Source organism: Nicotiana tabacum, chromosome 5 (assembly GCF_000715075.1).
Source record: "Nicotiana tabacum cultivar K326 chromosome 5, ASM71507v2, whole genome shotgun sequence".
Classification (NCBI taxonomy): Eukaryota; Viridiplantae; Streptophyta; class Magnoliopsida; order Solanales; family Solanaceae; genus Nicotiana; species Nicotiana tabacum.
Genome location: NC_134084.1, coordinates 15970472 through 16042560, shown reverse-complemented (window position 1 = coordinate 16042560; position 72089 = coordinate 15970472). Strand labels below are relative to the sequence as shown.

The 72089-nt window shown below is 36.4% G+C and overlaps 3 protein-coding genes across 4 annotated transcripts; 2 read left to right on the top strand and 1 right to left on the bottom strand.

Annotated features, from left to right (window-relative positions):
- The first annotated feature begins 50172 nt into the window (after positions 1 to 50172).
- Positions 50173 to 54976, top strand: LOC107788891 (mediator of RNA polymerase II transcription subunit 28). 2 transcript variants are annotated; one of them, XM_075253354.1, is made up of 5 exons: positions 50173 to 50325; positions 52380 to 52618; positions 54266 to 54378; positions 54461 to 54528; positions 54596 to 54976. In XM_075253354.1, the coding sequence occupies exons 2-5, from the start codon at positions 52444 to 52446 to the stop codon at positions 54600 to 54602; spliced, it is 363 nt and encodes a 120-aa protein (XP_075109455.1). In that variant the 5' UTR covers positions 50173 to 50325; positions 52380 to 52443; the 3' UTR covers positions 54603 to 54976. The 2 variants fall into 2 exon arrangements, with proteins under 2 accessions (XP_075109455.1, XP_016466114.1); XM_016610628.2 differs by lacking the exon at positions 54461 to 54528 and having other exon boundaries at positions 50174 to 50325.
- A 650-nt stretch (positions 54977 to 55626) lies between these two features.
- On the bottom strand, positions 55627 to 61605 carry LOC107788901 (trihelix transcription factor GT-3b). Its single transcript, XM_016610637.2, has 2 exons — positions 61037 to 61605; positions 55627 to 56601 (listed from the first exon to the last, which is right to left on the bottom strand). Exons 1-2 carry the CDS (start codon positions 61385 to 61387, stop codon positions 55972 to 55974), a joined length of 981 nt encoding a protein of 326 aa, XP_016466123.2. The 5' UTR covers positions 61388 to 61605; the 3' UTR covers positions 55627 to 55971.
- A 3447-nt stretch (positions 61606 to 65052) lies between these two features.
- Positions 65053 to 68838, top strand: LOC107788906 (phytochrome-interacting ankyrin-repeat protein 1). The gene is made up of 3 exons (XM_016610645.2): positions 65053 to 66081; positions 67983 to 68154; positions 68259 to 68838. Exons 1-3 carry the CDS (start codon positions 65959 to 65961, stop codon positions 68471 to 68473), a joined length of 510 nt encoding a protein of 169 aa, XP_016466131.1. The 5' UTR covers positions 65053 to 65958; the 3' UTR covers positions 68474 to 68838.
- The last annotated feature ends 3251 nt before the right edge of the window (positions 68839 to 72089 follow it).

Here is a 72089-nt window from a genome sequence, read left to right as displayed (position 1 = left end):
TTCATAATCTGTTTCATATTTCCTCATGTCATAGGCATCACTATGCACAATTATAATTCAAGTTCTCGGCACATTGGCCATACTCTATTTCCCAAATTCATTTGATTTATTTCAAACATCTCTACCCATAGAGGATTTCACGTAGTTTGGTATAACAATCTCAATTTAAACTTGACTTAAAATCTAGGCAATTTAGCATATACTTCACATTCTTCACATATCCCCAATATACCAAGAATAGCATATTGAATATATTGAGGTACATCTTTCACATATATTCTTGCAACAACAAATTCTTTGAAATAATGAATACTACATAAATCAAATTTCGGACTTACAACATATGTGGGGACATCATGGGAGCTCAATTTCTAAGAAGAGGGGTTTTTACCCATACATACCTTGTTTAAGCTTTCCTTAAGTTACTACGACGTTCCAGAAATTCTAGCAATCCCAATCTACATTGAGACATAACAAAATTGAACACAAATTAAGAAGATAGTCATAATTCTAGCTCATTTGAGAATTTTATCAATTACTAGTTGTGCATCTTGATTTCAAATCTCTTTTACAAGATTCTCTTCAATCCCCAACCCAATCTTTACTTGATTATGTTGAACAATCTTCCCACAAACCTAATTTGTACATAGATGTATTCATAATACTCTTACACCCAAGAATTATACTCATAATCACCCATCTTTACCCCAAACTCGAATTTAGAGACTAGGGTATGGAATCCTTACCTCTTAGATGAAGATCTTATGATAGGGTTCCTTGATTCTTGAAGATTAATGCAAGAATGGATGATTGGAGTGTTAGGCCTCATCCTTATCTCTCTAAAATGCTCTCACCTCTCTCTAGAGTGCTCAGAAAATCGCCCCAAAATAAACCCCAATCGAGTTAAATGAAATGGAGTTCGGGCCTTAAAACCCCATTTTTGTACCGCCGCGACGCGTGGGGCGCCGCAGGGTGCGGGATGTTTGTTCCAAATATGTCTGGAATTGAAATTTCGGACCATTATGGAATTCCTACAGGTGCGGCGCACCGGACAACGCATGAGGCGCCGCGGTAGTGTACAATTCTGCGCTGCTTTTGTAATTTGGTCATAACTTCTGGTAGGAGTGTCCGAATGATGAACGGCTTGAAGCGTTGGAAACTATATGATAGGTTTTTCATCACATAAAACCTTACACATATTTAGATATGCTCGTTCAAAGTCTAGACTAGTGCAAGCTCATTTGGAATCTTAGCCTATTACGAAATTTTCCCATTTGGCTTACACTTAGGCCTCTCCTTGGACCCCAACTTACTTATTATATGACTCATACACTTGTTTACCATGTCCAATTTACTTATATCATATCTATAGCATATAACATATTATAATTAGCCTACCTGGCACTCCGAAATCCTATATTGTTTCACAAAATTTTTCTGGGGCCTTACATTCTCCCCCGCTTAGGATCATTTGTCCTCGAACGAGAGGTAGAGCCTGACCCAAATACCTAACATAACATATCTCTTTTCTATCCTACCTCAAGTCCCTAAATTTTGATTAACTCCCAAATATTTCAGAAATTTCGGCAGCATCTCCTTTGTAACTAGGCCTATCCACCTATCAGAGAATCACCCAAAACCATCCTAAAAACTCATCCATTACTCGATAAAGCACCACAATGTATATACCCATAACACTAATTCTTAGCATCACAAGAACTACATTATCATAATGGCACATGAACATGGACTGCACATTTTTAGATCATAACACCTATAAGGTACCTTTCAAGTCAAAGCTTATTGATATACATCAAGAGAAAATACCTTATTTCCACAACACTTTCGGCCTTCAATGTGGACTCTTATACCTACAGACTTCGCCAGAACATACTCACGGAAGCAATCTCCACCCCCAAACTTACCTAACAAGGATGACAAGTAGATACCCTTCATAGGCCAACTATCCATTACCTCCACCATCAGTAATTTCCACCGAAATGATGCACAAGGGATTTACAACTACATTCTTAGACATAGACATATGAAAACACAGAATAATGGAGAATAACAATGGGGAAACATCAACCGGTTGGGTCATTACATGTGAACTACACTTATGCAACCTTCATTATCAACTCACATAACATCTTTAGGGGAAAGTATTGAGAATAACCCATTCACCTTCCTAAACTCTAAATCTCTACACCAACGCACACGCTAAACCTTTAATAACCTTCCACAATTACTCTAAGATGTGCTATCATAAACTGACCATAAAATTACCTATTGAATATATGTGATCACATGGGAATGCTTCCTCTTTAACATGTTTGAACCTTCAATACCAAATGGATTTAATACAATGAGGAGCAACGGAGTTCAAGATCGGGCTGGAATTATTCAGCAATCCATTAAGGTGCTGAGTAGAGTACTTCATGAGGTTATATGCTAAGGGACATGAAAATTACTACTGACAATGTTGATAAGGTTAATCATTGTGACGACATTAATTATTAGACAAATGAGACATATGGGTAACTAGTACCTTGGCAATAGGAATCATTAAAGAGGAATATTCAAGTACGTGACCCAATCATCTCCTGGAGTGTAGAAAAAATCCAGTTATCAAGAATGAGAATCTTCTGGCACCTTGAATGTGATATGGGTTTCAAAAAAATATGAAGTTGGATTACACTCTTAGCGTTAACTGACACAATGAATATATGCCACAAGCCCATGAGGATGAAAAGAAGTTGGACACTTACAAGATTATCATATTTCAAACAGCTTAACCCTTCCTAATAATTGATCCTATATGAGAGAAGTAAAGATACAATAACTTGTCTTCCAAATCAATATGCTCATGATATGTGCAAAACAAATCTGAAGGCATCTAATCTCAACCTTTCACGAGTGAAACCACATAGCTAGGACATCTTAATATTGGGACGAAATCATGTATTGGTTAGAGGGGTTCTAATGGTTAACATGATGCTTTGGGGAGAAAGACAAATAACACTCCTACCCACCCAGGAAGGTGGAATACCAAGGGTAGCAAAACTCTCCACACATGACAATGACATAGTCAACGATTATAGAAGTCAAGGGTGTAAAGATAACCAAACTCAATGAGACAGTGCAAAATAATCATGGAAGGTTTGCAGATGTTCATGATGAATTCTCCATGGATTTTGACTTGAGAGAGGAAGTGTCATAGTGACACATAAAAGGGCTTATTCTTTCGTGGTTATCGAACAAGTGTTGGGAAACTAGCACAATGAATTCACTAACTAAGGAATACAATTGACACGTTGTGGAGGTATAAAGAGAAAATAATTATTTGTTATGAGGTGGACATGCTTCTTCTATACTAACTCCCAAACTGCAATAGAAGACCACATCATGGGCGACCACAATACTAGGAACCAAGTGAGCTACTTGCTACAGGATGTCCAAGTGGACACGAAAGTTATACCACGATGGCGATCATGATCTTCCTATGACGGAGATGTGAGGATCTTAATTTTCAGAGAGACTTTATGCACACGGTGACCATTTCGATTGACATGCATTCATGTGATAGGTGTTAAGGTATGCTCTTATGTTACTAGATATTGAGAAGGTTTCATGATGATACTCGCAAGAGAGTAGAGTGACTGTTCAAACCATATAAGCCATATACACAAGTGAGTAAAAGAGTGACTAGAGAAGGATCACAACACTGGGATGCTATACATGGAACTTGACACCATATAGGTAAACTTTATGATAGTGCATGCATAGGCACAAGTGAGCAGATGTTGTCCATTTAAATAAAAAGATCATGTAAGAAATTTATCAGGTATAGTCCCTTGTTTAGAATTTCGGAAAGTAAGTGAGAAGTATTAATAGTGTTATAACTCAATTCAGGGACATAATTATAGAGCTCAATTCCATAAGAGGTTGTAAGTAAGAGAACTGTGATCGAGAGGTTTCGTGAATAATACGTCTCGTTCAAAAAGTAGGTGCATGCAATGTTTTGTGATTCAACATATTGTTAAGAACAGGTTCTGTGAGAACTTTTCAATATGAATGTACATACACAACGAGTAGAAATTTTAATTTGACTCACTTAATGACTTTAGGTTGATAGGGCAATAGCTTAATCGATATCCCTCGACTCCACATCCCTAACGTACGTTGGTAACATACTGATATACAACATGACCTGGTGGTGCAGAGACATTAATAGGAACAAGGGTACTCCCCTAGCAACAAGTTCTACCAATCCCTCCATGGCTCGATACATTCTTCTAACAAACTCTTGGGCAATCTCCCTCAGATTCAATGGTGGGATCATTCCCTCCTTACTGCTTCCAAAATCATGAATTTCTCATCTTGAGATTAAGACATAGAATGCATATTAGCTCCCTATCTTGATCTCTACTGCACGATTTGGAGTATCAATGAAGAGTGAAATTTTGAAATGTCCGAATAGCCTCCAACTTATAGATGTGGTCGACTACACACCGATAAGAAGGACTCTACTAGACACGGCTCCGAGACATCCTAGGACACTTTAAAACCTTAGGCTCTTATACCAAGTTTGTCATGCCCCAAAATATGAGGAGCGCGACCGGCGCTCAATCGAGTAAACCCAACTAAGCAAGCCTATTAGATTTCATTCTACCCAAACTAGTTCATGAATAAAGAGGAGATAGACTCCAATAATCATACTTTATAAATATTTCATTAACAACTTCCATTTTGGTTTCACTAGCCATTTCAACCAAAGTATCCAAAATATGACAATTTTAATAGATATGAAAGAAGACATATTTTCCAAACACCAATATTTCTAATTTAATTTCCGATACCAAAAACCACCCACAACCTGTCTACGGAGCCTCTAAATACAACTGAAGAATAATATAGAAATGCCGGAAAAAGGCTTCGGATATACCTCTAAATACAAAGTACATGATAAACAACGGTACAGGACCCCGAAATGAAGTGGGGCTCACCAAATCAGCTGGAAGGAAGATGCGTCACTAGTTGTGTCCAACACTGCCTGCTATGGAACCACCTACATCATTTAAAGATATAGCACCCCCGGCAAAAGGGACGTTATTGCCATCGAATAGCACTAGTATGTATAACTAAACACCATCTAGTTAGAAAGAACTTTCATACAAGAATAAAGAGGAAATCATAAAGATAACAAAGTTTCAAATAAGCACCATGTCAACACAGCAAGTCACAATCAACAATACCCAAATAACCAATTGAAACATAACGATTTTCAAGTAAGAAAATAGTATATATATATATATATATATATATATATATATATATATATATATATATATATATATTTGGTTGGGAGATCACTAGCACCGATATTACCACCGTCTTTGTTAGCACGGAGTCCGATCACGCCCGATCGGCTAGGCCATCTCCCCACGGACAATGTGGTTTGACATTATGATGCGAAAGAAAGTTGTCACAAGAGTAGTACCACCATGTGTGCAACATGGAGCCTGATCTACACCCGATCAGCTAGGCCGCCTTCCCACATATACCGTGTGGGTTGGCTTTTTCTTTCCAAATTCACAAGTATTAGTTTCATCCCACTGTGGGGGAAATAGTCACAATTTCACCAATATTTCAATTTCATCCCAAATCACACTCCACTCCTACATCAGCACGTGTAGTTTCGCGTGTGGGCCTTATGGCCCACCCTTCCTCGGTCTTGCTAATGATACTCCCAAAAACATTTTTGGTTCAATTTAATATTGCACACAGTTGTGGTATGAATACAAGTATACGACTGTAGCATAAATACAACCATGATTACCTCAATACCTTTCACATTTTATAGATTCCAATTAATATTTCCAGTCACCAACAACAACAGTATTTCCTTGGCTCGTTTGGCCATTCACAAGATTCTTTATTCCTGGCACGGTGGCCATATTTCATATTTCACATGTTTCACATCGATATCAATTTCAACAACAAGCCATGCAAGTCAAGATGTCAAGTACACATGACAAGAAACATGAATCATGGGCATATAGAGTATTTCAGAAATCATACACCTCAAGTTCGTTAGCAATGGAACTTTAAACACAAAGGGATTCTTCCAAAAAGGAGGAGACACACCAAACCACAATAGAAACACACATCAAAAGCATAAACAAGCAATTACACCAATTATTCTTGAATTACTCTTTTCCAATCACGGCAATATACAATTTCAACATCGAAATATGTAACAATCCGGATCACATTGGATGTACTTATAAGACAAAAACATTATCTCGAACAGCCACGTAGGGGCATAAATTGTGTATAAAGCCTTTAGGACATTTTATTATTGAAGTCATTTAGGGAAAGTAGAGTCAAGGCTCATTTCATAATCTGTTTCATATTTCCTCATGTCATAGGCATCACTAGGCACAATTATAATTCAAGTTCTCGGCATATTGGCCATACTCTATTTCCCAAATTCATTTGATTTATTTCAAACATCTCTACCCATAGAGGATTTCACATACTTTGGTATAACAATCTCAATTTAAACTTGACTTGAAATCTAGGCAATTTAGCATATACTTCACATTCTTCACATATCCCCAATTTACCAGAATAGCATATTGAATACATTGAGGTACATCTTTCACATATATTCTTGCAACAACAAATCATTTGAAATAATGAATACTACATAAATCAAATTCCGGACTTACAACATATGCGGGGACACCATGGGAGCTCAATTTCTAAGAAGAGGGGTTTTTATCCATACATTCCTTGTTTAGGCTTTCCTTAAGTTACTACGACGTTCCGGAAATTCTAGCAATCCTAATCTACTTTGAGACATAACAAAATTGAACACAAATTAGGAAGATATTCAGAATTCTAGTTCATTTGAGAATTTTATCAATTACTAGTTGTGCATCTTGATTTCAAATCTCTTTTACAATATTCTCTTCATTGCCCAACCCAATCTTTACTTGATTATGTTCAACCACCTTCCCACAAACCTAATTTGTACATACATGTATTCATAATGCTCTTACACCCAAGAATCATACGCCTAATCACCCATCTTTACCCCAAATTCGAATTTAAAGACTAGGGTATGGAATCTTTACCTCTTAGATGAAGATCTTGTGATAAGATTCCTTGATTCTTGAAGATTAATGCAAGAATGGATGATTGGAGTGTTCGGCCTCATCCTTCTCTCTCTAAAATTCCCTTACATCTCTCTAGAGTGCTCAAAAAATTGCCCCAAAATAAACCCCAATCGAGTTAAATGAAATGGAGTTCGGGTCTTAAAAACCCATTTTTGTACAGCTGCGATGCATGGGACGCCGCGGGGTGCGGGGCGTCTGTTCAAAATATGCCTGGAATTGAAATTTCGGACCATTCTGGAATTCCTACAGGCGCGGCGCGCCGGACACCGCATGGAGCGCCGCGGTAGTGTAAAATTCGGTGCTGCTTTGGTAATTTGGTCATAACTTCTCGTGGGAGAGTCCGAATGACAAACGGTTTGAAGAGTTGGAAACTAGACTCAAAGACGTTTCATATGATAGGTTTTTCCTCACATAAAACCTTACACATATTTAGATATACTCGCTCAAAGTCTAGACTAGTGCAAGCTCATTTGGAATCTTAGCCTATTACGAAATTTTCCCATTTGGCTTACACTTAGGCCTCTCCTTGGACCCCAACTTACTTATTATATGACTCATACACTTGTTTACCAAGTCCAATTCACTTACATCATATCTATAGCACATAACATATTATAATTAGCCTACCTGGTACCCCGAAATCCTGTATTGTTTCGCAAAATTTTTCCAGGGCATTACACAGAATCAATGATTTCAGTGAATTAAAACAATGCAGTTGAAATGCAGAATTGCTTCCCAGAACTTGGCATCACAGACCACAAAAAAGCAAGCACGGCCGCGAAGTGACCACGGCCGCGAAGAGAGTAGGATCAGACTACTAACTCTCTGAACTTTAAACACCGTGGACCGCGAAAGAATAGACACGTCCGCAAAGAGAGTAGGATCAGACTACTAACTCTCTGAACTTTGAACACCACAGACTGCAAAAAAGTAGACACGGCTGCAAAAGATCAACCGCGGACTGCCAAAAAGTTGGCGCGACCGCAAAATCTGTTATCAGACTTTTCTGAAGCTTACGAATGCGGGCCGCGAAACCTTGGCTGCTATCGCGATAGACCAAATGCGGACCATGAAAAAGTAATCGCGGACCGTGAACTTACACACACAGTTCCCACAAATTAGGGACCGCAGACATCAAAAAAGTGGATCGCGGTCCATGAAATTGGAAAAGCACGGGCATTGAGGAACATTTTTAACCGAGGGTTTTTACTAAGTGCAAAACAATTGTGAAATCATAAGCATAGTTAATAACCTTATCCCCCATTAGGCATGTAAAACAATTACCCACATGAATCTAAGCAACAATTAAGCATGATTTTAATTTTGGCACGTATGAACCCTAATTAAAAAGAAAAAGTTAAAACTGAGAGAAGGGAAAAGCAAAATATAAAAGCAATGCAATGATTTGAGCATACCAGTTGTGGAATTGAGAGAAAATCAGACTCTTGATTAGTGAAATGAGATTGGGAACTACACAGAGGAATGCGAACAGTTCTATTATCCTGTGGGAAATCAGGGTTCGAAAAGCGTAAAAGGTCTAAAGACCTCCTATTTATATTTAACAGTTGTAGACCCCACCAACTTACCAGAACGCAGCCGTGAAATTCTATTGCGGTCCGCGTTCTTTTACCTGATGAAGATCCTTTTCAGTAACCTATCCGCTGAGAGCGAAAATACGGGCGCGGGTGCATAATGTCAATGCAGACCGTGAAATAAAGACCACGGATGCGAATACAACTTCATAGAGTTGATATTCTGGACCTTTCGAGTCCACGTCCACTTACAAATTGTGCCCCCATGAAAAGCTCTAGCGGACCGCGAAATTTTGAGCGCGGTCCGCGTAATTCCCTATACTTAGGCAAATTTTTCCAGCAACAGTCCTACACTGCATAAACAATTCCTACACAAAGCTCACAACCATCTAGTTCAAAAGAAATCATAATCTAAGGAGAAAGGCAAAAAGAAAGAAAAATGCATGGGTTGCCACCCAAGAAGCACCTGATTTAACGTAGCGACATGATGCATGTTACCATCATTCACATGAAATGGATCAGTGCCACCACATGGCTATCAAACTTACCAAGATAGTACTTCACTCGGTGCCCATTAACTCTGAATATTTCACCATTTTTGTTTTTCAAATCAAGAGCACCAAACGGAGTTACATGCACCACTTCAAAAGGGCCACTCCATTTTGACTTGAGTTTTCCCGGAAACAGTCGTAACGGAGAGTTGAATAGAAGAACCAAGTCACCCTCCTTAAATTCCTTGCTTCGGGCATATTTGTCATGTAAGTACTTCATCTTGTCCTTATATAAGGACGAGCTGGAATAGGCATGAAAGCGGAACTCATCAAGTTCATTTAATTGCTCTACCCGAAGATTTGCAACTACATCCCATTCAAGGTTTAACTTCTTCGGCGCCCACATGGCCTTGTACTCTAACTCAATCGGAAGATGGCATGTTTTCTCAAAGACCAACCGGTATGGAGACATACCAATCGGAGTCTTATATGCAGTTCTGTATGCCCACAAAGCATCAACAAGTTTCCTTGACCAATCAGTCCGGTTTGCATTGAAAGTTTTTGATAATATGCTCTTTATCTTCCTGTTGGAGACCTCAACTTGTCCACTAGCCTGGGGATGACAAGGGGTTGACACCTTATTATTGACACCATACTTGGAAAGTAAAGTATTGAAAGCCTTGTTACAAAAATGAGAACCCTCATCACTGATGATCGCTCTTGGAGTGTCAAACCTTATGAAGATATTTTTCTTTAAGAACACCACCACACTTTGTGCCTCATTGTTGGGCAAAGCCACCGCTTCAACCCACTTGGAAATATAATCAACAACAACCAGAATGTAAGTGTTACTACATGAACTCACAAATGGCCCCGTGAAGTCGATGCCCCACACGTCAAAAGTATCAATCTTAGAACAGTGTGAGAGGAATTTCATCCTTCTTAGATATTCCATCAGCTCTCTGATACTCATCACATCTCTTAACAAGCTCACCAGCATCTTTATACAGTGTAGACCAACAAAATCCACAGCTGAGAACCTTTGAAGAAGTTCTCGCCCCACCATGATGACCACCGTAGGGCGAGGAATGGAAAGCATCAAGAATACTCATTTGCTCCTCTTCCGAAACACATTTCTGGATCACACCATCATTACAGATCTTGAAAAGATATGGCTCGTCCCAATAATAATCCATGTTGTCATGTTTAAGCTTCTTACTTTGGTTGGAAGAGAGATCACTTGGAAAAATGATGGTCACAAAAAAGTTAGCCACATCGGCGAACCAAGGCATACTATTCAAAGACACAGAGAGGAGTTGTTCATCCGGAAACGAATCATTAATTTCGAGGCCATCATAGGGCCTCCCCTCCTCTTCCAAGCGGGACAAGTGGTCCGCCACTTGGTTTTCACTCCCTTTCCGATCAATAATTTTAAGGTCAAACTCTTAAAGCAGTAGAACCCATCTCATCAACCTAGCCTTAGAGTCCTTTTTTTCATCAAGTAGTGGAGTTCTGCATAATCGGTGTGCACAATCACTTTGGTACCCATGAGATATGGCCTGGACTTTTCCATGGCAAAGACAATGGCTAGTAACTCTTTCTCAGTTACCGCATAATTGACTTGGGCGTCATTCATCATTTCGCTTGCATAATAGACCGGATGAAATATCTTGTTGATCATTTGCCCTAAAATCACTCCTACCGTAACGTCACTAGCATCGCACATGAGCTCAAATGGTAAGCTCCAATTGGGTGTGGTAATGATGGGAGTGGTAGTCAATCTATACTTGAGAAGATCAAAGGCTTTCATGTAATCATCATTGAACACAAACTTTGCATCATTTTCCAATAACTTGCACAAGGTGTTCACCACCTTTGAGAAATCCTTCATGAACCAACGGTAGAACCCCGCATGCCCAAGAAAGCTCCTAACTCCCTTGACGGAAGTGGGAGTGGAAAATGGTCCTTGCGGGTCACTTTGTTCAGCTTCCGGTAATCCATGCACCCTTCATCAGGTGACAGTCCTAGTGGAGATCAACTTATTTTTCTCATTTGTAACCACAGTCATACCCTCCCCTTCTTCGGCACACATTGTGCCGTGAAGTCCATGAACTATCCAAAATGGGGTACACAACCCCTGCATCTATCCACTTGATAATTTCTTTCTTGATGACCTCTTGCATGGCCTTATTCAACCTCCTTTGATGTTCCACGGAAGGTTTGACTTCATCCTCTAGTATAATTTTGTGCATGCAAAAGGCGGGGCTTATACCCCGAATGTCAGCCAAAGTCCATCCAATTGCCTTCTTCATTCTTTGGATCACCGCAAGGGTGGCATCTACTTACACGTTAGTTAAGCACGAAGAAAGAATAACAGGTAAAGTTGAACAAGGGGCCACGAATTCACACTTGAGTTGTGAAGGCAAAAGCTTCAAATCTAATATGGGAGGCTCCTCGATTGAGGGCTTTATTGGTGGAGTCTTCCAGTTCTTAAGATCCAAGGAAAGTTTTTGGGGCTCATATGTATATGAACCCATTCCTCGTAAAGCATTGACACATTCAACTAAGCCTTCATCCTCAGTCACATCATGGTTCAACAACGTAGCTTCCAAAGGGTCCTCCACATTAATCACAGCACTGGTGTCTTCAACAATCACCTCGGTCACAAGATCCACAAATGAACATACTTCGTTGCTATTTGGCTGCCTCATTGACATGTAGATATGGAACACAACTTTTTCATCACCCACCCAGAAGGTGAGCTCCCCTGCTTCTACATCAACTAAAGCCTTCCATGTAGCTAGGAAAGGTCTCCCCAATATGATCAGCACCTTATAGTCAACCTCGCAGTCAAGAATCACAAAATTTGCGGGAAGTATGAACTTGTTGACCCGAACTAGCACATCGTCAATAATCACCAATGGTCTCTTCATTGTTCTCTCTTCCATTTGTAACCTCATGGAAGTGGGCCTTGGCTGCCCAATCCCCATTGTCTTGAATACAAAATATGGCATCAAGTTAATGCTTGCCCCCAAGTAGCACAAAGCATTGGCGAAATCGGCACTACCAATAGTGCACGGGATAGTAAAAGCACCGAGGACCTCTAGCCTTGGGGCCATGGAATGTACAATGGCACTCACTTGGTACGTCATCTTGATCATTTCACAATTCATGGATCTCTTATTGGTTACCAAGTCTTTCATAAACTTGGCATATCCTGGCATTTGTTCTAGAGCTTCCACCAAAGGCACATATATGGACAAACGTTTCATCATATCAATAAATTTCTTGAACTGGTTCTCATTGTTTTATTTTTCAAGCCTTTGAGGGTACGGTGGAGGAGGCCTTAGCAAAGGAGCCTTGGCTTTAGGCACTACCATTTCTGGTATGTCTATCACGTGTTCCCTAGACGGGTTCACATCATTTTGGGTCTCCTCCAAGTTGTCATCAATGTCTATTCTCACATCTTTATTCACATTATCATCACTCACTTGCACATCATTGCTTGTCTCATCATCATCTTCTAGCAACACATCATCACTCACAACCTTTATTGCATTAGAGGTACTAACAACTCCACCTCTACCACTCCTCGTAGTCACCGCCATAGCATGGCCCGTATTGTTCCCTCCCTTCGGGTTTACTACCGTGTCACTAGGTAGTTCCCCCTTAGAGCGAGTATTCAAAGCTTAAGAAATTTGGACAAGTTGGACCTACAAATTGCGGATAGAAGTATTGTGGGGCGCCAATTGGGCATCGAAGTCGGCGTTTTTCTTCATCATTTGCTCAAACATAGACTCAATCTGTCTCATATCATTGTTGAACAAGCTAGGACCTTGTGATGGATATGAAAGAGGGTTTTTTGGTTGTTGAAACATCAGAGGACTTTGAAAGCCCGGCCCCCGATTCCCTTGATTATTATTCCAACCCCTTAGGTTGTTATTGCCTCCCCAATTGCTATTATTATTGCCGCCCCAATTGCCTTGGTTACTTTGATTGCCCCAATTTTGATTGTTGTTCCCCCAATTGCTTTGGTTGTTGTTTCCACCATTCCAATTTCCTTGTTGATTTTGATTTCTCCAATTTCCTTGGGATCTCCATTGTTGTTGTTGATTCGGAGCATTGCCCCCGTTGTCCTTGGTAGTTGTTCACATACTGAGCCTCTTCACTTTGATCATCATACATATCATCTTGATTGTAACCACTACTACCTTGCTCAAATTAATCTGGGTTTCCTTGACTTTGTTAACCTCTTTGCCTCCTCTTGTTGACCATCATATTTACCATTTCCATGGCATTCACTTGTTTTGGCCCTTGAACTTGTTGCAACTGAGCTTTGGCCAAGTAGTTCATGGTTGTAGTTAACTCAACTATTGCTGGGCCGTGGTCATGGAGCTCTTTGTGTGGGTGAATAACATTGGGATCACCTTGGGGCACATTAGCGCGACTTTTCCATGCCGAGGAAGTATCCGCCATCTCATCAAGTATTTCACACGCCTCAGCATAAGGTGTTTTCATGAAATTTCCCCCAGCGAGTTGGTTAGTTACAAATTGCTTGGTAGTATTGATGCCACGGTAGAATGTTTCTTAGATCATGGATTCGATCATGTCATTGTTCGGACACTCTTTAACCATCGCCCAATACCTTTCCCAAATCTCGTGAAGCGGTTCATTTGGCTCTTGCTTAAAGGAAAGGATTTCATCTCTCAGCGTCGCCATATGCCCCAGTGAGAAGAACTTTGCTATGAATTTCTCGGCCAACTCATCCCAAGTAGTGATGGAATGATTGGGCAACCTTTCAAGCCAATACAAAGCCTTCCCCCTTAGAGAAAATGGTAATAGCCTCAACCTCAGTGCGTCCTCAGAAATGTTGGTTTGCTTTCTCCCCCAACATGTATCAACAAAACCCTTGAGATCTTGTAGACATTTTGGTGTGGAGCTCCGGTGAAGAAAACCCTCTATTCCAAGAATGTAAGCATAACATTGGTTATTTGGAAGTTGCCCGCCCTAACCCGGGGTGGGGCTACTGCACTTGCGTATCCCTCATTGGGCAACACCCGGTGTGCTGCCCTTGCTGGAGGTAGGGGAGGGTTTGGAATATTATCATGAGGCGGTCGGACTCTCCTTTGTGCTTGAGGTTCATGTTGAATCTCATCTACATTGTCATCATCTACCTCCTCCCCTAATGGCAAATTTTTGGGAGCATCATTGTTAAGAGCTATTTTGTACCTAAACGCAAATCACAAACAAAATTAGAAAACGGAAGGAAAGAAAAACAAAACACACAATTACTCGGAGATACAGCTAAAACCGTTTAACTCCCTGGAAACGGGGCCAAAAATTAATTGGTTCCAAGCCTACACTACTAATGAGTAGTGAGGGTGGTCGATGTAATTTTTCCCAACAAAGATCGGGATTGAATTCACATGGAGTTAATTAGATTAGAGTTAGGTTTATATTCTAGTAGAGATGCGGGTTTTGCTCTAAATTGCACTTTCACAAATGGTTGGTTTTATATTGTACTTCTACTTCTATTCTATAACATGCAATAGTCAAAACTAAGTACAATGTTTTGTTGTTTGTTTTCAAGGATTAAAAGGGACTAGGGTAGTGACTTCCGCCTAGGTGGATATCTAACGGGTATCGAGAATTCAGGGCAAGCTTGTTGTGATTGGGGTCGTGATATAACCATCGCACATAAGTGCTCACTCTATACCTCTCGGTAGTTTGAGTGACTTTGCCCAATTTGGCTCTCTCAAGTCCAAATGGGTGTTCATGCATACCAAATGATATTGGCTCAAGTCGGGTATTACTATCTCTAAGTTTAACCCTTTAATTGAGGCTATCAATCTCTTAAATTCACCCAAATTCCTTATTAGCCTAATTTTTCTAGACTTAGTCCCACTTTCTCAAGAAGAGTCTAAGTCATAAAGGCACGAATCAGTATTTGCACCCACCAATTCTACAATTAAAGCATGAATTAGGCTAAATATCACTAACCCATAAACAATTAAGCCTTAAAATTCAAGACCCACTGAATATCCACACTAGGGTTGGGTCGCAACCCTAGCTAATGAGTTTAGCTACTCATAATAACAACAGAAATCAAAGATGAAAATGAAATATAAGCCATAAGATTCAAATACAAGATGAAAATCTAAAGATTGAAGGTGAATCTACTATAAAATTACTCAAGAAGGTAAAAACCAGTTGTTCACGTGTTCAACAAAACATAACTTGAACTAAAAATGTCAAAAAGGTCTATTTATACACATCTGAAAATTCCTGACAAAAATGCCCCTACGGAGAATTTGCGGACGCGTAAAAGTGAGCGCGTTCGCGCTTGGACTTTCACGGTCGCACAATAGCAAGCGCAGTCCGCGTTTATTCAATTTTGGGCTTGGGTTGGACTTAGTTTCACGGACAGCATAATTTCATCTGTATCCGCGTGTGCTTCCATTGCGGACGCATAATTTGGACGCGGACCGCGTTCTTCTATTAAGCATGACTTGCAGGGTTTCTGAACTTCAATCACCCTCTCAGTGAAAATAGCACTGCGGCCGCATCAGATATTCTACGGCCGCGTTTTTCCATCACGGTCAGCGGTAGAACTTGTGCTCAAATTAGCCTCTCTGAACTTTACTTTCATGGGCCGCGTATTTGTGGATGCCTCAGCGGTGGTCCTCATGCGGCCACGTATTTTGTCCGCTCTCCGCGCTCGAGTTCCCAGTCTTTAGTCTGTGCAAGTTTACTCCTTCATGATTTTATTTTGGCTTCTTTGTCTCATTTTGACCAAACCCTGCAAGTAAGCACAGTAAATTAGTTTTTGGGAATACTTTTAGACATTTTGACCCAAAACCTAAGCAAAAGAGAGCATAAGATAGATTAAATCCATAGTTATCAGCAGTGTTGGAGGCTTTAAAATACTGTGTGAGGCATGACTATATGCTTGTTCTTTTGCACACTGACTCAATGTTGATGAAAAAAGTTCTTGAAGGATCATGGACTTGCCCATGGAATGTAGCTAATATTGTGGAGGAGATAAGGGAGTTGATGAATAGATGTAATATCCAGATTTCTCACACACTTAGGGAGGGAAATAAATTGGCGGATCATTTAGCTAATTATGCTTTGGATGTTGGCCCTATAGTGTGTCATGATTTCTGGGATTTTGATATTGAAGGAAGGAGGATAGTGAATAATGATAAGTTGCAATGCCCCTACTTGAGGATCAAAGCTATAAGGAGATAGGAATGGAGGGGAACAGGAGCGTAAAGAAATCATGGAGGTAAGGGTCTTCACTGAATCATTATGTTCAAATCCAAAAGGAGGAGAACATGGTGATTGAATTTTATACTAATGTTGTTTTCTTTTTTCGCAGGAGACGTTACTGTGTCCATGCCTTACCATGTATTTCAAATTCAATGGGTGGTATTAGCACCTAGTGCTCATTCCCTTGAAGGAGAAGTCATGGTATGCACAAGCATGGAAAGGAAGCTTCAAATAAAAATGCTAAGAAATTTGCAGATCATAAGGCAGGAGCAAATATGTATTCCAGCAAGCTTTAGACCTCGCCCAACACGACCAATAGCGAGCTCAACACCCTGACGACGCCAGGTATTTCGCCAGCCCCATCTCGCGTTGGACCTTGCGGTGCACACTCTGTCGCCTGCTCTTCCTTGCCACAGACCTCGCCCAGCTGAAGCAAATGCGAGATCCATTCCCTAGCGACGCGAGATACTCCTTCACGCTAGGGACCTGGCGATTCCAAGTTTGTGGCATGCTTTTCACCATGCTAGGCAAGGCTGCCCAGATTTCACGCTTTATATGTATGGCAGCTATGTCTATCTGGCTATCAATATTGGGAGTAATGAATGTACTGGGGACTCAATACCCAATACATTTCACAACTGCTATACTCCACAATGGATTCCATATAAAGAGCTCATAAAATACCTATTGGATATTACACGCAATTACCTCCAAGCAAGGCACGTTCACATATGTGCCAAAAGATTGATATTCGAGTTATATGAAACTGCGTGGGAATTTCCTGTGTAGAATCAAGGTGTAGGTACACTTCTGGATCCTAGACATCATGAGGACCAACGGAGGCTATGGGATTGGCTTGATCAAGCTAGAGACAAACTCGAGACGAAGCTGGAACAACATTGGAATACCAAGGCAGTGCACTTTCCGATAAAAGGTGAAACTCTTTTTGTGGTTGATCATGGGAGCTTTTCACTCATGGAAGATGCAGAAGAAGGCTTGGAATACAGATTGGAACATTCACAACTGGAGTTAATACGCACACAATTGATACACCACTGGGAATATGGCCAAAAGTTCAACAAAAGTCTACTCAATTATGATAGCATTTCAGGGCTAGTTTCTAAAACACAGTTTCTTTGCATTATTAGATTACATTTGTAATATCAGGGTTGATCACAGTGCTCAACATTGGAAATAGGGAGTATGTAAGCGTCAAAATTATTTATTTCATTTCGTAAGACCTCTTGACAATGTATCATATTTTTGAGTTTATATATAAATAAAAAGCCCTAGGCACCCTGCCTTGTGGATTTGCTTAAAAAAAAGTGTTGTATATATTAAAAAAAGGAATTAATTTTATTTTTTCAAATTTTGCCCTTATTTACATATCCCAATGTGTCAAGGTAAGAATTAATTAAGTGTAATTTAGTGACTACATTTTTTTCTCTAGGAGTTCGTATTTTCTTAAAGGGTGTGCCAAAGGCTAAAATCACTTATTATTGATCAGAGGGCATAATATTGAGGGAAATGCATAGTTTTGCCGATTATTAAAGGGGCAAATGCACAAATAGTCATTCTCATGATGCTATTTAGAGATTAGCCAGTACTTATTTTGTCCTAAAATTTTAAACTAAAAAACTTAATTTCAGGACAACTCAAGACATTTTTGTCCTGAAAAATTAAACTGAAATAGTGAAATTCGTAAAAATTGCACGGGGTGCCCTATTTGGTCTCCCCCATTTAACCTATACCCATAATTTTAAAATTATTTAACCTATACCCTAATTTTGACAACTTCTGACGCCTCGTCTTCTTCCTCCTAACCTATGCGCCCCTTTCTTCATCTTCTTCTTTTCTTCTTCTTCTTCTTTTCTCTCTCAAAAACATGAGACTTTGTGTAAGTATTATTGATTGGATATGAAGTATACAGATATCTAGCAGTAGGGTATGAGCTTTGAATTAAAGTCACCATTAAAGAAAACTCAAATCAATGTACAATTGAGATGGTGAAGATCTAATCTTGAAATCACTTGGGTATTTAAATATGAAATTTCAGGTTTGTTAATTCAAAATTATTTGACTGAAATCCTTGGACCTGCATTCCTTATTGGAAACGTGATTGAGCATTGTCTGGGAGCGTAAAACTCGAAAAAGCATTCGGAGCTCAATTATTGAACGTGTTCAAAGATACGAGTCTGAAGTCTGGGACTGCAGGGGCAAACTTAAGATATTACCAGGTTAAATTTTCTCTGAAGTTTGCAATTGTCACGTCATACTTCAGAAAAAAATTATCTGAAGTTCAAATATAACAAGCTGATTTTGTCTTAAGCTTGCACTATAAAATGAAGAACTTCAGACTAATTTGTCTGAAGTTTGCACTATGAAGTGAAGTTTTCCTGATTACCTTTGTAAGTTAGGTCAAACTTCAGGTGAAAATATTTTGAAGTTTTGCTTTAATAAGGCCACACTTCAGGCAAAAACATTCTGAAGTTCAAACTTCAGACATACACAATTGAACTGAAGTTTACCCTTGCACTATGAACTGAAGTTTGCCTGATTGCCTTTGCAAGTCAAGCCAAACTTTAGGCAAAAAATTCTGAAGTTCAAATTTTAGACATAATTTTTGCTACTTCAGGTCCGTATGTCTGAAGTTACCCTAAAGTAGATACACTTGGAATTTCTTGTGCAAAGTGGATATAAGTTCAATGGTGACCCAAAAGTCGTGTAGAGATGCAAATGCCCAGTGAAATTCAGGACGCATTGACTAATTGCTAAATAACAGTTCTTTAAAGTGGCTACTAACGTCATTTCTACATTATTAAATGAACTTAATTCATATTTAAAAAGTTGAGATTTTTACACCGTAGGAGTCTTATAAAATAGTATTTATTCCAATAATAGCAGATTTTACTCCAAATATAGCATATTTGAAAGTATTTAATAGTAATTTATTTATTTTTAAACTCTTCCTTAAAACAAGGGATTATGTTTAAATTCTTACTATCTTATTTCTCTTTCTCTCTCATATCACTCTACCATTGACTCTGCTTCTTCGAAGTTCCAACCTCTTCACTGCTCTTTCCATTGCCGTTCCAAGTATCAAAGTCCTTCTTTAAATTTTCATTGTGATTTAATTTGAAACACAAAATTTAAAAAACTTGAGACAACGATGACAAAAAATTAATATATACAATCAAGCTATGAAAGGTTATCACATATATACCATTATCATATCTTTGTTATCATATAAATATATACACAAAATTAAACAAATATTGATATACGGAATACCATCATTATACCATCTATATTTATACATACATACTTTAACGGAAGCAAAATCAACGCGCTGATCTTTCTATTATTAATTATACATGGTTATATTGTATAATCATCTAAGATTTATTTCTTATAAAAAATAATAATTTATAATGTATACATACCACATATATACCTTATATATTTTCACTAAATATGTGTATTTTATTTTTTCAAAATATAAGGATGTTTATGGTAAACATACATGATTTATTCCAATATTATACATATTAATAATTATAAATATTTTTTTAATAAAAAATCAATGAAAATATTATTAAAGAAAACACATTGAGTGAATGTATATTTCAATACAAGAAGAGTATCAATCACTTGTTATAATAACATGAAAGTTCGGTAATTTACTTGTGATGGAAGAATTTGTATATCATTAATTATATGCCTATTTTAGTGGAATTTGGAAGAGAGCTTTATTTTTGGATGAAAGTTATTATCTTTTTTTATTTTTGCTTACTTTTAGGGGTTATTAACTAGCACCCCTATTTTAATGGGATTGAATGATTTTCTGCTAGGGAATGTATTTATTTAGCAGTCATGAATGTAAAATATCTATTGTTGCTAGGTTTTTGAAAATTTTACTCAATTATTGCCTATTTATGTTTTTCATTAAAGTTTTTAGGTCTCGTGGACCAAATATAAGTCCACGGGAATATGTGGACTATATAGTTGTAACGACCCGGCCGGCCGTTTTATGAGTTACCGCTTCGTTTTCCCTATTTCTGTTTCTTATTGCCTTGTTTAGCTGTATTATGTGTTATCGGTTTGGTTGGATCGGGTTCGAAGAGGTTTTGGTAAGGTTTGAGACACTTAGTCTCTTTTAGGTAAGCTTAAGTTAGAAAAGTCAACCGGATGTTGACTTATGTGATAAAAAGCTCGGATGTGAGTTCCGATGGTTCGGATAGCTTCGGGAGGTGATTTGGGACTTAGGAGCGTGATCGGAATGTGTTTTGGAGGTACGGAGTAGATTTAGGCTTGAATTGACGAAACTGAAATTTTGGCGTTTTCCGGTTGGTAAGTGAGATTTTGATATAAGGGTCGAAATGGAATTCCGGGAGTTGCAGTAGGTCCGTTGTGTCATTTGGGATGTGTGTGCAAAATTTCAGGTCATTCGGGCGTAGTTTGATAGACTTTTTGATCGAAAGCGGAATTTGGAAGATTTTTGAATTCTTAGGCTTGAATTCGATGCAAATTTGGTGTTTTGATGTTGTTTTGAGCATTCCGAAGGTTGAAACAAGATTGGATGATGTTATGGGATAGGTTGTCATGTTTGGTTGAGGTCCTGAGGGCCTCGGGTGAGTTTCGGGTGGTTAAACGAATCATTTCAAGTTGAGAAAAGTTGCAGAAATCTGTTGTTGATGTTGCAGACAGTTGTGCTTCGCATTCGCGAGTGGACCCTCGCGTTTGTGAAGGGTTGAGATTTGTGGCTGGGAAATTTGCCTTCGCGTTCGCAAAGGTGATCCCGCGCTCGCGAAGGGTTGAGGCTCGTGCTCATCGCGTTCGCGAGGTTCTTGCCGCGTTCGCATAGAGGTAAGTGAGCAGATGGGGTCCTGGAGGATTTGTTCTTCGCATTCGCGGGTGGGGAGCCACGTTCGCGATGAGAGGGGAAGTCAAGCTTTCGCGTTCGTGTACAGTCGCGATCGCGATGAAGGAAATAGTGGTCAACGCCAGGTTGTGCTTCGCGAACGTGAGATGTTGACTGCATTCGCGATGAAGGATTTTTAAGTGCTGGGCAGAATGTTTAAAAGATCCATTTCCGCGATTTTGAGCCTAAATTCCTCCATTTTGGGTGATTTTGAAGCTTTTTGAAGGGGATTGAAGAGGGAATCAAGGGGGAACGCTTGGAGGTAAGATTTATGGACTTAATACTCAATCCTAATGTGATTTTTACCTAATTAATCATGGAATTTGTAGAATTTAAGCCGAAATATTAAAGAACTAGGGCTTGTAATTGGAGACCTAGAATTTGGGATTTGAGGGGTCGTTTGTGGTTGGATTTTGGTGCTTTTAATATGAATGAACTCGGGAAGTGATAAGGAATCTATTGATATAGTTTTTATCCGATTCCGAAACGTGGGTCCAGGGGTCGGATTTGGCCAATTTCAGGATTTATGATGTAATTTGATTTCTTTCGAGTGGGCTTTGTTCCCTTAGCATGTTTTGATGGATTTGCCCTGATTTTGGTTAGATTAGGAGCATCTGGAGGCCGATTCGAGAGGCAAAGGCATCGTGGGCTAGAGTTTGGACCGGATAGAGGTGAGTAATGATTGTAAATGTTGTCCTGAGGGTATGAAACCCCAGATTTCACATTGTTGTGCTATATTGAGGTGACGCACACGCTAGATGACGAGCGTGGGGTCGTGCACCATTGGGGATTGTGATTTAGTTCATTCCGAATGACTGCTTTACCGCGTATTTGATTGAAAATTGTTTGCTATTATCATGTTTTGGGCTGAATACCATATTTGGGCCTTGTGCCAACCGTTTTGGACCCTTCGGGGATTTTTACTACTATTTCCTCACTATTTTAACTTTATACTTGTACTCAATCATGCTATATTCTACTGTTTTTATAACTCAGCCATGTTTACTCTATTTTGACATCTTAAATGATATTTTGGGCTGAGCATCATATTTTACTATGCCCGAGTGGCTTTTAGAGATTTCTGACTGAGTAGGGCCGAGGGCCTGTGTTGTGAGGATTATTATGGGATCGGGTTGCACGCCGCAGCAGTGTTGTACTGATTATGATAATGAGGCCGAGGGCCTGAGTTGTACGCCGCGAGGTAGCTTGATATGAGGCCAAGAGCCTATTTGATTATGCCACGAGATGGCTTGATATTGCGCTTGGGTCGTAAGGGGCCCCTCCCGAAGTCTGTACACCCCCAGTGAGCGCGGGTACCCAGTATGATATGTGATATAGCCCAAGGGGCTGAGGTTGTTCCAGGTTATTGCTCGAGGGGCTGATTTCTGTTGATATTGTGCCCGAGGGGCTGATTTGAGGTGTTTATCTTTTCTCGCTGCTTTTCATTCACTTGTTTAGCTGTTAAAATATGTTTTAAAGAGGTTTTTACTGAACTGAGGTGTTTTCACAAGTTTTTCACTATTCTATTGCATTGTATTGATTTTATACTGCCTCTGTATAGCATTTTGTTGTGTTTTACGTGCTTTCTTATCTCTCAGCAACTTTTACTTTTATTACTCACTGAGTTGGAGTACTCACTTTAATCCCTGCACCCTGTGTGTAGATTCAGGAGCTTCGGGTCCCATCAGTGAGGGTTGATTACTCCCAGTAGGCTATTCGGAGTCCACTAGGTAGTTGCTCGGCTTTCACAGCTCAGTGTTTCTCCTTCCTATTTTAATTTCGTTGTTCTAGTTGTATAATAGAATGTATAAACTCTTTCATACTCTTAGACTCATGTTAGATGCTCATGATTGATGACACCCCGATGTCGGGCTGTGTTGGTTTCTGCGAATTGTACTAGTTCACTCTTATTTTTGGATTATTAGCATGTTAATGAGTTAAATGTGTTATTATAATTGTTTAAAATGAACTGGGTGTTGTGTCAGCTGGCCTTGTTTCACGATAGGCGCCATCATGACCGGGTACAGATTTAGGTTCGTGACAAGTTGGTATCAGAGCCTAGGTTACATAGGTATCACGATTCATGAGCAGGTTTAGTAGAGTCTCACGGTTCAGTACGAAGACATTTATATTTATCCTCGAGAGGCTACAGAACCTTTAGGAAAAACTTCATATTCTTGAAATTCTTGTCATGCGAATATGTTGATCCGAGTACTAAACTTCTGTAATTCTATTCTCTCACAGATGGTGAGGACACGAGCGACCGGTCAGGATGAACGACCACCAGTACCACCAACTGTGGCCACTAGAGGCCGAGGATGCGGTCGAGGTCGCGGTAGGTCCAGGGGTGTAGCCCGCACAGCAGCTAGGGCAGCACTTGCAGATCCACCAGCCGCCCTAATTCAGGATCATGTCCTAGTTGTGGACGCTCCAGTAGCACCAGCTCAGGCACCAGCTGTGCCCATTGTGATTTCGGGTTTTCAGGAGGCCCTGGCTTAGATTCTATCGGTATGCACTAGCCTAGATCAGGTGGTCTCAGTTACTACAGCCGCAGCTACTTCTTAGGCTGGGGGAGGCACTCAGACCCCTGCCGCTCACACACCTGAGCAGGTCGTGCAGGGACTTCAGACATCATGGGCATATCCAGCCCAACCAGTTGCAGCTGCTCAGGACTATGTACCTCTTGTCATGCCAGAGGACGAGCAACGCAGGTTGGAGAGGTTTGATAGACTTCAGCCTCCAACTTTCAGTGGTGCAGAGGGCGAGGATGCCCAGGTTTCTTGGACAAGTGTTAGAGGATTCTTTGTACAATGGGTATTCTGGAGACCAGCGGGGTCGCTTTCACTACTTTTCAGTTTTCTGGAGCTGCCTTCACTTGGTGGGAGGCTTATGGTAGGCGTAGGCCTGTTGGTGCAGCACCCCTTACCTGGCAGCAGTTCTCTGTTATCTTTTTGGAGAAGTATGTGACATAGTCTCACAGAGAGGAGTTGTGCAGGTAGTTCGAGTGGTTGCGTTAGGGAGAGATGACTGTGACGCAGTATGAAATGAGGTTTTCTGAGTTAGCTCGTCATGTTGTTTGGTTGGTTCCTACGGAGAGAGAGAGAGGATCAGGAGGTTTATTGATGGCCTCACTTATCAGCTTCGTATTCTCATGACCAGGTAGAGGGTGTCTGGTGCTACTTTTGAGGATGTTGTAGACATTACTCGTGAGATTGAGTAAGTTCGTCGCCAGGACCGACATGAGAGGGAGGCCAAGAGGCCTCGGGGATCTAGTAGTTATGGTGGTGCCCTTTCGAGAGGTCAGTTTTAGCACGACAGAGGCCGTCCATTCAGGCATGCTCAGCCAGCTCACCCAGGTTATCGTGGGGCATCATTGGGTCATGGTTTTCACAGTTCTCATCAAGGCCAGCCATCACTCAGTGCCCTTTCAGCTCAGAGTTTGTCTCGTGCTCCATCAGTTCAGGTATCTTCTATGTCAGGTGCGTCTGCTAGTTATTCCGGTGCTAGGGGTTCCATTCAGTCCCCATCTCTAGCACTCGGAAGTTGCTATGAGTGTGGAGAGTTGGGTCATATGTGGAGGCAGTGTCCTCATCGTCTTGGGGGTTCATCTCAGTAGAGGAGTCAGTTATCGGCTTCAGTGCCAGTTACTTCACCACTACCCACCCACCCAGTTAGGGGTGGAGGTCAGCATCTAGGGGTCGCCCTAGAGGGGAGGTCGATCAGGTGGCGGTCAAGCCCGTTTCTATGCACTTCCAGCTAGACGCGATGTTATTGCTTGCGTCGTAATCACAGGTATTGTCTCAGTCTACCACAGAGATGTCTCTTTATTATTTGATCTCGGTTCCACTTATTCTTATTGTGTCATCATACTTTGCTCGTTATTTGGATACGCCTCATGAGTCTCTTGTTTCATCTGTTCATGTATCTACTCCGGTGGGCGATATTGTTGTTGTAGACCATGCGTACCGGTCATGTGTGGTGACTATTGGGGGTCTGGAGACACGAGTGGATCTTTTTTTGTTGTGTAGGGTAGACTTCGATATTATATTGGGCATGGATTGGCTATCTCCGTGTCACATTATTTTGGACTGTCATGCTAAGATAGTGACATTGGCTATGCCGGGTGTGCCACGGATTGAGTGGCAAGGATTATGTCCCCAGTTAGGTAATTTCATTCTTGGGTAATTTCATTCTTGAAGGCCCATCGTATGATTGGGAAGGGTTGTCTTTCATATCTAGCTTTTGTGAGGGATGTCAGTGCAGAGACTCATAGTATTGATTCTGTTCCTATTGTGAAGGAGTTTTCCGATGTGCTTCTTGCAGACCTACCAGGCATGCCACCGAATAGGGATATTGATTTTGGTATTGACCTAGTGCCGGGCACTCGGCCCATTTCTATTCCACCGTATCGTATGGCACCAGTAGAGTTGAAGGAGTTAAAGGAGCAACTTCAGGAACTCCTTGATAAGGGATTTATTCGACCTAGTGTGTCGCCTTAGGGTGCACCGATTCTATTTGTGAAGAAGAAGGATGGCACTATGAGGATGTGCACTGATTACAAGCTGTTGAACAAAGTAACAATCAAGAGCAAGTATCATTTGCCTCGTATCGATGATTTGTTTGACTAGCTTTAGGGAGCGAGAGTGTTCTCCAAGATTGATCTCTGTTCAGGTTATCACTAGTTGAATATCAGGGACTCAAATATTCTTAAGACAGCTTTCAAGAAACGATATGGTCATTATGAGTTCCTGGTGATGTCTTTTGGGCTGATCAATGCCCCAGCAGAGTTCATGCATTTGATGAACAGCGTGTTTCGGCCCTATCTCGACTCGTTTGTCACAGTCTTCATTGATGATATTCTGGTGTACTCGCATATTCAGGAGGACCACATGGAGCATTTGAGAGTTGTGTTGCAGAGATTGAGGGAGGAGAAACTTTATGCGAAGTTCTCCAAGTGTGAGTTCTGGCTCAGTTCAGTGGCTTTCTTGAGGCACGTGGTGTCCAGTGAGGGTATTCAGGTTGATCCGAAAAAGATAGAGGCGGTTCAGAGTTGGTCCAGACCGTTCTCAGCCATAGAGATTCGCAGCTTCCTTGGTTTGGCTGGTTATTACCGTCAGTTTGTTTAGGGGTTCTCATCTATCGCATCGCCCTTGACCAAGTTGACTCAAAAGGGTGCTCTTTTCAGATGGTCGGATGAGCATGAGGAGAGCTTTCAGAAACTCAAGACTGCCTTGACCATAACTCCAGTGTTAGTTTTGCTATCAGCTTCAGGTTTATATACCGTGTATTATGACGCTCCGAGAGTTGGTATTAGGTGTGCATTGATGTAGAAGGGTAGAGTTATTGTTTATGGTTCTCGTCAATTGAAGCCCCATGAGAAGAAATACCTTGTTCATGATTTGGAGTTGGTTGCCATTGTTCACGCGTTGAAGATTTGGAGGCATTATTTGTGTGGTGTGTCTTGTGTGGTGTTTACTGATCATCGTAGCCTCCAGCACTTGTTCAAGCAGAAGGATCTCAATTTGAGGCAGCGGAGATGGTTGGAGTTGCTAATGGATTATGATATTACCATTTCGTACCATCTGGGGAAGGCCAATGTGGTGGCCGATTCCTTGAGTAGGAAGGCGGTGAGTATGGAGGGTTTTCCATATATTCTAGTTGGGGAGAGACCTCTTGCAGTTGATGTTCAGGACTTGGCCAATCGGTTCGTGAGGTTAGATATTTAGGAGCCCAATCGGGTATTGGCTTGTGTGATTTCTCGGTCTTCCTTATATGATCGCATCAGATAGCGTTAGTATGATGATCCTCATTTGCTTGTCCTTAAGGACAGAGTTCAGCACGATGATGCCAGAGATGTGACTATTGATGATGATGGGGTGTTGAGGATGCAGGGCAGGATATGTGTGGCCAATGTAGATGGGCTTCAGGAGTTGATTCTGGAGGAGGCCCATAGCTCGTGGTATTCCATTCATCCGGGTGCCGCGAAGATGTATCAGGATATGAGACAGCATTATTGGTGGAGGAGAATGAAGAAGGACATTGTGGGATTTGTAGCTCGATTTCTCAACTGTCAGCAGGTAAAATATGAGCATCAGAGACCAGGTGGCTTGCTTCAGCAGATGGATATTCCAGAGTGGAAGTGGGAGCGGATCACCATGGACTTTGTAGTTGGGCTCCCACAGACTTTGAAGAAGTTCGATGCTATTTGGGTGATTGTGGATCGGCTAACCAAGTCTGCGCACTTCATTCATGTGTGTACTAGCTATTCTTCAGAGCGGTTGGCAGAGATCTATATCCGGGAGATTGTTCGTTTGCATGGTGTCCCAGTTTCCATCATTTCAGATAGGGGCACTCAGTTTACTTCGTAGTTTTGGAGGTCTGTGCAGCGAGAGTTGGGTACTCAGGTTGAGTTGAGCACAGCTTTTCACCCTCAGACGGACGGGCAGTCCGAGCGCACTATTCATATATTGGAGGACATGTTGTGTGCTTGTGTCATTGATTTCGGAGGGTCATGGGATCAGTTTCTACTACTCGCAGAGTTTGCTTATAACAACAGTTACCAATCGAGTATTCAGATGGGTCCACATGAGTCTTTGTATGGGAGGCGGTGTAGATCTCCAGTTGGTTGGTTTGAACCGGGTGAGGCTAGACTATTAGGTACAGACTTGGTGCAGGATACTTTAGACAAGGTGAAGGTAATTCAGGAAAGGCTTCGTACAGCGTAGTCAAGACAAAAGAGTTATGCTGATAGGATGGTTCGGGATGTGTCCTACATGGTTGGTGAGAAGGTTTTGTTGAAGGTTTCACCCATGAAGGGTGTTATGAGATTTGGGAAGAAGGTTAAATTGAGTCATCGGTTCATTGGGCCTTTTAAGGCGCTTCAGAAGATTGGGGAGGTGGCTTATGAGCTTGCTTTGCACCCAGCTTGTCGAGTGTGCATCCGATATTTCATGTTTCTATGCTCCGGAAGTATATTAGGGATCTGTCTCATGTTTTGGACTTCAGCATGATTCAGTTAGATGGTGATTTGACTTATGATGTGGAGCCAGCAGCTATTTTAGAGCGTCAGGTTCGAAAGTTGAGGTTGAAGGATATAACTTCAGTGAAAGTACAATGGAGAGGTCGGCCCGTGGAGGAGGCTACTTGGGAGACCGAGTGGGAGATACGGAGCAGATATACTCACCTATTTGAGGCTTCAGGTATATTTCTTGACTCGTTCGAGGACGAACGTTTGTTTAAGAGGGGGAGGATGTAATGACCCGGCCGGTCGTTTCATGAGTTACCACTCCATTTCCCCCATTTCTGCTTCTTATTGCCTTGTTCAGCTGTATTATGTGTTATCGGGTTGGTTGGATCGGGTTCGGAGAGGTTTTAGTAAGGTTTGAGATACTTAGTCTCTTTTGGTAAGCTTATGTTGGAAAAGTCAACCGGATGTTGACTTATATGATAAAGGGCTCGTATGTAAGTTCTGATGGTTCGGATAGCTTCGCGAGGTGATTTGGGACTTAGGAGCGTGATTGGAATGTGTTTTGGAGGTACGGAGTAGATTTAGTCTTGAATTGGTGAAACTGGAATTTTGGCGTTTTCCAGTTGGTAGGTGAGATTTTGATATAGGGGTCGGAATGGAATTTCATGAGTTGCAGTAGGTTCATTGTGTCATTTGGGCTGTGTGTGCAAAATTTCAAGTCATTCGGGCGTGGTTTGATAGTCATTTTGATCGAAACCGGAATTTGTAAAATTTTGGAATTCGTATGCTTGAATCCAATGCAAATTTGGTGTTTTGATGTAGTTTTGAGCGTTCTGAAGGTTGGAACAAGTTTGAATGATGTTATGGGATAGGTTAGCATGTTTGGTTGAGGTTCCGAGGTCCTCGGGTGAGTTTCAGGTGGTTAAACGAATCATTTCAAGTTGAGAAATGTTGTAGAAATCTGTTGTTGATGTTGCACATAGTTGTGCTTCGCGCTCCCGAGTGGACCCTCGCGTTCGCGAAGGGTTGAGATGTGAGGCTGGGAAATTGGCCTTCGTAATCGTGAAGGTGATCTCGCGTTCGTGAAGGGTTGAGGCTCGTGGTCATCGCGTTCGCAAGGTTCTTGCGTGTTCGCGCAGAGGTAAGTGAGCAGATGGGGTCCTGTAGGATTTGTTCTTTGCGTTCGTGGCTGGGGAGCCGCGTTCACGATGAGAGGGGAAGTCAAGCTTTCGCGTTCGCGTACGGGGAGTCGCAATCACTGTGAGCACGTGATTTTTGCCCTATATGAATTATTCCCATAAATTCAAAACAAAACAGATTTTTTTCCATTGCTTGCAATTTGTGGATTTTTTGTGGCATTTCAGTTATTGTTTGCATTTTTGTTTAAATCATAAAAAAATACAAAAATATTGCATTTGCATTTAGGATTTAGCTTTGCATTTTTTAGTTAAGTAGTAAATTAGTTATTTTATAAGAGTTGAAAAAATCACAAAAATAGTTAATTTTTGCACTTTTAATTTTAATTTTTGAACTTTGGTAGTTTTCCTTTAATTTGGTTCTTAATTATTTGTGGTGATTGTTGTTTAGAGTTAGGTAATATAATTTGATAGCATAATTTGATCTAGGAATTAATTGAGGTTTTATTTTTAGTTTTAATTCAAAAGGAATTAGAAAAAGAAATGAAAAAGAGGAAATAAAAGAAAAGAAAGATTTTGGACCATTTTCTTCAAGCCCAAACGAAAATCCACCCAGTAACCCGGCAAAATTGGCCCAAAACCCGGTCCAAGAAGTCAGTCGCCCAGGCCCTTGAAACGACGTAGTATGGGAGTGGAACTACGTCGTTTCGGGGTCAGCGAATCTCAACCGTTAATTCCCCCCATCCAACAACCCAGAATCTCGCCCATTAACCCAACCCCGACCTGTCCACCCCAATACCCGGTCCGCCCATCACCCATGTAACCAAAATGACCCCGTTTTCCTTAATGATTTAATCGGAGCCGTTGGATTCCAATCATCCAACGGTCATCGTGGATTTAATATACCTTAAACCATCAGACCCCCTACCCCAAATCAAATCCCCCCACTCATTCATCTCTCACCTATCTTCAGAGACACCCCATCTCACCGCCTCACTCCGCTGCCTTCCGCCCACCGAAAATCGCCTCACGGTGGTTTTGGTGGCTCAATCACGTCCAAAATTACACCATAGAACCCCCTCACTCCCTTCATGCCAAATCCACACTCCCTTCTCCTCGAATTACCCCATAACTCTTTGAATCTTGGATCAAAGATCGGACCCCGAACCCTAGCCTACCCAATCAACCCCAAATCAAAACCATATAACCCCCAGGACTCCCTCATACCAAATTCATCATTAGTTTCCCTCGAATGTATCCAGAACTTTTCGACTATCAAATCTGAGTTCGAGCCCTAGAACCCTAAATTCTGACCAGTGCATGAAAGGTCATTTTGCTGGATTTCTTGGCTTATTCAAGCCTGTTTCATCACAAAATAATGACGCTCGTTGTTGTCCACCAAGAACAAACGTTTGGTATTATTTTGGGTTGATTGAGAGTGTCAATTCCAAGTTCGAGCCTAGCCGGTGAGTTCTTTCCTAGTTTTTGTTTATTCTCATTAGTATTATTCTATTGTTCGTCTTTCCCCATCTCTTTTTCTTTTCTCTGGTCGATTTCAATTGAAACTCGACCAATCCTCTGGTATAAACTATCTTCTGTTCGTTGTTTTGTTTTTCAGAATGTTTGGTGAATTTGTTCTTGGTTTCATAAGTTTGTGTGGTCAGTTTGTTTAAAATTTGGAAATCATATCTCGTTTAATAATTTAATCAGTTTAGTTAATTCAGTTCGATTTAATAGACTAGTTCATTCCATTTTTGTGTATGTTATTAGTCAGTCATATAGATAATTCTAGTTTTCGAATCATTTAAGTGTTTGTTTTCTTCTGCTTTTGATAAAAGCACTAAATTTGGCATGGATCAGTTTGATTGTTTGGGCCTTCAGGCCATTCTTGATCCCACTTCAAAGGCCTGATAGGTTTTGGGTCAAGATTGACCCATATTCGTCTAGTTTCTTGAAAGTAATTGACAGAAGTTTAAGGGGGCAATGTTTGATAATTGTTCAACAAAAAAGTGTTTACCAAACTTTAGGAAGCTTCTATAATGGTAGGGTTTAGGAAATACACTACTGAATTAATTAAAAAGCACTAAGCTAGTGTAGATAATTTAAAAATAGAAAAATTGAATTGATAGTGGGAATGGCACTAATTGAATACCTATTTAAGGACTGGAAAATACAGAGAAATGGGACGGAGTGTTCAATACTTTGAAAAGAAGTGAGAAAAATTAGAAAACTAAGAACGACTGAGAACTTCAAAATTTACTGTTCCATTGAATTGATCTTCTGTAATCTTTGGGGGTTTTCAACTTCTGAACCCATTTCTGATTTGCTTGGGGGTTAAAAATGAAGTAAACTTGTTTTTTCTTGAGAGTTTTGGGTGGATTTCCATTGTTTTGTTACTGTTCCATTGTGGTTTTGAAGCTGACACTGTTGTTGTTACCCTGTTGTCGATATATTATTGTTGTTCATTCCTTCTTAGTCTCCAATCGAGTTTTTGATTCTGCTCTTGTTGCGTTCAGGTACACGACTCTGTAACTCTTCGGTTGTGAAGTGAATTTGAAGAATGAAATGAAATGAAGAATTGAAGCATAAAAATTACTTTATTTTGTTGTTTTTACAGTGTTATTCTGACTTGTTTTCTAATCTATTGTGATTACCTTGCCTAAATCAACTTTGATTAAACAAGGTATAGCTATTAGTAAATGTGATAGGGTGTTAGTATGCATGTTCTTGGACCTTCATCTCAGATCAATGGCTTTGCACATGCTTGAATGATTTTTGTTCATTAATGGAGATCTAGTGTCCTAGGTTTATCCTTATTTGATTCATTAGCGTCAGGCACTAAATCTTATTCATATTTAGCTTTGTCAAGGCATTGTGTGATGTCTATTCATGTAGAGTCAGGGATCTTACTCCAAGTTATGCCTTATTTGAAGTTAATAAAGTATATTATTGTTGTGCGTTGGCTGTAGTTTGTGGATTTGGTCACTGATGAACCAAATCAGCAAATATTAAGTTAACAATAGATTTGTTGTGGATGTGGTGTTAGCGATGGATAACTCTTTTGATGTGTATTAAAATTGGGTAGACAGGCTATGTTCACCTTGATAAGTATTCATTAACGTATCAGTTTTCATGAAAGTTGTAGCTACTATTTTCTTCACATGATTTGTTTCTCTTTAACTTGGCTCGAAGCCTATTTTATTGGGTGGCTAGGGGTAGTTTAATTTATGATTGGACGCAAAGCTAAATCAAAGTGAAAGGAGCAATGGAATTCATACAGTACTGCAAAGTCATTGGCACTCATAAAGCTCCATATAATTTGTCTCGTAACTGCTATGGTCGATTTATTGTCAATTGAGCTTGGTTTGAATGCTGTGTAACAGTTGGATGCACAGAAATAGATTCCTCTATAGTATTCCATGTTGTGTTTTGAAACAAAAAAGGCCAATGAAAGTAATGTGAGCCTTTCATTTCATGTTTGGGGCCCCAATTGAGGTCTAGTGACCTTTCATCTGTCCAAAATAAGGTCCAGTTAGCATATCTAATTGAAAGCATGTATTGGCAGCCGTATTAGGCAACTGGGCTTCTCATTAGGCCCCAGCCTTAATATAACACTTGGACATCAAAGGTGTTAAGTTTGGCAATTTAAGTTTAAGTTTCAGTTTAATGTTATTTTTTATCTTTGCTAATAATTTTTGATTGGTTAATTGGTTTTTGTTTTTAAAAAATAATAATTGGGGCGAGCCATATCTTATAACACAAGTAGTTCCTGGCCCTCATGGATTAGTTTTAAAAACCATTTGGTTAGAATAAGTCGAGGTGCGCCATGTCAAACAAAAAATGACAATTGCATGGCCCTCGTTTCAATTAATTTCGTTTTATCCTTAGAATTCAAGGCGTGCCATTTAGCAAATTTCAATGGCCCTCGTAAAGTTAAAAATGCGTAGTTGTTTTAGGCACGTTATTTTAATAATTAAATTCCTTAAACTCGGGCGTGCATTGCATGTGACCCAAATCCAAAATCTTGACAATGTTAAATAAAATATATCGCGGATCGCGGGTGCATTTTCATGTGGCGTGATCCAAAGACGTGTTTCGTATAACGTTGAAATTTTTCTAAAAAATGAATAAAATCTGTTTAAAAGTAAAATTGCACCTAGGTTAGAATGTGTTCTAAAATCAGATAATTAGGCCAATTATAGCAGTTGAGCGACCGTGCTAGAACCACGGAACTGGGGAATGTCTAACACCTTCTCCCGGGTTAACAAAATTCCTTACCCGGATTTCTGGTTCACGGACTGTAAATTAGAGTCAATCTTTTCCTCGATTCGGGATTTAAACGGTGACTTGGGACACCATAAATTATCCCAAGTGGCGACTTTGAATTTTAAATAAAATAATCCTGTTTCGATTGTCACTTTAAGTTGGAAAAAAACTCCCTTATATACTCCCTTCCGGGTGTATTAAAAAGGAGGTGTGACAATCGCGATGAAGGAAAAAGTGGTCAACGCCAAGTTGTGCTTCGCAAACGCAAGACGTTGACCGTGTTCGCGATGAAGGATTTTTAAGTGTTGGGCAGAATGTTTAAAAAACCCATTTTCGCGATTTTGAGCCTAAGTTCCTCCATTTTTGGGCAATTTTGAAGCTCTTTGAAGGGGATTGAATAGGGAATCAAGGGGGAACACTTGGAGGTAAGATTTATGGACTTAATACTCAATCCTTATGTGATTTCTACCTAATTAATCAGAATTTAAGCCTAAATATTGAAGAACTAGGGCTTGTAATTGGAGACCTAGAATTTGGGATTTGGGGGGTCGTTTGTGGTTGGATTTTGGTGCTTTTGATATGAATGAACTCGGGAAGTGATAAGGAGTCTATTAATGTAGTTTTTATCGGATTCCAAGACGTGGGCCCGGGGTCGGATTTGGCCAATTTTGGGATTTATGTTGTAATTTGGTTTCTTTCAAGTGGGCTTTGTTCCCTTAGCATATTTTGATAGTTTTGCACTGATTTTGGTTAGATTTGGAGCATCCGGAGGCCGATTCGAGAGGCAAAGGCATCACGGGCTAGAGTTTGGACCGGATAGAGGTGAGTAATGATTGTAAATATTGTCCTGAGGGTATGAAACCCCAGATTTCATATCGTTGTACTATATTGAGGTGACGCACATGCTAGAAGACGAGCGTGGGGTCGTGCAACGTTGGGAATTGTGACTTAGTCCATCCCAAATGACTGTTTTACCGCGTATTTGATTGAAAACTATTTGCTATCATCATATTTTGGGTTGAATGCCATATTTGGGCCTCGCCAACTGTTTTGGACCCTTAGGAGATTTTTACTACTATTTCCTCACTGTTTTGACTTTATACTTATACTCAGTCATGCTATATTCTACTATTTTTATAATTCAGCCATGTTTACTCTGTTTTGACATCTTAAATGATATTTTGGGTTGAGCATCATATTTTACTGTGCCCGAGTGGTTTTTAGAGATTTCTGACTGAGTAGGGCCGAGGGCCTATTTTGTGAGGATTATTATGGGATCGGGTTGTATGCCGCAGCAGTGTTGTACTGATTATGATTATGAGGCCGAAGGCCTGAGTTGTACACCACGAGGTGGCTTGATATGAGGCCGACAGCCTATTTAATTATGTCACGAGATGGCTTAATATTGTGCTTGGGCCGTAAGGGGATCCTTCCGGAGTCTGTACACCCATAGTGAGCGCGGGTACCCAGTATGATATGTGATATAGCCCGAGGGGCTGAGGTTGTTCCAGGTTATTGCCCGAGGGGCTGATTTCTGTTGATATTGTGCCCGAGGGGCTGATTTTAGGTGTTTATATTTTCTTGCTGCTTTTCATTCACTTGTTTAACTGTTAAAAGATGTTTAAAGAGGTTTTTACTGAACTGAGGTGTTTTCACAAGTTTTTCACTATTCTATTGCATTGTATTGATATTATACTGCCTTTGTATAGCATTTTGCTGTGTTTTACGTGCTTTCTTATCTCTCAGCTACTTTTACTTTGATTACTCACTGGGTTGGAGTACTCAGTTTACTTTCTACACCCTATATGCAGATTTAGGAGCTTCGGGTCCCACCAGTGAGGGTTGATTGCTCCCAGCAGGCTATTCGGAGTCCACTAGGTAGCTGCTCGGCATTTGCAGCCCAGTGTTTCTCCCTTCTATTTTACTTCCCTTGTTCTAGTTCTGTAATAGACTGTATAAACTCTTTCATACTCTTATACTTATGTTAGATGCTCATGACTGGTGACACCCCGATGTCGGGCAGTGTTGGTTTTCGCAAATTGTACTAGTTCACTTTTATTTTGGGATTATAAGCATGTTAATGACTTAAATTATGTTATTATAATTGTTTAAAATTAATTGGGTGTTGTGTCGGCTGGCTTTGTTTCGCGATAGGCGCCATTACGACAGGGTACGGATTTAGGGTCGTGACAATAGTGTAAAAATTGCACGGGGAGCCCTATTTGGTTACCCCCATTTAATTTATACCCATTTTTTAAAAAACTTTAACTTGTACCCACTTTTTAAACAACTTCAACCCCCTTTCTCCTCCTCTTTCACCTCCTACGTTTTCTTCTTCTTCTTCTTTCTTCTGCTGCTGTTGGTGCTGCTATGAAACTTCAGTTCATGGGATGATTGCCATAAGTATATTTATCGGATTATTTAAAAATAAATTATAAATAATTATGTAAGTTAGTATGCAATAATTTGTGAATATTTCCACGTAATTCTATTCTTTTCACGTTTATTGTTTCCAAATTTTATGATAGATATTGTTGGCAATCTGATTATTTTATAGTAGTAATACACTATGAAAGAATAAGGTGATTATTTATTTAGTATGTTAGAAAACTTTTTCAAAAACTTTAGCTTATATAGTGTTGAAGTTTTTACAAATGAACTAAATAACTTCAGCATCTTTTGCTGAACTTTTTGAAAAAGCTTTATGACGAAACTAATGAATCCAAGATAAAAAAACTTCAGCTTATTTAGTGATGAAGTTTTTACAAATGAACTAAATAACTTCAGCATCTTCTGCTGATGTTTTTGAAAAAGCTTATCCAGGACAAAAAAAACTTCAGCTTATTTAGTGCTGAAGTTTTTACAAATGAACTAAATAACTTCAGCATCTTCTGCTGAAGTTTTTGAAAAAGCTTTATGACAAAACTAATGAATCTAGAACAAAAAAATTTCAGCTTATTTAGTGCTGAAGTTTTTACAAATGAACTAAATAACTTCAGCATCTTCTGCTGAAGTTTTTGGAAAAGCTTATCCAGGACAAAAAAAACTTCAACGTATTACCTTTGCTACTTCAGGCTCGTCTACTAGAATGCCGAAGTTTTGTGTGATTGTCTTTGCTACTTCAGACCCGTATGTTGAAGTTACGCGAAAAGGTGGGTACGCTTGCAATTTTTTTTGCAAAGCGGGCACAAATTAAAACATGACCCAAAAAGCGGGTATAGATGCAAATGCCCCTATATAGTTGGGCAATATATTTAGCCCATCGGTTACCCATATATGCTCATGTTCAAGATTGTTCTATATAATTTTTTAAAAGAATTAATTTAAATAGCCGCTTATTCAACCACTTAAACAAAAAATAATCGATAGATGTATAATATATATATAAACGTATATAATCTATATATATATATATATATATATATATATATATATATATATATATATAAAGTTGGGAAAATAGGAGATGAGTTGGCACCTCTCTTTGGCCAAGGATCCTATTTATCTTTTTTTTTTTTTTTGCCTTTCTTCTTCTTTTAAGTAATTAATAATATGCTTCTTTTCCCCATCCCTTATTTAAAATGTTTTTACACAAAGTAACTCCCATATATATTCATTTTGTATAAGTTACTACCCTTCCCATATTTAATGTCATTGTTTATAAGTTACCGTATAAAAATTAATTGTGTAAAAGTTATTACAATATCATTTATTGTGTATACTAAACTACTAATGGAGAATTGAAAATTTATCATTAATTCTCAAGTTCTTCGTGTCTTTTCCTCTCCATCATTAAAGTTGAGGCTATTTATTTTACTATATAAGCCTGGACGGTCTTCTGTGTATGAAAAGCACGTGGTTTGATTTTTTTGATGGCATGAACAGAACAGTGCAATAAAAAATGAGATAAATTTTTTTCTTCCTTTCTCTTTTTAACTTTAAGGAATTATATTAAATTTGTTGATAATATCGTTGATTATTTCCTCTTCAATTCGCTATTATAGCTTCACCGTGCAAAGTTTTCGTTGCTTAGTTCACTTCATTTTTTTTTAATTCCTTTTCTTTGTTGGTGAGGTTAACATCTTGTATCTTTAGGACACGATATTTTCAAAAGTGTAGCATGGGAACGAAGCCAAAGTATGCTGACATGCAGCTTAAGGAAATCTTGTACATAAAATTTTACGCAATGATGGATCATACGAAGTCCTCAAGTTTCTCAACTTATTCTTTATTGTTAAAAATCCTCAATTTTTTTTTTCTTATTAATCAATTTGTTTTCCTCTCTTATTGTGAATTCTTTTTGTTGTAATAATTACTTAGTTATCGTTTAGTTTAGAAGCAAGTTATACAAATATATTGTAGGGATTATAATGCATTCTGTAAGGATTAGTGGTACAAGAATTATTAATGTAACATAATGACTATTAATTCAAAGAATATAATTGAGGGATTCACAATACAAGATTGTAATATATGAATTGTAATGTAGAAATTATTTTCTATTGAAATTAATTTAGCTTTATTATATTAAAAATTATTATATATTAATGGATATCTTATAATATATGCTTATTGTTTTAACAAAATTAACTTGTGGTTACTGTAAGGGTTATCTTTGTTATTTCATTATTTTAATTCATGAATTACTAATTCGCATATTCTTATTTTACACTTTATGCCGCATAAAGTCATACATAAATTTCTATATAGCTTATATGGATGTTAATTACATGAAAAATAAAATTAGAAACCAAATATTATAATAACTTATGCAGAAAAACATTACACCAAATATGGTAGTAGTATTGAGGCTAGCACTTTTATGCAGTGTTGTACTGTTTTATGGCTCTGCATCTTTTGCTGCAACTTCTTGAAAACTATCTGTACGTGGAGATTTTTTCTTTCTTTTTATTTTTTTCTGTATACTATCAAATTGTCAAAGAAGATATGCTACTACCTTTTGTCCTCTACCCTCTTAAGTTAATTAATATACAGTGGTGTCTGCTTACATTATTATATTAATTTGTATGCATATTCATCAAATTTATTCTCATTTAAATTAAATTTAAACGGCATATTGATCAATTATTCTCATCTAAACAACATTTAAAAAACAAAAGAAGCTATTTCTAAATTCAAATTCTTCACGATCGCGCAAAGCGCGAGCAAATTTACTAGCATATGTATAATCATATAATCAATGTGTAATCTATGTATACCGATTAGGAAAAGAATTCAATCGGCTATTTGTGTAAAGATCCCTTTTCTTATAATGGTGGTGTCCGAGCCTGTTTGCGCACACATGGACTATTTCACTAAAAGAAATTATATATATATTTTTTTCTTTCTGCTGGAATTTGAACGAAATACATTATGATTCTCCACCTATTTTATTGATCATTAGGCTACACCTTTGAATGTAGACTGTTGTATACAATATTTATGAACTTTAATGTAATTTAATATCTCAATTTAATATTATTTTCATTTTGAATGGTTGAAATAACTAAAAAATGCGTGTTAACAGAAAATTGATACTTTATGATGGTAATTTTTCTACAGAAAATTAATTCATCAAATGGGAAGATAAAATCTTGGCCAGCATAGGCTAACCTAGTTGAGACAAGATTGTAGATAAAAAATTATGAGTCCATTCCTTGGTCCATGATTTGGAAGATCTCAAGCTACTTAAACACGACGTTTAAGAGAGATAAATGGTGAATTAAACAATAATTAAAATCCTTAGGTGCTTTCTTAAAAATAATGCAAAAACTTTAAAAGACAAGATATATGAGTTAGAGATAGTGGTCTTTTTTCCTTTTATTTCATTAAGGTAGCGTTTGTTTAGTTAGCCGCTAAGAAAGATAAATGAATTATTTGATTGGTGGTTTAAATAATGACCGTATTAAATTATACAATAATCTACAACAACAACAACAACCCAGTATAATCCCACTTAGTGGGGTCTGGGGAGGGTAGTGTGTACGCAGACCTTGCCCCTACCCTAGGGTAGAGAGACTATTTCCAAATAGACCCCGGCATCCTTCCCTCCAAGAATTTCTCACCTTGCTCTTGGGGAGACTCGAACTCACAACCTCTCGGTTGGAAGTGGAGTTGCTTACCGTCAGAGCAACCTCTCTTGTCTTTTTGTATATTATCAATAATCTATATATTTATTTTTCCAGTCTTTTTTCTTTTTGTATTTAATATTTATTTATTGGATGAATATAGTATTCATATGATTTTAGGACGAGATTAGGAGGAATGAATTATTTTATTCTTTTAAATTTTTTTTAATGTGCCATGTATTTCATAGTTCTTGTAAAAATTTATTGGCATGATAACATAATCCTATTAATTTACGATCTAAGCTTTAATTATTAATTTAAACTTCATGCCGCTTGATATTTTTTATGTTCGTCTGTAGCTTTATTCACATATTTGATATTTATTTATATATTGTTCTCGTGTCAGTTTTGATTGTACAAACTTTTATAAGATCAGAATAAGCAGACAACTCAAAAGAAGGGAATAAAATAGTGAGAATAACCCTAAAAAAAAATTAGATGACTAGATTCATTTTTCTTATTCCAAAACACTAATTTTCGAGATTGCTTTCTAAATTTTTGCCCCTTTAAAATTACAACAATTGAAAATGTAATACAAGCTAAAGTTAGTATATATGGAAATTATCACAAATATATCAATGCTAAATTGATAAGAAAAAAAATATAAAATCAGGATGAAGCATTTGTAGTCGTACACATTGTTTTTGTACATATATTTATTTGAAGCGAGGCACAAGTGCAATATATATATATATATATATAGTTTTGAAAAATTAGATTAATATTATTCATCTGCTTTAATTTAGTTTAACTGAATATGGAATCTATCTATTAATATAGAAAAGGAGAGGCAAATCCATGATATTATACCAAGTGTCAAAACGAAATATCAACATGTGTCATATTTTAAGACAAAACTCTAATAAATTTGGCGATTCAAAACAATTTGAAAATAGAAAAAAAAAACTTACAAAATTTTAAACAATTAATTTGGCCAGTTATTCACATCCCACGTCTGGGAAGATCTATTCACACCATTCCCAAGTTTTTTGGGCATATCGTTTTTAAACCTGAAAACTAAAAAAAATATAATTACTCACGATATTTTTTTAAAGAGAATTTTACATAAAAATATTAATAAAGGAAAAAAAAATACTCCACGATCGTCAATTAAAAAGATGGACTCCCACGTTTTTTCATTAATTTTTTATTTATTTTATTATAAACCTAAATATTCGACTACAAACCTAAATATTCGACTACAAAAATTATTTACAAATAATTTGACATAGAAATAGGAAGAAAGGAAAAAAGAAAAACACTCCACGATGGTCTTCCCAAACGTTGGCATCAAAACCTAACTCCATAACTTAGAAACTCTCTCCTACGCTAATAATGTCTCAAACAGTCAGCTACTTCTTTTCTTTTCTTTTACATTCCCTTTTTTCTTTGCTCAAAATACAGAACTTTGCAAATATGGATACAACACTTCATGAAATCAGTCAAATTTCAGGCAACTTGATAAAATTGAATCTAAAGTTAGAGTCGTTCGAATGTGGGAATCCCGGATCGTTTGAAGCCTGAAATATCATATGCCATTGAGTTGATTTTACAAGATGCAAAGGTAACATAGTCAACTTTACATAGTTCTAAACTTCTTTCTTTTCTACTTTTATGATAAATTTTTCACAATAAACTGTACTAATTAAACGATTATGTGTAGTACCAGTATTCTGTTTCTATTTCTGAAAGTTTATCATCGGAAAGTTTGTTATTAATTTCTTTAGGGCGAACTTACGGCAACTTTGATTATTCAACTTTACTTAGTTTTAAAGTTTCTCTTCTTTTTTGGTTTAATGGATAAAACTTCCGCAATAAACTTTACTAATTAAGCGATTATACCAGTATTCTTTTTCTGTTTCTGAAAGTTTGTCATCAAAAAAATTGTTATTACTTTCTTTAGGACGAACATACGGAAATTTTGCTTATATATGAAACGATTATGTGTAGTATGATTATTTCTCTATCTGTTTGTTAAAGTTGTATTCGCAATTGTATTTCTCAATTGTCTAAGAAAAACGCCAGTAATTCAAATTATGTATAAAATATTTTTTTAATTGATATGGAGTCACTGTAAAAATTATTATAATTCATCTATACTGAATCTTTGTACGGTTTAACTTCTATTGTGTTCAAAATAAATCTCTGCCAGATATCAGCTATGCTCGCCTAGGTTAAACTATTATCGACAAGTTTGTTATTAAGTTTGTTATAATGAACATACTGAAACTTGGCTCATATATAGATGATTCTATTTTTTGTACTATGGTGGAGGGTTGGTGTTGTAATAGTGTGAATACTTAATCATGTTTAAACAGTCCTTTATCTATTGATATGGTCCTATTAATAGAGGTTTTTGAATTTGTTCTATTTTGTTTTTTTCTTGAACAAGGACAACCAGAAGCCACAACCACAGGCGCAGCTGCATACACACGTGCAGAAGCAGGAACAGAAAGAGGTGACAGTCTTAAAGACGAACTCTCATGGCTCAACATAAAATAGTTGTATGGTTCTGTTAATTATGAAAATCATTGATTAAAGATATTTAGTACTTGAACATGGTTTAAATTTACATATGTGATTGACTGTTATTTCAGGCGATTGTTCGACAAGGACCTTAATGGTTTGGGTTTGAATGAACTATGGTTGCTTGAACATCAACTAAATGAAGGACTATTAGCCATAAAGGATATGGATGTGTAACTCCATAACTTAGAAATTGTCTCCTACGCTAATAATGTCTCAAACAGTCTGCTACTTCTTTTCTTTTCTTTTACATTCCCTTTTTTCTCTGCTCAAAATACAGAACTTTGCAAATATGGCTACAACACTTCATGAAATCAGTCAAATTTCAAGCAACTTGATAAAATTGAATCTCAAAGTTAGAGTCGTTCGAATGTGGAATCCCGGATCGTTTGAAGCCTGAAATATCATATGCCATTGAGTTGATTTTACAAGATGCAAAGGTAACATAGTCAACTTTACATAGTTCTAAACTTCTTTCTTTTCTACTTTTATGATAAATTTTTCACAATAAACTGTACTAATTAAACGATTATGTGTAGTACCAGTATTCTGTTTCTATTTCTGAAAGTTTATCATCAGAAAGTTTGTTATTAATTTCTTTAGGGCGAATTTACAGCAACTTTGATTATTCAACTTTACTTAGTTTTAAAGTTTCTCTTCTTTTCTGGTTTAATGGATAAAATTTCCGCAATAAACTTTATTAATTAAACGATTATACCAGTATTCTCTTTTTGTTTCTGAAAGTTTGTCATCAAAAAAATTGTTATTACTTTCTTTAAGACGAACATACGGAAATTTTGCTTATATATGAAACGATTATGTGTAGTATGATTATTTCTCTATCTGTTTGTTAAAGTTGTATTCACAATTGTATTTCTCAATTGTCTAAGAAAAACGCCAGTAATTCAAATTATGTATAAAATATTTTTTAATTGATATGGAGTCACTGTAAAAATTATTATAATTCATCTATACTGAATCTTTGTACGGTTTAACTTCTATTGTGTTCAAAATAAATCTCTGCCAGATATCAACTATGCTTGCCTCGGTTAAACTATTATCGGCAAGTTTGTTATTAAGTTTGTTATAATGAACATGCTGAAACTTGGATCATATATAGATGATTCTATTTTTTGTACTATGGTAGAGGGTTGGTGTTGTAATAGTGTGAATACTTAATCATGTTTAAACAGTCCTTTATCTATTGATATGGTCCTATTAATAGAGGTTTTTGAATTTATTCTATTTTGTTTTTTTCTTGAACAAGGACAACCAGAAGCCACAACCACAAGCGCAGCTGTAGACACACGTGCAGAAGCAGGAACAGAAAGAGGTGAACAGTCTTAAACACGAACTCTCATGGCTCAACATAAAATAGCTATATGGATCTGTTAATTATGCAAATCATTGATTAAAGATATTTAGTACATGAACATGGTTTAAATTTACATATGTGTTTGACTGTTATTTTAGGCGGTTGTTCGGTAAGGACCTTAATGGTTTAGGTTTGAATGAACTATGGCTGCTTGAACATCAACTAAATGAAGGACTATTAGTCATAAAAGATATGAATGTGTGACGATTGCTTTGGTTATTCAGTTATTAGTGCCACAAGATGTAGTCAAATTTTTCCAGAATAAATCTATTTTGTTGAATCTTGAAATTTGAGCCATAATATTCTACATTCTAGGAAGAATTGTTGATACAACAACTAGATAACTCAAGGAGGCAGGTAAACCACATTAGAAAGTTGAAATATTTATATTTTTTATTCCAACAAAAAAAAAGATTAGAAGGAAGAATGAGCTTTTCTCATGTTTCTTTTTGGATGATGGTTATCCAGGAGGAAAGAACTGTGTTGGAGAGTGAAACCTTACGCAAACAGGCAAGACAAGTCTTTGTTTTTGTTTCTATTGCTTTACAGTCAATAACTCCCCCCTTTAGCTTCCTGGTGGTTACTTTCTGACCGCATTTTTTTAGAAGGTAACAACTTAACTGCATCAAAAATTCTACCCATGAATGATAAAATTTTCTGGAAATAATGTGTCTTGACTAAAAAAGTTATATCTCTCTGTAGACACCTCAAAACCATGATTCACTTGTGCCGTTGAAAAGAGAACTTCTAGAACTAAAACATATACAAAAAACAGATCTACATTCTTTTTATATTTATAAAGATATACTTTTCAATTTATTTTTGAAATATTGATATTCTGATTTTCACATCTTTACGTGTCCTCACTAATAAAATCATATCTTTCTGTAAACACGTCAAAATTATGACTTGCTTGTGCCGTTGGAGTTAGAACTTCTGGAGCTATGATATATAAAAAAAAAATAGTTCCACAATCTTTGAATATTTATACAAATTGTCTTTTGATCTCAGTTTGAAATTTTGTCATTATAATTTTAAGCTTTGTGCATCCTGAATTAAAAATAATACATCTCGCTGCAAGCACGTCGAAACCATGATCCACTTATGCCGTTGGAGAGAGGACTTCTTCAACTACATTACATACAAAAAATTTGGTTAAGACTCTCTATAAATTCATACAGATATTTTTTGAACTCCGTTTTGATTTTCTATCATTGTGCTTTTAACAGCTTTGCACTTTCTGACAGTAAAAATTATATTGCTGGTGCATCGTCTTTTTTGATATCGTATTATTTTTTATTTTAATGCTTCCATTTTCTTTCGCTCGCACTTCTATAGGGTTACAGCTTGAGTTTACTTGAAATATCAAGTTCCATATTCATATCCATATCATGGAATTGCAGATGATAAAAAGTATTTAATGCCAAAGTATTCAACTGAAAGTTAATTTTTCGGTGATTGGTGGTTTGCCTATAATGAAGTAATCCCTTCAGTCTTTGATTCACCTTTAAGAATGATCAACAAAGGAGACATTCAATGTTCTCGAAATTTTCTTTAGTAAGACTACTAACATGAAGGTTCTTGCGTACAAATCATCTACTCATGATGAGATAGTTACGTCTGCTAGCCCCAAAGTGAAGATCAATCCCATGAAGGCAAGTAATTTGTGAATACCAACATTTTTCATTTTTCAGAGGTTTCATGGATGAAAGAAATCACGATACAAGCCGCGATGAGGTTCATATCTGTTGAGTAATTTTTATTAACTTCAAATTAACTATTTTGGTACCGTTGATTTTGTACTAAGATTATAACATATTTCAGACCTTATAAAGTAATTTTTTGTTGTTAACCTTGACATAAAAAGATTACTGCAATAATGTGAAAATTTAATTTTTTAATAAAATTATTTTTAGTAAGTTTTGAAAATATTATTGCAATACTTAATGATTGGTGCTGACCTTTGTAGCTTTACTTACTTGATTGGTGGAATTGTTAGTTGATGGGAGAATCGACTTATGAAATAATATAATAATAATATGACATAAATTCATAGACTGCTAACAAATTGAAGAAATATGTTAATGAAGTTAAGATTTCCATATCAACGTACGTTTTCAAAGACTTAATAGCCTGTGATATATATATATATATATATATATATATATATATATATATATATATATATATATATATATATATATATATATATATATATATATATTCTATTATAGATATCTATTATAGATAACTAATAAATTAAAATACTATTACTTTGTAGCTACAATTGATTGTGTTTGAACATTTATTTCTGTTTGCTTGTGCCGGTTCATGGAAACAGTCAATAATATCTCCGTGTTATTTTAACTATTACATATGGTGGCAGAAGACAAACTTGATCTCCTCCATCATTTGGCAAAGCTTGCTTCTACTTTTATGGTATAATCTTCTCTTATTCCTCAATAGTTATAGTTGTACGTCAATTTGTGCGAGTGCAAATTACATTGATATTACTTCTTATTTCTTATGCAGTTGAATTGTTCCTGAAGAAGCTTTGCTATTTGTCACACCTTTATATCATTACTTCTCATTTCTCAAGCACTTGAAATATGCTAAATTACTACAACACTGCATAATTTATGCTAACTTTCTACAGAAAATGATATGTACTATTAGTTAGAGTACTCATAGGAAATAACATAATGATATGTTTTAATAATGGTAAAAAAAAAATTTGCAAGTGGTGTATGTGTGATGTATTTGTCTAAACAATGTTAACAACATATGAACATTAAAAATTTTCTATTATTATCCAGATTTTTGCTTGTGATCGCAGGGCAACCCTTAGAGGAGCATTTTCTTGGTTCTATTTTTGTTTCACTTTATGATATTTCTATTTTTGGTAGAAATGTTGATACTCCGATTGCTTCAGTTTTTAAAGAGGAGATAAGTTGATTTTAGAAAATTTTTGCAGTTTAGAAGAACAATGCATAGCTTTTCTAAAAATTCAAATTTTATTAGGACTATTTATGAGCATGTGAATATGAATGTAGGATAAACATTTTTATTCTGATAGTTTATATTTGTACAATAGAACTATAACGCAAAGTTTCCTCCCTACAAGTGTGCTGAAAAATTCATAAAAAGCTTAACAACTACTATTAATATTCTCGCTTTCTTTACAGATGATTCAGAGACCAGTTGAACAATTGAATGAAGAAGACGATTCTTATGAAAAAACAAAATCAAAGTACATTATGACAGTGGGGTGACCTGCTATTGGCTCATATTACCATACTCAGACACCATTTGAGAAACCTGTGTAAAAAGAGTAAACTGCAGAGACTCCCTATGGTTGCTATAAGGCTTTGTGATGCAATTCCCTATTCCATATGTATATTAACAGTTCATTTACATGTTCATACAATATAATAGTATTTGCATGCTCCTTATTGTCTATCGTATTTTTAAAATAATATTTTTTAATGAAAAACTATATTTAATATTTTCCGCGCAACACACAGGTACAGGTACTAGTTTAAGATAATAGGAAAGAAAAACTTTTAAAACTTGTGATCTTGCACATACCTTCCTCGATGGTTGGTGGAACAACCATGATGAAGATCCTTTCTAGGTGTTAACCTTTTAGAAAGAACTTGCTCTAATACCAATTGATAGAAATTGAATCCTCTAAACTGTATAAAGAACCAGGTTTTCTATCAATTTTCACACTAAGCAACAAAATGTAAAACCAAACAGTATAGGGAACCAGGTTCTCTATATGTTCCCACAGGAAATCGGCAGTAAATAAAGAACACACAATATTTACGTGGAAAACTCCTTGCTCAAAGGATTAAAAACCACGGCCTACCCTAGTAGGATTTCAACTCCACTAAACCGAGCAAACTTCAGATTACAACCTATTGCAATCAAGAAATTAAACTCTTAATCTATCACCCCTTGTATTATTTTATCTATACTATATTAAAAGCACGGAGACCCTTTACACTAGACAAAATAGTAATTTTATTATTTTTATAATATTTAAAAATAGTTATTTAATTCATTCCCTAAAATTTAGGACTTCGATTATGTACCAAATCCTTCCTTATTTGAGCCATGTAATACAACATATCTGTAAAAAAAAAAATTGTACGCTTCATTAACATGTAAAAATCTTTGGATGGAACACTTTAAATTTCTAAAGTCATATTAGGAAACGTATGAGCACTTTGGAATCCTTTTCGCTATACTAGTCTTTTTTTTCTAAAACATTAACCAATTATATTTCTATAAATATTTTAGGCAAAAGTTTCGTTAAGTATTCATATATATTTTAGGTTACAATCCATTACTTTCAATCCTTTTACTTAGGAATTTATTTTTAATATACGTTTGGCTAAAAGTAAGGGAGGACGATGGTGTAAATCAGAAAAAGAAAAAAAAAACATATACCAAATTATTTCTTTTATGTAAAATACATTATAAAATTTATTTCTATTATACTACACGGCCAAAAAATTATTAAATGTCGTTCGCCTTTTACCCTTAAAAAATAACTTTTATAATGGACAAATTTGTAACTTCGGTTAGTTTTCTAATGTTTAGAACTTTGAAATCAATTAAAATTTTGTATATTAAATTTTTCCTTATTAAAATAGGTAGGAAGTACTAATATTAAGGAATTTAAAATCAATAAATATTTTACCTTATGTAAATTGTACTAATTGACAATACATTCTTTGTGCAATACGTATAAAATCAAGATGAGAACAATTGTGACTTCAATTAATTTATAATTAAAAAATAAAAAATGGTGACATAAAGTTATATCCATTAAATTAAAATTATTTAATACAATAACGTCTAGTTAAAATTATTTCAATGCAGAATAATCAAATATGTATTTAAGTATTCTTATTTAATCATATAAAGTAATTAATTCAAGTTCAATTGAGCACCCAAAATAATTATTTAATATCACATTTATTTATAAAAAATTATACAAGCCTAAATTTATCTATATCCATATATATCTATACTATATTAAAAACACGAAGCCTCTATCGAAATATCATTATCTTTTTTTACCCTTTAAAAGTTAATTTCACACCAGATAAAATAGTCATTTAATTATTTTTCTAATATATAGGACTTTAAAATCAACTAAAATTTTATTTAAGAATATAATAATATTTAGGTCTTTAAATTCAATTAAAATTTACCTTGTTAATTTTTTTCCTTATTTGGACGGTTTTTATAAATATCTTTTTGGAGTTTAGTAAGTGGCCATTAAAGTTATTTAAATTCTTAGTCCCTATATAATAGTATTTGTTTTCTCCAAATTGCCAATAATTGATTATCTAAAAATATAGAACATCCATCGGCAATGTATGTTTGCTTTTTCCTGTTAAATTTTTAAGAGTTTTGATTTAATTTTAACTTTAAATTTCTAGAAGTCTGAACTATTTTGGTGTTAATTTAGAAGTAAATTAAGCTACAGTCATACTATGTGAATTCACAACTATAGTTAATTTTTAAATTTAAGCTAAACTAATGTATTTAGAACCCTTGAAATAACTATAAATTTGTCAACCCCCCCCCCCCCCCCCCGATAATTTTGAAAAATTGACCTCAACATTGTGAACTCTTGAAATTTTAAAATTGTTATTAGCAGAGTGCATTCGAGGTGAGTTTAGGATAGTATTGATTTTTAGTCGGTATTGAATGAACGTGCAAAGAAGAAAATTTAGACTTAAATCAATAAGAATTCAAGCAACTTTTTTACACAACAAGAGGTTCATTTGGCTATAATTTTGATTAACTTTGAATGAAGAAATATTTTTTGGTATAACGATATTACGAACGTAGAGTTTACAAAGAGATCATGCCGGATGAGATACAATAACATAGCATATTTGTATCTTATATAATAAATTATTTATAACTATAAATACTAAAGAACTAATTACAACTAAAATTCATTCGGAAAATGTTGAATTTAGCTATATATTATATTAATGTACTAATATTTTTTTCATCATTTAAACATATATCGCGTTTAGTTTTACTTCTATTACTATTTTTTAATAATTTATATATGTTTTATATTGATTAACGTGATGGACATGTGCAACGCACGTAACCTAAAACTAGTAAAGATTAAAAAGATTAAGGTCTCTATCACCGAGCAAGATCATGTGCGTACTGATTTTCTTTGAAGAGGTGAATTAATTTGTTTATTTGAATTTTCAAATACTTTTCCTAGTATAAGGAAACAATATGAAATAAAATACATATAATAACAATACTGATTAAACTATTTAAAGATAAAAACATTTTTTAAAATAAATAGTTATATATAATAATAATCAATAGTATTAATTAGCCATAACAATTCGTTCATTATTAATCTGGAAGCAAACGTTCCCGGCTATTTTTTGGTTCCGACCCACCAAAAACATAACCATTGCCTAAATTCCTGTCTTCTCTTCAATTGATTCAAATCTTACACGCCATAGCTAAAGGTAAAAGCTTTTTCTTCTTTCAAGTTATAAACTTGCTCTTTTACTAAGCTTCTGCTTGTCATTTCTTCTTTTTTTGTGCAAAGGGTTTGTGTATTTGATTGTTATTTATGTCTTAATTTGTATTTAATTTGATGGTTAAGACTCTTCTTGGAAGGAAGATGTCTTTGTTTTGATTACTACTAGCAGAGACTTTTTTGTTTTAGTTACTTAGGTTTAATCCTGTAGAATTTGACCCATTTTCTCGTTGAATAAAAGGAAGGAAATAGATTATATTTGATAAAACTGATTTGCAATTTCAAGGACTCTTACTATTCAGATCTGTGTTGCTCGGACTCTCCAAAAATGTTATCGCACCCGTGTCCGATCTTTCAAAAATGCACTACTTTTGGAGGACTCACCCATCAATATTTTTGAAGAGTCCGAACAATATAGCTTCAGATAAATTATTGCATTAACTTGTTTGTTTGACCTAAGTTATTTCCTAGTTTCCTTTGGTTATTTCTCTAATATCTTGTTGTCAAATTGCTCTTTATATCCAGATGAAAATTTGTGTGGTGAATGGTTGTCTCTGCAATGTTTGATGCAGTATCTTTGTTTTCAATTACTACTAGCAAGTGATTCCATTGTCCTAAACAACTTGTTCTTATAGCTACATAGGTTTGAGTCTGTTGATTTTGGCCCACTTCATTGAACGAAAGGTACCGAATAAATCAGATTGGTATAAGTAAATTACATTTTTGCCTACTCCAACAGCCACCTTGCTAAAATGCAAGAAAACCCATTAGCTTCTTTGTCAAAATGCAAGGAAATAGTTGTTTATGATAATACACCAACTCTTCACCTCCCTGTACTAGCGGAGTAACTTCGTACACAGGGTAACGCGAAGCCTCTTTACAAACTCCATCTGTTCATGTGCCTGTGTTTTATGTTCTAGTGAATTTTTACCAAGAGGAATATGATTTGAATGTCCTGTGGTGTGCACCTTGATATGTTCGAGGAACGTCTCTGATGAATTGCTTGTGCTTTTCGTATTTCTTTCTACTTCTTTTATTTCCTAGGTTCATTGGTTCTTATTTTTGAATTTCTAGTTGTCAAATTGCTATTTATATCCAGAAAAGAGCTTGTATGGGGAATTGCAGTATCCTTTTACAATTTCTGACGACCACATTTCAATTGCATCAATGCAAATAAATATTTTGTGATGTTGTGTGTGCTAAGTTTGTTGGCTGTTTATCTTAAAAGGTTGCTTGGCCTTATCTTTATTAAGCATATGAACTTAAAGAGATCTGAATCAATTCCAGTGCAATATGCTGTATCCAAATTTAATAGCCTCTTTGTTGGTTGATGGAAGATCCATTTATCATAAGTTCCAATATGCTTGTTGAAAGCAAAATACCCTCATTGATGATAAGTTAAGCAAACAAGTCTCTGAGGTTGAACTAATTTCTTCAGCCGAAGCGCCTACACTACCTGACCTGTATCTTAGTTTTGGGCATATAGTCCCTTGTTACTGTTTAGTTAGGAAAGTCATCCTTTGATGATATAATTTTTTTTTTTAGGTGGCAAGAAAACATGATCTTGAGCAAGAAAATGTGATAGTAAATATCAATAAGGGGAAGCTGTTTTTTTTTTTTTGGTGAGTCATTGAGGTGGTTTTGTTGTTAGATATCTCGTCTATATGCATCTTTTTTTTTCCCTGGCCTCTTGTGTGTTAGAGATCGAAAAGTTCAAATCTTGAGTGATTCCATCAATATATGATTGAATTGCGAAAGCTTTTGAATATGTATCCTACATCTGAACTGAATTCTTTTTAGTTAAAGAATCTCTTTGTAGTTGCTTTGGAACAACTACTTATATGCATACCTTTTTCTAGTTGATCCACACCACCCTCTATTCTCGTAAGACAATACACACTTGCTAAAAACCCACTAAATGCACTATATCATAGGCACAACAAAAATTACTTCTCGTTGCTTGAGCAGAATAGCGGCTCTCTTTGATTTTTTTTAAGTCAGTTTTGAAGCATGTTTCATCCAATTATTTTTGTTCTTAAGGGCTATAGCATCTCCAACTGCTCTTTGAAGTAAGGGTTGCAATTCTGCATTTGCTTTGAGGTACATGGCTGACAGACATCATGTTGATCAACAGCAAAATACTGAACCACAGATAAATTCTCATACTCCAAAGGATGACATGATCGCCTGTGTGATAGCATTAGAAGCTGCATTACTACCGTGTTTGCCTGCACGAGAACTCCAGGCAATAGACCGTTCAGCCCATCCATATCATCAGAGTGAGTAATTTCTGGCCTATAGTTGTATGTGCAATCCTTACCAATTTTCTTGAATTAGTGCAAATCTTGTGTCTAGCATTGTGAGATGAGTCTTCTGAAGGATAAGCTTAGTGATAAATCAGAAGAAAGCAATCAAAATTGAAATATTGTCACTTACGTCCTATGTATGCTAACTTCTGTCTTGCATTATAATCTCTTCTCTGAGCGTTATTTTTGAAGCTCTATTTCATCCTTAATTAATGTTCAGAGATTTCATGAGCTCAATCTCTGATGCAATGCTTGTGTTTTGAGACGTGAGGTTTTGGCGTTTTGTTGAATTGTTAATTCCTACACCAGTAAAGTTCCACAACTGAAATATGAATACAAGTAAACTATCTTTTTCAGCACGGTGGTATTCGGGCTAGCTTGCGTGCGCCTCAACTAATTCACCTAGTCCTTGTTACCTCCCCCACTAGCACAAGTATCGGATAATTCTGTCCACCACAGTTTGGCCAAATGGAAGAAATCACCTAGCAATTTTTGCTTCCGTTGAGATTTGAACCGTCGTCAGTTCCTACTTCACGGATCATCCGGGTGCAATATGAATCCAACTAGACTACTGTTTTGTTATTATTATTATTATTTTTAAATAAATGGTTTACACAAACAGGAATAAATTACCTAAAACTGTTTGCCTTTGTTGAGATCTGAACCCTGACTTTCTTGGTTCATTCCAGCTTCATCGACCACTAACCACACCCTTGGATGCAACATGAATCCAATTATACTATTATGTTGCTTTGTTTTGTTTTTCCGTTTGTGCAAGTTTTTGAACATTTCCATGAATATGCAGAACCCACATGAAAGATCTTACTTGAGCATTAAAATAGTAAATAATAATAATAAAGGACAGTTCCAAGATCTACTTGGATTTGAAGCTTTAAACCTTTCTGGTGATTATATAGGGGTCAGTGACAGTTATTTGACGTGAGGAGTTATTTTAGTGAAGAAAGTCAAATTGCCATATGCGATTTAGTCATATAGTGAGGCAGGATGGCCAGAGCTCTAAAAACAAATTGCTTTTATCGTTTTCAATCTATTGTAAAGTTTATCATGTATGCTCTATGTGATTTAATGCACTAGTCATCAATAGTTCTTTTTCTTTGGATGAGTAGATGATTTCAACTAGTCATCAATTGTTTCAGGCTCTTCAGAGATTAGCTTGAATGAACCAACTATTGCACGTTTTGGTCAAAAGTTAGTGTAGGGCCTACTGAATATGACAATTTATCCAGGCTTCTCTCTTCATTGCTGAAGCAAAATTATATGTCCTCTGATTCAAGATTCCTTTATGTATTTAAAAAATATGAGTACCCAACTACTGGTAACAACATCACAGCTAAGTTTTCTTAGCATTGCATTTTCTTTGGGATGAGTGGAAAAATTAACCTCATCTAAAGCTCTTTTTCAGAATTTTCTAGAAACGGCAACATTGAAATAAAGTTGCATTGCCTTGTTTTGATGCTTCAGAGTTTTGTATCTTTTCCTTTTTCATCTTGGTGTCTTTTTAAAATTTACAGTATACCTGCTGGCTTGTTAGCTGTGGAATTCATTAATTTGTTTTTTCTCTTTTGGCTGATTGAGGTTGAAATTTTTTTCGTTGCTTAGTCGATGTAGAGAGACATGCCAGAGATTTCATGGAGGCTGCCAAGAAACTTCAACTTCATTTGATCGGTTTGCAACGTGAAGATCTGCCTACAAGACCGGAGATGCTTAGAAAGGTAATTCATACGTCACACTTCGATTGATATAATGGTACCAAAGGACATATAACAATTCTCTGCTTCCTATGGTCTCTAAAAGGTAGCATGGTGCATTAAGCTCCCGCTATGCACGGGGTCCGGGGAAGCGCTGGACCACAAGGGTCTATTGTACGCAACCTTACCCTGCATTTCTACTAATGGATTATTATTGGTTCTAATTAATTTCTACATACAGGAGATAGAAAAGATGGAAGAAGAGTTGAAGACGAAGACTGAACTCATAGCTAAGCAAGAGAGACTGATCCAAGGATGGAGGGAAGAGTTGAAGGACCAACTGGATAAACACATCATGGAGTTAGAAAGGGTGTAAACCACTACAGGAATGTAAACAAATACTTACATAACTTTTCTTGTTTTATTTGTGATTCGATTTGGATTCTGGGTCGGGATGACAAGTCCTTGTTACTGTTACTTTAGTTATTTTTTCTTAATTTTGGTGGTATCCGGGCTAGTTTGTATGCGCGTCGACTATTCTACGTACCTGCTATATGTCATCTTGTATCGTGTAACTCTGCCTATTAACTTGAATTTGAATCTTTATCAGCGTCTTCTGTGATTGATACAGTAATTTTAGCTGCTTGCAAAGGTAAATGACTTTTTTGATACAAAAAATAGTTTAGTGAGTTTGGTGCAATAAAATGAAAATTGAGTAATCATTCATGAAATTAATCCCACATATGGTACTGATTATGAACACAGTCCAAGTAAACTAACCCAAATAGCAGGATGAGCATTCTCTCTTTGGAGTTACACTTAAGTCACTTTTCAACAAATCTCATGTTAATTTAAAAGCACATAACTATCTCATCTTGCAGTCATTACTTTTTATTTATGTAGTTTTTAGCAGCAGCCTTGGCGTAACTGATAAAGTTGATGTCATATGACCAGGAGGTCACGGGTTCGAGCCGTGAAAACAACCTCTTGCAGAAATGCGAGTTAAGGTTGCGTACAATATACCCTTGTGGTTTAACCCTTCCCCGACCCCGCGCATAGCAGGAGCTTAGTGCACCGAGGTGCCCTAATAACCCTTTAATTCAATTTGTTTTTTGTTTAATATTATTTGATCAACTTTTCTCAGCCATAGCTATTATTTTTCAATGTGGCTCAGGACAACCATATTGGGATAGGAAAGTGCAGCTTTCAATACATATAACAACAAAACATATAATTCCACTCCATGTTTGAAAGCTTGAAAACATAGCATTGTTAAATGTCTAGATTCTAATACTGTGAGTTCTTTACAATAAACCAATGATTTTGATCAAAGTACAAACAATTCACTCTTCTCCAAAGCACAAAGCCAACCCTTTCATCCACACCAAATTCAGCTTAGCTAATTAACTCCTCCTGTAAATATTTACAAGAAAGAAAGCATGAACAGGTATCATGAAGCCTGCATATCTATCTGAGAATGGAAATTCCTACTTCTATATAAGCCAAACTCTTAATTCTTCAAATATTTTGTAACCTACCTAATTCTTCTACTATAAACCAGCAAAACAGAAAATTCCTCATTGTATCTAATACATAACATGAGCAAAATGAATCATCTCAAGGATGATTTTCACCGATGAGTTTGTTCAAAAGTGTTGTCAACAGGGCATCCCTCCTTTCAGCTCGGCTCTCCTCTCTCATTCTCCTTTGCTCCTCCCTCTCCCTCCAAGCCTGTTCAATCATCATCCTATCCCTTTCAAGCTTCTCCATTGACGACCGCCATTCCTGCTCAAATACTTCTCTTTCACGAGCACGCTTCTCCATTGTCTCTCTCCATTGCATCTCGATCCTCAGTTGCTGCTGAAAGAAATCTTTGAGGATTTCTTGAATATTTTCAACAGTTCTACCAGTAGTGTTAGTACTTCCTAAGCTGGGTTGTCTTGAAGGTTTCACTGCGTTGTTTGTTCTCGGTCGCTTTTCTTTTTCAATTTTCTTTTTGGGAGCGATGCTGCTTTTTGCCAATTTTACTTCATCACTCTCACAGGCATAACCTTCATCATCTTCTGAGACTTCCTCTGACGATTGATCTCTAATTCTTCTCCGAGGCCTCTTTCTTTCCTGTTGGGAACCAGCCTCAGATTCGAGCTGTAGTTGATGTACGTTATTTGTACTTGCTGTAAAAAGTGCATGTAGCTCATCAAAAAATTGAAATTGTCCGCCATTATCTGGATCAGATGATTCCTTGCCCTGTGAAGGTTTAGAGCTTCCATTAAAACAAAATCCAAAGGAAAAATGCAAGTTTCTCCGGAGCAACAAGACATAAGAAGGGTAACTTTCTCTCTTTCTTCTTTTGCAGCTTTTCAGTTCATTAGATAATGAGATAACCTCGTCGGTAAGATGCACAAGGAAAGCTCTTGTTTATAACTAGAGAGACTCCTGGATAGTTGAATTTCAATAGTTAATGAATTTATAAACACAAAGTGACATGTTATAAAGCTGTGAAGGCGCTATATATTTTGGACATGTACTAATAGGAGTGAATTACATACATGACCAAGCGCCACGTTTTCTCTGTGACTTATGGAAACCATGGATAGATGTATGGCAGATATAGACTAGACTTCCTTCTAAAAACAGAATATGATGATAGTGGATCTTAGCGATAACCTTAGAGGGTGTTTGAATTGGCTGCAAGAAGAGGCCTCCAAGATTCAAGCAGCCCCTTAAGCAAAAACAACTTCATAGTCCATACATATAACTTTTCGGCTTATAACCACTTACTTTGACCATGTATTTTCCTATTTTAGCCCTAATATTTTTTTTCTAATTCTCAAAGTACTCTTCCCAAAATAGAACTCCCAACTCCCTGTCAACTCTATATTTGTCGTTTGTTCTTCTCCTTCTATAGATACTTTCTAATTTATAATTTTTGTAAATAACGTTAAGGACTTATTAGACATTTTAAGAGAAAAATTGCTTATCAGCATTTTCTAACCAAACACATGAACTGCTGATTTTCAATTTTATCACTTCTACCTAAGCACGTAATTACTTAGTTATAAAATCAGTTTCATCACAAAAAGTACTCTTTCGCACTTAATGCTTATCAGCTACTTTTAATCAGCTAAACCAAACGGGCTCTTAGATTAATGATGATATGTTGTCCGAACGGGCTTTTATTCTCCTTTACTTTCCTTTTCATACTACTAAAGTTAGATTTGCACCTTCTTTTGTTCAAAGCGGGGGAGGGCTTAGTGATTTGCTTCTCTAGCGAAATATTTATCCTACCATTCAAGTTGTTCCATAAAGTTAGAAGGATAGTAGAAAATATTTACTTGCTCCTTTTCAACCGGGAAAGGGATGTAGCTGATATCTACACAGAAGGCATAGCTCATGCTCTTGATTAGTTCTCAATTTGACTAGTTTCATGCTTACTAGAAGCTCATTCTTTTAAAAAATGGAAATGCATGAGGAGAACTTTGATGTTGTTGTTTGCTGTTATAATATCTTTACCCTCCCTGGGGAGAGAGATGATTGTGTCTTGGCTGAATTTGCAGAGCAAGTTAACAGATTTCTTTTTCCACAGGTCAACATATAAGTTGGTGAAATATTATTAAAAATAGTGAGCCCGAATAAAAACCTATGTATGAGGGTAACCAACTTATGGCTATTGACTGATTTTGGCTTATAAGCACTTGCACTTTAGGTGCTTACCAAATGCGCAGATAAGTTAAAAAGTGCTTATAAGCTAATTTGACTAACTTATAAGCTTACCAAAACACCCTCTAGAGCAAGTGTCTCCTATTTGATTGTACATCAAAGGGAACCATGAAGTTTGCTCTGTCCTGATACTTTATTTACTTAGCAACAGCGCCAACCTTGACTACCAGCTAAGAAACAAATGAGATTTTCCTTTGGAGAAAGTGTTTCACTGAATAACTCCTCTTTTCCCCAAAAGTCCAACACCCCCTCTCCTCTCCAGAAAAGCAGTTTTGACACAAGATTTCAGATCTTATTGCAAATTCAGAGTCAATTACAAGAATACATCACTGACACTCACTTATCCTTCCACGGTATGCTACTCCAGGTGACATCTAAGAAAATTTCAATCAGAATCGGAATGTGCACATATGATAGGCAATTTTATTTGTTAAAACATCTCTCAATTTGTTATATCCTCCAAACGGAAACCTCAATAACAAATCTTCACACATGACATGCAACAAATACTGGTCCACAAATTCCAATTCTGGATCTAGTAAAAACCAGCAACTGTCCAAACAATCCACCCAAAGGCCAAAACCAAACACCACCAAGAATGAATTGTTTCTAACAATCACATTATATCTCCCAGATGAAATAGGGAGATATAATCTGCGAAGCTATCAACAGCTACCTTTAAAAAATCCTCAATATCTAGAAATCAATAACTCTAGATATCTAAAAGATAAAAGTACATTCGCCTCAATTTATATCTTGAGCCGAGGGTCTTTCAGAAACAGCCTCTCTACCCCTCGGGGTAGGGGTAAGGTCTGCGTACACATTACTCTCCCCAAACAACACTAGTGGAATTTCACTGGGTCGTTGTAGTTGTTGTACTTTTCATTTTGAAATGTCCCAATATATTTGACACCATTCTATTTTATGCAGCTTTCTCAACTTTCAATGATTTGATTTATTAAACTTTGATGTGATGTTTCTCTCTCAATTTACCTATTCAGGTATTCTACATTTTTTCTACTACTTCTAATATAACATATAATTTGAATTAACGCCCGATATCTCGTACCTAGTTAAATATCAACATATAAAATGGGTAAGGGGAAGTAATAATTTACTCAGCATTAGTAACTTCAGCTTCAATATCACACTTTTTTTACAAAAATTGGTGCTACCTAGGCAACTTGCGTGCACCTTGACAATTTCACCAGGTACCTGCTACCTCCCACCAGCATAGATACGGGGTAGCTCTGTGCACCAAGGCTTAGGCAGATAGGAAGAATCATCTAGGATTTTTGCCTCCGCTAGCATTTGAACCTAAAAATCTCATGGTTCTCCTCCAACTCTCAAATACAAGTTCAAAGCCACCACAAATGCAATGCAGATAACTGGCAGTAAATTTTAAGGACTGCAGATATTACTCTAAATTTTTGTTATTTATTCAATAAAAGTTTTCACAGTTGCCAGAATACACATACATGAACCAAGCATCACCTTACTACTATATTCTCAATCCATTCTAACAATCCGATAATTCAGATCATTTTACTTCTAACCATATTATCAGTAACGATAAAAGAACGCACAAGGCAGGTAATTTTTACTTTATTTGCACTTAGAAGATACTTACTCTATCCTAATTTCTTTACACCAATAAACTTACCTTATCAAAAAAAAAAATTCTTTACATCAATACTACCTTCTTTTTTTTAAATAATTGTAGTGGTTAGTCCAGCGTACACGCAACTCAACTATGCCACGGGGTACCTGCATCATCCTACGAGTAACGTACTGGATAACTAGCTGTAAAAATGTGAGGACTGCAGCTATTACTCTAAGAATTGGTTTATATTCAACAAAGTTTTCATAGTTGCCAAAATACACATACGTGAACCAATGCAGAAAGTCTCACCTTATTAACTATACCTCAATTCATTCTAACAATCCCATAATTCAGAAAATTTTACTTCTAAAGAACAATGGTACCAGCATCAATCAATCAAAAACAACGAACAACACAAGAATTTTTTACTGCATTGGCACTTATGAGATACACCCTCTATCCTAATTTGTTTACAGTAATACTACCTTTTTGTTTTTTTATAATTGTAGTGGTCAGTCCAGCTTATGCGCAAGTCAACTATTCCACGGGGTACCTGCATCCTCCTGTAAATGTACTGGATAAATCTGCCCCCCAATAAGGCTAAGGCGAATGGGAGAATCATCTAGATTTCTTGCGGGATTAAAACTCTAGTTCTCTCATTGTGTCTTCATTTTAACTCCATCCATCACTAAACCACACCCTTGAATGCTTTTTGGTACTATTACTAATTGGGAGTGAAACAATTCTCTTTAGCTAGGACCATTTTAAACATTCTTTAGATTCTTCTAACTATAAAATTTGTACTTTATAGTAATTTTACTTAGCTTCATAAAAAAATTTATAAAAGAAATTAAGAAAATGTCTAAATTCACACCAAAATTAAATATATTCACTTCATACTCCGAAACCCGCCTCTCTACCTTCGTTAAGTAGGAATAAGGTTGTGTACCCACTACCCTCCCAGTAGGGATTACACTGAGCTTGTTGTTGTCGTTGTTGTACTTCAAAACCCATCATTTCTTTTCAGGACAGATAAAATAATGCCAAGAACTATCATAGTCATAAGACATGTACTCCTTACATTTCAGACACTATTTCTTTATTAGTCCGTTTTAAAAAATGAGACATTTCCATATTTAGAAACAATTAACTTTGCACATCCCATTTTATACTTTATGAATTTTTTTTATAGTCACTAAAATTTTATGTTTAATACAACATGTTTCAAAAGTTTTGTACTTACACAAATGTAATGTGTTTAAAACCATAAGTTTCAAAATCTTTCATTTATTTCTTAAGCTCTGCGCCAATTCAAACTACATCACATAAATTGGAATGAAAGGATTATATATGTATTACCTTGTAACTATTGACCAAATTCTTCCACTTGGATTTACACTGTTCTCCACTTCTCCTATACCCTCTCTCCTTCATCTTAGCAGCTACCATCTCCCATAGATTCTTCCAACTACTTCGCTTGGCCGAAGAAAACTCCCTTTCAAGCTCACCCCTAATAGCTATGAAATCCCTAGTTTCCTGATTACTCCACGGCGGAACACGCTCGTCCCGCTTAGGAAACTCATCGTCTCCGGCGACGGCGGCGGTAGCGGTGGATATTGAAGCGCCGGGAAGGAGGTGGAGGGGGAGATTAGGAAACATCAAACGTTGGGGAAATGGTCCGAGGTTTTCATTGTCTCCTCCACCAAACATTTTTTGGGGTCTTTTTTTTTCCTTTGTAAAATTTTGGAGGGGGAAAGAGTAAAGGGTTTGGTAACTTTGGTTTATTTAAGTAGAATAAACCAAAAAGAGAGTTTTGGGGTCAAAATTAGAAGACTGACTTTCTTTTTAAAAGTAACATTTTTGACAGACAAGTAAAGAATAATGGTGGTTTTTGAAGGGTAAATTTTTGTATGATGACAGTGGTGTTCGAGAAGTTTTATTGCTTGTCTCACCCAACTTATATTAGTTGTGTGAGGTTTTTTTCTTTTTTTTTTTGTCTTACCAATTTATGAATCCCAATATTATATTTTTGGGTCCACCAAAATTTGGATCTACAAAACTGTGAGATAAAACTAGTGTTTGTTGTATGAGACACAAAATAAAAATTTTCGTGGTGTTCAGGTAAATTTGTGCATATTTTAATTATTTTATTATCTATATTTATTACTTTCCACAAGTATAACTACTCTGTTTTGTTCACCAAAGCATTAGACAAATGAGACGGAAAACACTTTTTATTTTCAATAATTAGTTTGGTTAATTTTTAAAGTTGATTGATCTAGATTTAACATTTTAAAAGTCTAGATATTCATATATCAAGAACCTCGTTCCCTAGTGTTCCCTAGGTATAGTTATAAATAGTGGCTTCAACAACCATTGTAGAACATAGAAATTCGAACAAACTTATGCTACACATTATTCCAAGCTAAATAATACTTTATTTTCTGTCTAACATATTTTTATTGCTGCCTTCGGAAGCTTTGATCCCGGAACCAAGCTATCTGCAATTTAATCTCAATTTCAACGGTAAGTCTTGCATTTTATTTAATTTATTTATCATTTTGAGATCAAATCGATTCGTTTGTCTATAACCACGCTATAAATTTAAATGTATCATTTTACGGACAAACAATTACATGGTGTACGATTCAAATCTTACCAAAGAACTTTTCACTTCGACCGCCTTTCTCCTATTTACGTCTCACCCCTACTAAAGTTTGTTTAAAAGGAAGGGAAAAAAAGGATCCTAATGTAGACATGACAATTGACACCACCCAATACATGCATCATACATTAACACATGCATCATACATTGATACATGGCCTGCCGTTACATATTCATCAATGACCCCCATTATTTTCATTTAAGATGGGCTTGATACTAGAATCTCGTTCCCTAGATATAGCTATACATGGTGGCTTCAACATTATTCCATAAGTAATATAGGCATTGGGAAAAGAATCAAATCTTTTAATTTGACCGAGTGTATCAATTAAACTGTTATCTTCTAATTGTAATATTTTTTTAATATTTTTAATTGCAAAAATAAATCTAAACCATCACTATCGAATTGACTATTATGTTTTAAGGAACATTCAAGATTAAAACAGTATTTTTAAAAAAATTTATCATCTAGTGATCTTAATTTTTACCGCTAAATAGAAAACCAAAAATATTTTCATATATTTCAAATTGTTCAAATCTATTTTGAAGTCAAAAATAACTTTATCTACTATGTAAAAAGTAATCAACTCCAAAAGACTTTTCGAAAGATTTTGAAATTTTATTATTAACATTCTCATCAAATTGTTACTTCCTATATATCATACGTTTCTTACGAAATTCGGGTTCAATATTCATTTCAAGTGAAATTTTCGTGGCAGAAATCATAGCAGTTGCAAATACTTCTTCTCTATACTTGTTAAAGAAAGAAATCAAACTTTTTCACTTCACATATATATTTTTTAAAAATTTATACATATCCTATTAGGTCTAACAAAAAATAGGGTCCCTACAAATTTGGGCCTAAAATCATTGTTTTACTTGCTTTATAGAAGGGTCGCCCCTGATACCACAAATTAAATAAAATGTGATACTCTCTCCTTTATTATATAAGAAGGTGTTTTATCATGAAATTTAAGAAAGAATAAATCATTTTAGAAACACCATAATAGTAATTCACTCTTCACATGTGAATTCTATTTGAAACTTCTTCAAGAACACACCCTCCAACCATGTTTATTTCAAGTTTCTGAACAAACATCTCAACCAAATATCTTATTTAGTTAACTCTTCAACATGATCTCTATATATCATAACTTGAAAAGGCAAAAAAGGGTCACAGTCACCTCTTTTAATGACTATTCTTAAGTTTTCTTTATGTGGGAGTAAGATCTCTTTCTTAGAAGCCCGTAAAAAGATAACAAAGACAAATAATTCTTTCTTGCAAGTAAGTGAAGTAGAATCTATTAGAATTGAAAATTGTACTGCTCGATCAGTACTAGAATAGAACCAAAAGATTGGCAGGAAAGGTGACTTTCTTTTTATTTTGGAATTCTTCCTTTAGGCCTTTGGCACCAGAAATGTGAGGATCAAAATTCGGAGAGTGAAGAGATCAGGAGCCTTTTTTTACGTCCTATATTCTACTCTTCTTTTAATTATTTTTTGGTATTCGAAAGTAAAAAAGCAAACTGCTAGCTGTGGCCGAAAAGAGAGATTTGGTCTTAATTTCTTCATTCAAATAAGAAAAAGATAGGATAATCGTAATTGTACAGAAGAAAAAGAATTATTAAAATTCTAGGCCCGCCCCTCTCTTTTATCATATGTTGCTGAAGTTTCTTACTTATGTAACAAAAAGAACTCATCTTTTCCCTTCTTGGATCATAGTCTCCTAGATGTTCATAGCTGCGATGTCGAGGTTGTTTCTCTAAATTTTCCAGTGAGAGTTTTAATGAATATACTGGAGTTCAATTATGAAGGAGAATGACTAACACCAATATAATATGGGTATATCTAAAAGAATATGATTATATTGGTTTCAAAAGCTACGTTTTAATAGATTGTGGCTCTCATTGATTGTGCTTTGTCCTTGTATACATGTTATCCACAATTCATACACGTCTTCCACGTAAATTTGAATAGTTTTTAACTCAATTTCAAATTCTTTTAAGCAGAGGACAAGAGATCCAACTCCCCTCTATTCTTTAGTCTTTTAGTTCCTTTAGTTCCTGCTTAGATTAAAGACACTTGCCATAGTTATAAATTAATGAATGTGATTTAATTGACTAAAATAAAGTCCTACTCATGATTAAAGTATTTAATTCCTTTTTTTTATCCTTAATAGGAGGGTATAGAGGTCAAAAATTAGGATAGAAAGTCAGTCGGCAGTCGAACATATTTCTTTTCCATACCAAATAGTATTAGTATTATTCTCGTATTTCTTTTTTAGATTTGTATTACTATATTTTATTTCTTTTGTTTTAGTTATTTTATTATCTTGTTGTTATTATTGCTTCCTTTTTTATGGCTTCTCCACTATCTTATTTTTTTTTTAAAACTATTGTGATTATATGTTTCTTGAGTCGATGGCCTATCGAAAATAACCTATCTACCATAAGATAAGGGCAAGGTCTGCGTGCACATTATTCTCCACGGACTTCATTCTGGGTATGTTGGTTGTTGGATCTATTTTTGCCAAGTTTATTTTGATTTTTTTTTTTTTTTAAGTGAAACAAAGCTCCTGGACAAAATAAAGAAGCCTTTGGAAGCAAAATAGAACTTGGACTAATAAGGCATCAAATCTTATTTTCATGGGACCACAAAATGCACTTATTTAACTACATATATAAACTCCCAACAAAATTCCACACCGTCCATTCTCTACCATCCTTTGAAATTCTAGGGTTTCTTTCTTCCTCCGCAATTCCCCAATTCCTTCAACTCCCAAATCAAACACTACAACTCCCATATCAACACATATGCAACCTCCAAACTCATTCCAAATTCCTCTAGGATTCATTTAATTTCCCCTTTTCCTATTCTATTTAGGAAAAACTTTTTTGTAGCGTGGTTTATTAAATTGATAATGATAATCTCTGCTTTTCTTCGTTTCACTTCATCGTATGTGTTCAACAAACTTACAAATCTCCGTGTTTTTGGCCCTGGTTTGAACCCTTTCAGTCCTTACAACTTGGCTAATCATTCCTCTCGCTAAACCCCTTATAACTTTTCTGGGATTTTCTTGAAATTGGAAGAAAGATCAATCTTGTTGGGAAAAAAATTCTATTTTTCCTTCAAATTTGTTAGTTTTCCTGTGATTTGCGTTCAACTATGTAAAAGGGTCTTGATTTTGAGTATTAAGATTCAGTCTTTGGACTTGTTGATTGGCTTTCAAATTCTTGGGTTCTTTTTCCCTCAATCATGTAAATTGAAGGGTGTTTGAGCAAATTATCAGTTCTTTTGGGTCTTGTTTACTGAAGATTTTCTGTTTTTTCTTGAAATTGAAAAAAACAAAGATCAATCTTGTTTGAAAAATATCATTTTGAGTTGTGCTTTTAGGTTCAATTATGTAAAGGGTCTTGATTTTGGGTATCAACATTCAGTAACTGAGATAAAAGTTCAATCTTTGGGCTTGTTGATTGGTTTTCAAGATTTTCTCGAAAAAAAATTCCGTGAGAAAGAAAAGAAAAAGAGTTTACTTTCATTAGGTACTTGTTTCTGTTTGGGGCAATAAGAATTTGATCACTGGAACTTGGTTTAGTAAGAAGGCGGAAAGAGAAAAATGGAGGAGGATCGGGTTGGTTCAATTAGGCGGTCGAGGAGAATGCAGATGACTGCAGGCGATACGGATGATCGTGGTTGGACTCCTCTTCACATTGTTGCCCGGAAGGGTGACCTGAAACAGGTACTTTATATTTTATGTATCAGATATTATTAATTCAGTTTTTATTTGATCGATGAAACGTTTCTGTTATTTATAATTTGCTATTGTACAATCGATTAGTGTGTAGAGATTTTGCTAAATATACTATCAATGAGATTTAGTAACAGAACTAGAAAGATTTGTGGATATCATTGCATACATCCTAGTTAGTAGACTATTTGTGGAGATGATAATTTAGGAAAAATGTCCAACATTGAAGCACTTTGAATATATCGTAGGCTTAACTAAAGAGGAGGGTTATGGTAGGGTGATGGCCAATGAAGAAATAGTCAACCTCTATATAGAGGACTTGTGTGGCCGATCCCAGCTAGTACAGGATTTTGTCAATCTATTATGTAGCTATGTAGGTTAGCATTGTCTCCTTTTTTCTTTTGTATCGAAATACCCTTGCCAACACATTAAAATAAGGGGTATTAAGTAAATTGTTTCACCAAAAAAAAAAAAACAGATTTTCCCTGTAGTAACAAACTGAGAACAATTTGGTTCAAATGTCTTATATCTCCTCCAAAGCAGCGTGTTCCCCCAACCAACCTACTCATGGCCGACTTATTTGTGATAGGTGCTCATATTTCCGGTGGCGCATGCAAAAAGAATTACAAGCGGTGTCACGTTTAAAAGAGTGGACAAATGAATTTGAAACGACATTGCAAAAAAAAAAAAAGAAAGAAGAATAGTTTAGATCATAACAATAGACATAATTCACGCATGCTAATATAACTCATAAATAGCAGCTTTGGCTCGGTGACTCGTATGTTTTGAAGTTTTGATGAAGGTCACGGGTTCGAAACTTCCCAACCCTCTAATATGTTTCAACAGTTGAAGCTCAAAAACTTTAAAAAAGGAAAATGCATTGGTTGAGGCTCGAACTCCAGATCCTAACCTCAATCATTGAAGCCCCTTAATGTTGGCCCGAGTAGTCCACATTGACTAAGCAGTGTCATACTATGTTTACTTATTTTGTTCCTTTTGCATATTAATTATATATGTATCAGTGTTGTCAAAGGCGCTTTTAAAGCGCGCTTAAGCCCTGGAGCGAGGCTCAAAATAGGTTGAGCGCTTTGCCTCGCTTTGTGGGCGCTTTAGTATTGCATCAAGGCTCTTAGGCATACTTTTACTTGCCAATGAGTGTAATCCTGAAAAGGCATCATTAAACAATTGATATTTCACTTTATCATAAATGTTTTCCAATTTCTTTGTCCATATATTTGTTATCCATGCTTATAATTATTAGTCTTAGACTACATATACATATTTTTACTTTTTCTCCAGTTGCGCCTTTTTTCATTAAAGCCCACGCTTATTTGCGCTTTGCGGTTAAAGTCCCAACAGACTTTAGAGTTTTTTTGCGCCTTTCGCCTTTGATAACACTGATATGTATACGTATTTAGTAAAATTTTCCAGCGAAGCGGTGTCACGGGACACTGCTTGGCCGAAGGTAAATCTGCCCCTGCCTATTTCATGGCAAATTATGAAGGAAAAAGAAGTCAGTTTATTCATATTGACCCGAGTATGGTTAAAAGATGAATCCATCTTAGCGCAACATTGGATTTCTGTTATGCCAAACCCAGCCTTACTAAGCATTTCCGATGACAGTTAAGAATGTCAGGGATTTGCTTCACAGTTTTCAATTGGTGAAGTTAACACAGTCCTGTACTATACTATACTATACTTTTTGGAGAAAACTCTGATACAGATTCTTTTCTTTCTCCAAAACTTTTGTGTGTTTCCATTTTCTTTTTGGTAAAGTTTCCTGTGCTGTAACAGAATGATTCTTTCTCTTCATGCATCCTGTCATGCACAATCTTCACGTTGGTGTAGGTCTCGTATTTTATATGATTGTATTTCTTTTTCTTCTGGGACAGGTTAGAAGACTTCTTAATGAAGGCATGGATGCAAATGTGATGGCAGGGGGCCCTAAATCATATGGTATGACCCCACTCCATCTTGCTGCTAAGGGAGGTCACGTGCGAGTTATGGATGAATTGCTTGAGAGAGGTGCTGATATCGATGCTCGAGCCAAGGGTGCATGTGCATGTAAGTGCATGTTTTATTTCTTAGTAATAAGGCATAAAGGCGATTTTCTTTCTTCCTTTCAGAGTCCTTAGTGTTTATCTTTATATTGCTTTGTTTGGTTTCAGGGACTCCACTTCATCATGCAGCTAAAGAGAGAAAGAAGAAAGCAATTAAATTCTTGATTAGAAACGGTGCTTTTCTGCCAGATGACATCTCTGACACCAGGTTCAATCCACCACTCCACTATTGCCCTGGTCTCGAATGGGCTTATGAGGAGATGAAGCTGCTTCAGCTAGAGAGTTCATCATCTGGTGAGGCTTCCTACAGCTCGGAAAACTGAGGTGGAGTTGCAGGTTCAAAGTGTTGATGTTGTAGAGTTCAGGACTCCTCTCAACATAATCTACTCCGTGTTAAGTATTGTCTGTCTGTCAACTCTAGAGTCGCTTTTGGATTGTGTGTTTTGGATTTCTTTCTTTGTTTGGATTGCATGTTTGGTATTACCTAGTAGACTACTATGTAGGGGTGATAGTCACATGAGTTGTTATGGTGAATCGTGTGTCGTAGTAGTGTAAGGAAGCAATCGATGTTTGTGTGATTGCGTTCACCGTCTGTATGTCGCAACATTTCTTGGTGGTGAACAAATTCTGCTATAGCTGTGTTTGTGCAAGTTTTAAACAATCTTCTGTTTGAGCTGTTCTTGTCAAAGGTGATCTGCAATTTATCTCCTGCTTTCTGAGTGGATTCCGGAGACTAGTTTTCCTTGGAAATAACTTGCATATGCTCTCACCTTTTTTTTCCCATGGAACTGCATATGCTTTCATTCTTTTGAAACATCTCTTTTTTATTATTGAGGATACACACACACACATATATATATATATATATGTTGGTTGATTGTCAGCCCAGATCCCACTTGGGAATACATTGGGCCGTTGTTGTTTGTTGGTTGATTGTCACCCTAAGAATCAAAGTTTAGACAGCTGCAGTGGTCGATTTAGGGATAAGTTGACTTTTATTGTATTGTCGGCGTTTGATTTTCACTCCAATATCTAGTCGAATAAAATCACTCCAATATCTAGTCAAATTTTATTCGACGGCGATGCCCCTCTGCTAATGCTGCACTGTGGGCCGGTCCTGAACCGGACCGGGCCCGCGGTCTTAACGGGCCTCATGGGCCTGGTGGGTCGGTCCTAGCGCTCCCTTAAAGCCCGAGGCGGGCTGGTCTTCTTTGCTAAGCCCACGAGCCCGGGACCGGCTGGCCGGCCTGGTCCGGGCCTAACGGCTATAATTTAATTTTTTTTTTTTTAAAAAAACAGCCCAACAGCCATATTTAAAAAGTAGCCGTTTGGGGCTTTTTTTGACCGTTTGGTAGCTTAGAAAATGGCCATTTGGCCCCTAAACTTTATTTTAACCCCAAACTTTATATAATTACACTTTTTCCCATTTCTCAACTATAAATACCCCCTCATTCTTTCATTTTTATTCATCAATATCTCTCAATCTCTCTACTACAATTACTTAATTTATTGTTGAAATTTCGTGAAAAATTGTGAAGTTGTTGAATTGAAGTTTTCAAGTGTTCAACGATTTTCAATTTTCAAGAAGTTGTTCGGCAATCCGGCAAACTCGTTTCAACTCTTACGTTTTAAGAATATATTTTTGTATGGTTTAGATTGCATAATTATAATTAATATGACATTTTCTTTGAAAAAAATGTTTGGTAAAGGAAAAGATAAAACTGGTGAAAGTAGTGGCCAACCAACTACCCTTCCCCCGGCTCCCCGACCTAGAAAAGATAAGCAAGTTGAAAGTAGTCGTCAACCTAGACGTCCTCCTCCTTCCGTAATTCTTGATAGTGATCACCCTTATTTTCAATTTACCGATAGTGAATTTTGCCATAATGTTGCACCAGGTGAAAGATTAGATGATGAAATTATGAATGATCTTTATCTTAATGAAACTATCTTAGAAAATAATGAGGAAAATGAGGATGATGATGAAACCCAAGCCCTTTATTTAGATGATACACCTACTAGTCCTCTTAATAACCCAACTGATACACCGGCCGACCCACCTGTAGAAACTCCTACTTTTAATAGAGAACCTGTTAAACGCCTAGAAACATCATTAGTTTGAATTTTTTTACTTTTGTAAGAGAACAAAATAAGGCTAAGTGTAAAACTTGTGAGAAATTAATGTCGCATAAATATACTGGAGACCGTAGCGGCACGGGTAGTTTGACTAGGCACATAAAAACACACCCTAGAGATAAGGCTAGATTTTTACAAATGAAAGCGCAGCTAGAGGGGACAAGTGTAGATTCTGTGGTTAACCCTAGTACAGGTTCAAATCTAGTTCAACCAGGAATTAACACTGTCACCGGAGGTATTTTATATTACGATCCAAATAGAGATCGTGAAGAATTAGCAAAGATGATTACTGTTATGTGCTTACCTTATACTTTTGCTTCTAATCCTAATTGGGTTCATTATATTGGAAGAGTTTTTAATCCTACTTATAAAGGTTGGCCTCGCGCAACAGTTAAGAGTGATATTTATAAATTCAAACATGAATATGAACAATATTTGCGGTATTTATTTACTCATATACCTAATCGGATTTCTATTACTACTGATATTGGTAGAAGTGGTAATGATTGTGATTATCTAATTGTTACAAGTCATTGGATAGATGAGGAATGGACAATGCAAAAACGCATAATTGCGTATAGAATAATTAATTCACGTCACACAGGTAAGTTTATAGCTAACACTGTTGCAAATATTTATAGATATTTTTGCTTTAAAGATAAAATAATGGCAATTTCTATGGATAATGCTTATACTACAAGAAAATATACAAGAGAATATATATACACATAACATACAATATATACTACAAGAAAATATATAAGAGGATATATATATACATAACATACAATATATACTACAAGACAATATACAAAAGATAATATATATACATAACATACAATATATACTACTAGAAAATATATAAGTAATAAGTTATAATATATATATACATAACATACAATATATACTACAAGAAAATATATAAGAGGATATATATATATACATAACATACAATATATACTACAAGACAATATACAAGAGAATATATATACATAACATACAATATATACTACAACAAAATATATAAGTAATAAGTTATAATATATATACATACAAGAAAATATACAAGAGAATATATATACACATAACATACAATATATACTACAAGAAAATATATAAGAGGATATATATATACATAACATACAATATATACTACAAGACAATATACAAGATAATATATATACATAACAGACAATATATACTACTAGAAAATATATAAGTAATAAGTTATAATATATATACATAACATACAATATATACTACAAGAAAATATATAAGAGGATATATATATACATAAGATACAATATATATACTACAAGAAAATATATAAGAGAATATATATACATAACATACAATATATACTACAAGAAAATATATAATGGGATATATATATACATAACATACAATATATACTACAAGACAATATACAATGAAATATATATACATAACATTCTATACTAGTATACTATATATATATATATTAATATGCTTCATGTTGTACTTTGTTATTAATTTATTATGCATGACAATTTAGTGTTTTACTATTGTTTTGTTATTTTTCTTTTTCGTCAAGCACTTTAATAATTAGATTTCTACATATATACTACATATATATTTTTAATATAGCCATGATACTACAATAAATTACCTTACAAAACAAAAAAACCGCTAGGCCCGCGAAGCCCACGAGCCCGGCCCATTTAGCCCAGGACCACATGGGCTTAGGCCCGTCACGGGCCGGTTCCACCCGGTGAGCCCACGAAGCCCGGGACCGCCAGAGCCCAGGCCCACGAAGCCCGGCCCGTT

Bases quoted from the DNA above. Each gene is read 5' to 3' on its own strand.
- LOC107788891 (XM_016610628.2), top strand. From the start codon at position 52,444: ATGGCTGACAGACATCATGTTGATCAACAGCAAAATACTGAACCACAG. The intron at 52,619-54,265 runs GTGAGTAATTTC...TTCGTTGCTTAG, and splicing joins AGCCCATCCATATCATCAGA to TCGATGTAGAGAGACATGCC. The intron at 54,379-54,595 runs GTAATTCATACG...TTCTACATACAG, and splicing joins GACCGGAGATGCTTAGAAAG to GAGATAGAAAAGATGGAAGA.
- LOC107788901 (XM_016610637.2), bottom strand. From the start codon at position 61,387: ATGTTTGGTGGAGGAGACAATGAAAACCTCGGACCATTTCCCCAACGT. The intron at 56,602-61,036 runs GTAATACATATA...AAACCTTCACAG, and splicing joins ATTTGGTCAATAGTTACAAG to GGCAAGGAATCATCTGATCC.
- LOC107788906 (XM_016610645.2), top strand. From the start codon at position 65,959: ATGGAGGAGGATCGGGTTGGTTCAATTAGGCGGTCGAGGAGAATGCAG. The intron at 66,082-67,982 runs GTACTTTATATT...CTTCTGGGACAG, and splicing joins GGAAGGGTGACCTGAAACAG to GTTAGAAGACTTCTTAATGA. The intron at 68,155-68,258 runs GTAAGTGCATGT...GTTTGGTTTCAG, and splicing joins AGCCAAGGGTGCATGTGCAT to GGACTCCACTTCATCATGCA.